The 67,588-nt window shown below is 45.0% G+C and overlaps 7 protein-coding genes across 8 annotated transcripts; 3 read left to right on the top strand and 4 right to left on the bottom strand.

Moving 5' to 3' along the window:
* Positions 1–8,898: 8,898 nt before the first annotated feature.
* On the top strand, positions 8,899–15,092 carry LOC123230884 (sperm mitochondrial-associated cysteine-rich protein). The gene is made up of 5 exons (XM_044657067.1): positions 8,899–8,982; positions 9,898–9,933; positions 10,108–10,254; positions 10,602–10,760; positions 14,956–15,092. Exons 2-5 carry the CDS (start codon positions 9,928–9,930, stop codon positions 15,067–15,069), a joined length of 426 nt encoding a protein of 141 aa, XP_044513002.1. The 5' UTR covers positions 8,899–8,982; positions 9,898–9,927; the 3' UTR covers positions 15,070–15,092.
* A 1,124-nt stretch (positions 15,093–16,216) lies between these two features.
* Positions 16,217–22,147, top strand: ALDOA (aldolase, fructose-bisphosphate A). 2 transcript variants are annotated; one of them, XM_044657094.1, is made up of 9 exons: positions 16,217–16,313; positions 18,996–19,136; positions 19,236–19,447; positions 19,668–19,722; positions 19,890–20,050; positions 20,939–21,022; positions 21,138–21,312; positions 21,466–21,665; positions 21,861–22,147. In XM_044657094.1, exons 2-9 carry the CDS (start codon positions 19,025–19,027, stop codon positions 21,954–21,956), a joined length of 1,095 nt encoding a protein of 364 aa, XP_044513029.1. In that variant the 5' UTR covers positions 16,217–16,313; positions 18,996–19,024; the 3' UTR covers positions 21,957–22,147. The 2 variants fall into 2 exon arrangements, with proteins under 2 accessions (XP_044513029.1, XP_044513037.1); XM_044657102.1 differs by lacking the exon at positions 16,217–16,313 and adding an exon at positions 17,503–17,615.
* A 3,217-nt stretch (positions 22,148–25,364) lies between these two features.
* PPP4C (protein phosphatase 4 catalytic subunit) lies at positions 25,365–32,457 on the top strand. Its single transcript, XM_044657084.1, has 9 exons — positions 25,365–25,452; positions 25,730–25,932; positions 28,474–28,525; positions 29,669–29,719; positions 30,083–30,184; positions 30,463–30,636; positions 30,739–30,865; positions 31,961–32,150; positions 32,291–32,457. Exons 2-9 carry the CDS (start codon positions 25,835–25,837, stop codon positions 32,418–32,420), a joined length of 924 nt encoding a protein of 307 aa, XP_044513019.1. The 5' UTR covers positions 25,365–25,452; positions 25,730–25,834; the 3' UTR covers positions 32,421–32,457.
* Positions 32,458–33,133: 676 nt separating this feature from the next.
* TBX6 (T-box transcription factor 6) lies at positions 33,134–37,904 on the bottom strand. Its single transcript, XM_044657073.1, has 8 exons — positions 37,693–37,904; positions 37,056–37,296; positions 35,716–35,983; positions 35,366–35,512; positions 35,187–35,257; positions 35,005–35,075; positions 34,657–34,819; positions 33,134–34,052 (listed from the first exon to the last, which is right to left on the bottom strand). Exons 1-8 carry the CDS (start codon positions 37,808–37,810, stop codon positions 33,830–33,832), a joined length of 1,302 nt encoding a protein of 433 aa, XP_044513008.1. The 5' UTR covers positions 37,811–37,904; the 3' UTR covers positions 33,134–33,829.
* A 1,320-nt stretch (positions 37,905–39,224) lies between these two features.
* Positions 39,225–41,845, bottom strand: YPEL3 (yippee like 3). Its single transcript, XM_044657061.1, has 5 exons — positions 41,787–41,845; positions 40,887–41,069; positions 40,733–40,776; positions 40,330–40,438; positions 39,225–39,804 (listed from the first exon to the last, which is right to left on the bottom strand). The coding sequence occupies exons 2-5, from the start codon at positions 41,001–41,003 to the stop codon at positions 39,715–39,717; spliced, it is 360 nt and encodes a 119-aa protein (XP_044512996.1). The 5' UTR covers positions 41,004–41,069; positions 41,787–41,845; the 3' UTR covers positions 39,225–39,714.
* Positions 41,846–42,877: 1,032 nt separating this feature from the next.
* On the bottom strand, positions 42,878–48,250 carry GDPD3 (glycerophosphodiester phosphodiesterase domain containing 3). Its single transcript, XM_044657048.1, has 10 exons — positions 47,352–48,250; positions 46,739–46,781; positions 46,528–46,663; positions 46,294–46,339; positions 45,836–45,954; positions 45,597–45,686; positions 44,508–44,641; positions 44,231–44,290; positions 44,097–44,148; positions 42,878–43,437 (listed from the first exon to the last, which is right to left on the bottom strand). The coding sequence occupies exons 1-10, from the start codon at positions 47,488–47,490 to the stop codon at positions 43,297–43,299; spliced, it is 960 nt and encodes a 319-aa protein (XP_044512983.1). The 5' UTR covers positions 47,491–48,250; the 3' UTR covers positions 42,878–43,296.
* A 63-nt stretch (positions 48,251–48,313) lies between these two features.
* MAPK3 (mitogen-activated protein kinase 3) lies at positions 48,314–56,423 on the bottom strand. The gene is made up of 9 exons (XM_044657038.1): positions 56,251–56,423; positions 54,652–54,834; positions 53,381–53,570; positions 52,287–52,403; positions 51,713–51,827; positions 51,088–51,219; positions 50,376–50,485; positions 50,092–50,243; positions 48,314–49,088 (listed from the first exon to the last, which is right to left on the bottom strand). The coding sequence occupies exons 1-8, from the start codon at positions 56,421–56,423 to the stop codon at positions 50,121–50,123; spliced, it is 1,143 nt and encodes a 380-aa protein (XP_044512973.1). The 3' UTR covers positions 48,314–49,088; positions 50,092–50,120.
* Between the last annotated feature and the right edge of the window lie 11,165 nt (positions 56,424–67,588).

Genomic DNA, 67,588 nt, shown 5'->3' with positions numbered 1-67,588 from the left:
TTATGCCAATGGTGTAAAATACAAATAGAAAAACAAGGACCACTAAACTATACATAAAGATCCCTGCATGCCACATGTTGAATTAGGAACATGATTTAATATTATCTATGTTTTCTCATATTTTTAGTTATTTAGTTAAATATTTATCAATTACATTAAAAAAATAATCCTTACCTTCTGTCTTAGAATCAATGCCAAGACAGAAGAGCAGTAAGAGCTGGGATTTGGGGTTAAGTAACTTGTCCAAGATCACACAGCTAGGAAGTATCTGAGGTCACATTTGAATCCAGGATCTCTTGTCTTCAGTCCTGGCTATCTATCCACTTAAGCCACATAGCTCCCCTCTGATTACTTTTTTATTTTAAACCCTTAACTTCTGTGTATTGACTTATAGGTGGAAGATTGGTAAGGGTAGGCAATGGGGGTCAAGTGACTTGCCCAGGGTCACACAGCTGGGAAGTGTCTGAGGCCGGGTTTGAACCTAGGACCTCCTGTCTCTAGGCCTGGCTCTCAATCCACTGAGCTACCCAGCTGCCCCCTCTGATTACTTTTTAATCTGTTTAGTCTTCACTCAGGATGTTGTAGGCTCCTGGAGCCTGGCATATTTGATACCTCTGCTTTATAGAACTCAATAACCTTGGGGCAGCTAGTTAGCACAGTAGATGAAACAATGAGACTGGAGGCCTTGGGTTCAAATATGACCTCAGATACTTCCTAATTGTGAGACCCTGGGCAAGTCACTTAACTTGAATTACCTAGCTCTTCCTACTCTTCTGCCTTAGAATCAATACTAAGATAGAGGGTAAGAGTTTAAAATAAAATAGAAAGAAAACTTCAGTATCCTTTAATTCCCTTATACTATAACTCATTGAAGGATCCTCTTACCCATATATTAATTTTCTAAAGGCATTTTTTCTTCATAGTGACCCAGAAGAAGGAACTATCTTATTTATCTCAATCCTCTCCTCTACATCAGTTTATTTGTTTTTTTTTTCCAAGAAAATCATTTTTATTTGAGTGCTATAGTAAAAACTTTGAGAATGAATATGAAAAACATTTTTAAGTTTGGAAGTGAACTGTAGCAACAGAAATTGTTCTAATTAACATCTACTGTTTTTTTAATTATTTGTCTAATAAAAGAGTATGAAGGGGCATAAGCCCTTTTTTTTAAGATTAAAATATTTTATTTTTTTAGAAAAATTTTCCATGGTTACATGATTCATGTTTTTACTTGCCCCTTCACCCCTCTTCACACCCCCCCCCATATCCAACGAACATTTCCACTGGTTTTAACATGTGTCATCAATCAAGACTTATTTATATATTATTGATATGTAAGCGACCATTGGTGTGGTCCTTTCAAGTCTATATCCCCAATCATATCCGAATCAACCCATGTTTTCAAGCAGTTGTTTTTCTTCTGTATTTCTACTCCTGTAGTTCTTCCTCTGAAGGTGGGTAGCATTCTTTTCCATAAATCCCTCAGAATTGTCTTGGGTCATTGCATTACTGTTAGTACAGAAGTCCATTACATTTGATTTTACCACAATGTATCAGTCTCTGTGTACAATATTCTCCTGGTTCTGCTCCTTTCACTCTGCATCGATTCCTGGAGGTCTTTCCAGTTCACATGGAATTCCTCCAGTTTATTATTCCTTTGAGCACAATAGTATTCCATCACCAGCATATACCACAATTTGTTCAGCCATTCCCCAATTGAAGGGCATACCCTCATTTTCCAGTTTTTTGCCACCACAAAAAGTGTGGCTATAAATATTTTTGTATAAGTCTTTTTATCTATGATCTCTTTGGGGTACAAACCCAGCAATGCTATGGCTGGATCAAAGGGCAGGCAGTCTTTTAGAGCTCTTTGGGCATAGTTCCAAATTGCCATCCAGAATGGTTGGATCAGTTCACAACTCCACCAGCAATGCATTAATATCCCAATTTTGCCACAATCCCTCCAACATTCATTACTCTCCCCTTCTTTCATTTTAGCCAATCTGCTAGGAGTGAGGTGGTACCTTAGAGTTGTTTTGATTTGCATTTCTCTAATTATTAGAGATTTAGAACACTTTCTCATGTGCTTATTGATAATTTTGATTTCTTTATCTGAAAATTGCCTATTCATTTCCCTTGCCCATTTATCAATTGGGGAATGGCTTGATTTTTTATACAATTGCTTTAACTCCTTGTATATTTGAGTAATTAGACCCCTGTCAGAGATTTTTGTTATAAATATTTTTCCCAGTTTGTTGTTTCCCTTCTGATTTTGGTTGTATTGTTTTTGTTTGTACAAAACCTTTTTAATTTAATGTAATAAAAATTATTTATTTTACATTTTGTAATTTTTTCTAACTCTTGCTTGGTTTTAAAATTTTCCTTTTCCCATAGATCTGACAAATAAACTATTCTGTGTTCACTTACTTTACTTATAGTTTCTTTCTTTATATTCAAATCATTCACCCATTCCGAATTTATCTTGGTGTAAGGTGTGAGATGTTGATCTAAACCTAATCTCTCCCATATTGTTTTCCAGTTTTCCCAGCAGTTTTTGTCAAATAGTGGATTTTTGTCCCAAAAGTTGGGCTCTTTGGGTTTATCATATACTGTCTTGCTGATGTCACTTACCCCAAGTCTATTCCACTGATCTTCCCTTCTGTCTCTTAGCCAGTACCATACCATTTTGATGACTGCTGCTTCATAGTATAGTTTAATATCTGGTACTGCTAGGCCACCTTCCTCTACATTTTTTTTCATTATTTCCCTTGATATTCTTGATCTTTTGTTATTTCAAATGAACTTTGTTATAGTTTTTCTAATTCAGTAAAAAAGTTTTTTTGGTAGTTTGATAGGTATGGCACTAAATAGGTAAAGTAATTTGGGTAGAATGGTCATTTTTATTATGTTAGCTCGTCCTACCCATGAACAATTAATGGCTTTCCAATTGTTGAGATCCAGTTTTATTTGTTTGGAAAGTGTTTTGTAGTTGTTTTCGTATAATTGCTGTGTTTGTTTTGGTAGATAGATTCCCAAGTATTTTATATTATCTAGGGTGATTTTAAATGGTGTTTCTCTCTCTACCTCTGCTAGTGTTTCTAGTACTATGCAACTGCTAGTGTTTCTAGTACTATGTTGAATAATAGAGGTGATAATGGGCATCCTTGTTTCACTCCTGATCTTATTGGGAAGGCTTCTAATTTATCCCCATTGCATATAATGCTTGTTGATGGTTTTAGGTATATACTGTTTATTATTTTTAGGAAAGGTCCTTCTATTCCTATACTTTTCAATGTTTTCAATAGGAATGGATGCTGTATTTTGTCAAAGGCTTTTTCAGCATCTATTGAGATAATCATGTGATTTTTGTTTGTTAGACTGTTGATATGGTCAATTATGTGAATGGTTTTCCTTATGTTGAACCATCCTTGCATTTGTGGTATAAATCCCACCTGATCATAATGAATAACCCTCTTGATCACTTGCTGGAGTCTTTTTGCTAGTATTTTGTTTAAGATTTTTGCATCTATGTTCATTAAGGATATTGGTCTGTAGTTTTCTTTCTCTGTTTTTGATCTACCTGGCTTTGGGATCAGTACCATATTTGTATCACAAAAGGAGTTTGGTAGAATTCCTTCTTTGCTTATTATGTCAAATAGTTTGTATAGTATTTGAATTAGTTGTTCTTTGAAGGTTTGATAGAATTCTCCATCAGTTTATTTGTGAAGAGATTGGACAAGAGAATTTCTAAAATCCTTTCTAACTCTAAGTGTAGGATTCTTTTCTGAAAAATCCCAAGAGAGAAAGTATCATACTAGAAAGGGAAAAGATAATTAAACTAGAGCTAGAGGGACCTTCTGTAAGAATTAAAATTTAGTTATTAGCTATATATTAAAATTATGTGGCCGCCAGGAATCAACAATTCAGGTTGATTCCGTAATTAAATCAGACCCAAGTCAGCATCGGGTTGAGGAGTTTATTTACAATCAGGAAGGTAAGTAGGGATAAAGAGAAGAGGGAGGTTAGAAGTCTAAATAAATGAAGCTGTAAGCCACAAGGCCCAACAACCAGATAGGCAGAGTTTAGAATTGGCCCAGCTAGGCCAAGGAAGCCAGCCTAACTTACCCACGTGACAATACAAAGTGTAAGCTGTCTGTGGTCTCAGGAGATGCTTCTTCCTCCAGTTCCAGATGGCAACTGCCCCACAGGAAGTTCCCTAACTTACTTAAAGGGATAGTGTCTTTCATCACTTCCTGTGGTCCACCTCTAATTCAAATGGACAAATGGCAGTTTCTACATTGATTTGGACTGCCCAAAGGGCAGTCCCTTATTCTTGATTTGTTACTTATTGTCACGTGTGGGTAACTCGTCTCCCCTCCCCACTAAGGGAGGTGGGAGTGACATCATTAGCACGCCTGGGTTGAGTAGATTCTTGACTATTAATGGGATCTGACTAATTCTATTTACACAATCCCCCCTGATGATCATTGGGTGCCTAGTCACCCCAAGTGATCAGGTTATACAAGCATCTTCTACCACAAAGGTCCTTCTAACTACAATAGTTAGAGATAAGAGGGAAATGGAAAAGAGAGAAAGCAAACCAATGTTTTGCTAAGCGCGTTGACAAGAAACCAATTGGGGGCAGTCCCCAATCGGCATATCATGTACAATTAAAGTATCTGTTCAAAACCCATCAGTCCATTCATTAGTACCCAAAGTTCGTTCTGGATCACTTGATGCAACAAACCCCATCAGTTCAATCAATTGCAACCCAAAGTTCATTCTGGATCTCTTGATTAGACGTAGGTTCTTCAGGCATCTCTCTGCAAACAGTTCATTCTCTGGATTAAGGAATCAGCAAGTTTCTTTCCCTGAGAATTTTCTCAAACAAAACCAAAAATTAAATCTTGGATATAATAAAAATACGATTAATCTTGGATTTTATAAAAATACAATCCCCCCTGACGTGGGTATTTAGGAAGAAATACCCAGATCAGCTCAATATATACAGTTGAGTCATGGGGTTGTATGAGTCAATTCAAAAGAAAAAAGAAAGAAAAAATATAAAAATCAACAGAAGAAAATTGAAGCTTTTGAAAAAGAAAGGCATTAAAATCAAAATCAAATATCAAAAGTTATGTACATAAAACTTTTAGAAGAAAACAAAATAAAATTATAACACTTCCCTCTTGAAATTACTTGGTATAGGGGCAGCTAGGTGGTTCAGTGGCTAGAAAGTCAGGCTTAGAGCCAGCAGATACTGGATTTAAATGTGACCTTAGACACTTTCTAGTCATGTGATTCTGGGCAAGTCATTTAATCCCCATTGCCTAGCCCTTATAGCTCTTCTGTATCAATTCTAAGACAGAAAGTAAAGGTTATAAAAAAAATTACTCTGCATAACTTTTTATGTATTCATCTGAATATACATTATGCCCTTCAAAAGAATATCATATTTGTAAACAACATTTATTTGATACTTTATAGATATTATCTCCTTTGATCCTTATAAGAATCTTGTGACATAGATGCTATTATTATTCTCTTTTTTACAGATGAGGAAACTGAAACTGAGTCTCAAAGTCTAACTGGTAACTCCTATCCATGGCTATACAGCAATAAATATCTCATTCAAACCCAGTTCATCCTCAATCCAACTTCACTCTCTCTACTTTGCCCAGTATTTTTCTCTTTTTTTCTAAAGTTTAATCTTTTATTTTTTCTAATTACCTGTAAAGACAGTTTTTAACCTTTTTTATTCCAAATTATTTGAGTTCCAAATTCCCTCCCTTCTCTCCCTCCTCATTAAAGTCAAGCAATTTGATAAGGCTTATTCATGTACAGTCATGCAAAACCCAATTCCATAGTAGTCATATTGTAAAAGAAAACACAGATTAAAAAAAGAAAGAAAGAAAAAGAAAGTCAAAAACAGTAAGTTTCAATTTGCATTCAGATTCCACTAGTTCTTTTTCTGGTGTTGGAGATCACTTTTCTTTAAAGGTCCTTCAGAAATATGTTTTGAGTAATAATATGTATACAACCCAGATTGAATTGCTTGTCAACTCTGGGAGTGGGCAGGGAAGAAGGGAGGGAGACAACATGAATCATATAATTTTGGAAAACCTGTGTGGAAATTTGTTGTTAAAATAAAATAAAGATAAAACTTAAAAAAAAAATAAATGTCTTTCACAATTGTGATTTTCTGCAAGGGTAGAGAGTTGTCTTTATGTCCCCAGTGCCTAGCACAATACCTACCTAGTACACAGTAAATACTAAAAGCTGTTTGTTAAGTTGAATCAAATGAATAAACCAGAGACATTATCAAGGTCACACAAGTAGTAATTTCAGGGGGAAGATGTTAAACAAGGTGCTCTAACTCTTATTGTAGCAAAGCCCTAGGGCTACTTATGTCCTCATCTCACAATTCTACTTAGTCCCATAGAAGTACTCCTCTCCTTGTAAGGCAAACTATGTTTCCTCCCTAAGCTAACTACCTGACAATTTGACCTCCTTTTTAATTATTGAGGAGGTATTGTTAAGTCTTTACTCTACTGAAATGAAGGGCTAGGTGCTGATATCTGATAGGGAAAACCCCTGAGAGAGGAGTGGGAGTTGAGGAGGTAAGGGGGCACAATCAGACACAGACTCCTGGACTCCCATCTTACCTCTTTCCTTAGACTTAACTTGAGATAAATCTGTTCCTACTTCTATGTGTCATTCAAACAAAAGTTCTTCCTGTCTCCAGTCTCCCTACCACCACACCCTCTACCAACTAGTAATTTTATCTCCCTTCTAAGGTAGATAAATTTTACCTACCTTCTATGTGACTGAGAGTACTCTGAGGTGGTGACTCAAACACTCAAATTATTATGTGCTCAGATAAAATTTTCCCACCCATCCAATGCTATTATGGAGAGAAAAGAGCCCTTCTTTGGGCTTTGAGAATCTGGAATAAGGAGACATCAGCATTTTACTGTTCTCTTTCTACCCCATCCCCCTTCTTCTCTCTTTCCCCTTGCAATAAGAAGACCTGGAAAGTGGCCCTGGATAGGTACTGGGCACCACAGGCTGTCCCCTCCTGCATAATAGATAAGCCCGGTGGCAAGAACAGAACATGATCAGGAAAGAGAGTCTATCTGTCTGGAAGCTGTCTGACACGTCCCAGTGCTACTGCCAAAACTGATGTCTCCCTTGGCAGGAGCAGCTGAAAAGGAGGGAGCTGCTGTTGCCTCAAAGCAAATAGAGTGATGAAGTAGCTAGCAATGCCCTGGAGATCCGAATCCCTTCAAGGGTATTAGGGGAGAGAGAAGGGGGTTCAATCTGCTACTGTTCTTGAATCAGAAGTTCTGTCATCAAAGAAAGAGATACTCTAGGATTGGAAACACTCAGATGTCTTGTTCCCTCTAGCTGAGTGAGAAGTCATAGAGAGAACTAGAAAGATAAAAAGGCATTTGAAACACTTTAGTGTAGAAAATGAGAAAACACACCTGGATGGGAGAGAAATCACTTATTATCAAAGATATAGAGACTGTGAATGTCCCCAAATATAAGTAGAAATTTTGGCATCACACTCAAGTTTAAAAAAACAACAAAGAAACCAAAATGTAAAGACAAATTCATTTTTATCATTCATTTATTCAAATTTTCTATAAAGAAGTGTCAAAATCCTCTAGATTGGGTTCAAGAACTTAGGGTATTTTGAGGCTAAAGCTGAGGTTGCTGCCAGGGTCTGATTGGAGGAGAAAAGCTGAACCAAGCTAAAGAGTTCACCTAGGAGAAGAAGCAGAATGATAGATTCAAAGTTATTATTCTGCGAAATAGGTGCTATTCTGGTTGGGTGATTGGTAGAATACAACTTGAAGTCTAAAAGACTTGGGTTCAAATCTTCATTAAAGCTTTTCCAGCCTCAGGTTCCTCATCTGTAAAATAAGGATATTAATAGTACCAGCCCCACAAGGTTGTTATGAAGACCAGATGAGATAATGTATATTCAGTGTTTTGCAAATCTTAGTGTGTGCTATGTAAGTGTTGATTGCCACTTCTACTATTACTAAGCTCAGTTGTTTCTGCTATGGAAAGAGTGTAGGTCCCACCAGGACCCTTTAAATTTCAATGATCTTCTGAAGCTAAGCTTCCTTCACTCTGCCTCATTAGGGCTCTATGGATGTCTAAAGATGATCCATCTGAAGGAGTCAAGGGAAGAGTCACTGTTGTGCCTGCAAATTTGAAGCTGAAAACAGTGGATATTTGAGATTTGGAAGGAAAGAAAGATGGCAGCACTGTCCTTCAGAGAAAGGAAAGCAATGAGTATAAAACTGAAATTTCTGAGGATCACACACCATAGGATCCATAATTGAATGGACAGTAGAGATCACTTATCTTGAGGCCCAGTAAAGGGGAAGTGGCTTGCAAAGAATAGTAGCAAAAAATGATAAATAACTGAGCAGGGAGCTGAACCTAGGCTTCCAGAACCCCATCCCCAACGACCCTGAGGAGGACCAAAGGTTCTTCTCTATTTGGCCTCAGTTTTTCCATCTATACAATGAACAACTGAACTAGATTAAACCCTAAATTCTTGTCGAATGGTTACATTCTGCTATGTTTCCCTACCCAACACGAAAATGCAAGCTCAAAGAGAAGAAAGGTTGTTTGATCAGAGGAAGACAGACCATTCTGAAAAAGAACGCCTTCTGGTCTCAGATGCGTTTGCCATCAGCAGAGGGGAGAAAAGAAGGGGAAAAAAAAATCCATGAGAGGCATAAAAGGTATGCTCCCGGGTAAAAAGGGATAAGCGGAGGAATTCTGGGCTTCATCGGCCGCCGTACCCCCGGAGCGTTGGTTGCTATGGTAACTTCGGAAAGCGGCGGGAGGAGGCTACTTTGTCTTGGGGCTGGCGCGCGCTTGGGACTCTAGCTGCTCGGCCGGGGCTTGGGCGGGGGCGCCGCGAGGCCTAATACATATTCACCCGCCTTCTCTGCATAGGTAATGAGGGAGGAGTGTGGGGCGCTGGCTGGGGCACTGAGGTGGGGAAGCCTCCTGAGGCTACGGCAGCCGCGGCCGTTGGGAAGTGCTGCCTGAGGCTGGGTGGGTGGGTGTGTTGGGGCCCGCGGCTGGGAGGTGGCTGCGGGCGTCGTCTGCCCGAGGGGAAATCCAGGGAGGTCCGAGCTGCCCCACAGCCTGGGCAGAACCCACGGGCACGAGGTGTCGTCTTGGGGACTTAGTGCGAACTGATTCCTTCGCCTCCCTGGGCCTGTTTCCTCGTCCCAGTGTAGTGGAGCCCCGGAAGGGCCTGGGGTGGGGTGGGGGGGGGCGGGGGAACGGTCTGGGTCTGAGTCATAATTATCGGATCGGGTATGTTATATGTTCGGAGAGCCATCGGCGGCGGGGCCGGGTAACGGTGCCGCAGAGTCTGAGGAGTAGAGCTAGATTTCCAGCTATCTGTCTTTGTAAGTTTTCTATCCAGGTCTCTCACTTTTGCTCCATATTTCTTTAGTGGATTAGTCAAAACATCACTCTCATTCTCCTCCACCTCCCCTCCCGGCAACTGTAGAAAGAAATAAAGGTTTGGATCTGCTTATCTCTTAGGTTTCTCCTATTAGCTACAAATTCTATCATCTTCTGAGGGGGTTAGGAATTAAGCCTAGTAACAGATGTTTTTGGAGCCGGAGGGGTCTAGGTTTGAATACCAGAATAGACTGTTCTATACCACTTAGGTGGACACTGGCAAGTCTTTTGACTTCTCTAGGTCTCAGTTTGGTCTTCTTGTAAAATGCAAAATGAATGGATTGGACTTCAAGATCCCTTTCAGCATGATATCTAATATTTTATGTATATTTTTTAAAATCCATCCAACAAGCTAGCCTATTATTCTAAGACTCTCCCCACCCTCCCTTGCAGATTCTGGACCATCACAAAACAGCCTGCCCCATGGATGTAAGTCACTGATCCCTCTCTTGTTCCTTAACCCTACCCATTTTGTTCTCCCCAATTTTAGCCCTTTGCTCGGCAAATCTGGCTTTCCCTTGTCCTCTCCCAATTCTATCCACATTCCTCTCCTTTGGGTGCCCTGAAGCACCCACCCTCTCCCCCTTTCCTCCCTATGTATAGCTCTCAGAGGCTTCCTATAGCTCACTGAACCCAGCCCAGGCTCCTGTGGTGAGTGCCTCCTTGCCTATTCCTGCTATCGTCTTCATCACTGTGGTTGTCTACTTGCTGCTGCTTGGCCTGGTGCTGCTGGCCAGACGTTATTTGGTGGTGAGGAGGCACCCAGGGAAGGGAGGGGAAATGGGAATGGGCTGTACTAGTTCAGGGAAGAAGAAAAGGAAGGCTCAGGTACCCTAGTTCCCCAACTCTGGTTTTCCCCCAAAATGCCCCATTCTTTTTCTACTCTGGTTCTTATCCCTCTAGAACCTAATTGTTCTCTTGAAATCTTGCTTCCCTCTCAAAACTCTAGCTTCTTGTTTCTCAATTCCTACCCCTTTCAAGAAGCCAAGAGTTCTTCCCAGGTCCCAACCCTCTTTGGTATGTGAGTTGCCCGTTTAGCACAAGAGGGAAAGGGTTGATGAGGATATCTAGGAATCTGAACTCTCTCTGACTCTTAGGAGCAGGATTGCTGTCTGTCCGACTGCAGAGGGTCCTGCAGGAAGGAAGATGCCCCTGGTCCCTTTGAGTGTTGCCATGGCTATGCTGAAGCCTGTGACTTCCCTCTGCCCAGTCCAGCCCGATGCCTGGATGCCTGCTGTCCCCAGCCCATGGAAGCTGTGAGTGATTCCCTTTGACTCAGAAGTACTTTGCTTATCTTATTTCATCCCTACCTGGCCCAATCTAGTCCTTCTTATCTTGACTTCCAGCCCAACCCACCTACACTTGCTAAGCCCTACTTCTGTCATAAAGATATGTTTTTATTATCTTTACTAGTATCTCTAAGGGAGAGACCCACAGGTTGTCACAAATTATGTTCTACAGCATATCTCTTTATAGTAATACAGTTTACTGAAAAGTTAGAGAATATAAAATCCCACTTGTTTGTTTACTAAGAAAATTTTTATTTAAAAGAGCAAACTGCTATTTTCAGGGGTTTCCAGAAACTATGTTTCCCATGCATATGTCAAAATCATTTAAGACTTTGAAAGAAGTAACAACAGAGATAACTTTGTTAGACCTTCTGATTACTAGTATAAAGTGATACATAAAACAGAGATTTGTATACACACCACAGGTGTTTGCTGCTTTCAAGGATGTCTAGTTCATACAGAAATGGGATTGATAACATAATTCATTTGTTCATATGTGCAGATAACATTGTGTTGATTATATCAAGTCTTTGAAAACTGCAGTCTCCTAAATTTGATAATATAGATACATATAAATGTATAAATCACTTAGAAGAGTTCAGCCTAACCTTCCTCACAGGAGAAAACAATAACTATTGTCCAGACTGTAACATTCCATGGACAACCCAGAGAGGTGTTCCATTAGTATCTACATTTCTTGGACAGACTTTAAATGGACCGGAAAAAGTGAGATGGACTTAGAATTGAACAAGAGGAGGAGGGCAGCCTTTGAGAAATTGGGCATTTCTTTTAATGACATCAGTTTATTCCCTGAAACAAAGGTCCATTAAAAAAACAAACACCAATATTCTTCTGTGATGTATGACTTCACCTCAGGTAATTGATCTCCAAAGAATTAACATTGTATTATCCAAAGGGCAATAGGGAGGTAATTGGTCCGCTGTAATATAATTACTAATTAAGAAAAGTGGCATAAAGGATGTCATCTATGAAGTGAAAGGAAGGTTAGCTGATTTTTTTGTAAAGAAATTGAGGCTAGCCTACTTGCTTTGTTGGTATCTATGTAATGTTAAGAGACATGGAGAAAGACCTCAGCCTGATGGATAGAGGATAGACAGGAAGATTTAAGAACAGATTTACTCAAGATGAAAGAGCATAGGTGGGTGGCAATCTTTCTCAAAAGAGGGCACGCCTACATTGAGAATATTACAGATCTATTGAAGATATATCAAAGTATTCCTAAGGAAAGATAAACCCCCAAGAGGAACATAGAAGAACTCACATTTCTATTTGTTCTTTGAAAGCTGTTTCATAGGTAGATGGCTTTTTCTTTTTCATCTAGAAGACTTGTACAGTATTTATTTAGGATTTATATGGACTCCCTTCTGCCAAAACTATTTTAGGCAACTTACAAAGTTGATTTATATAGTATAGCACCTGTCTTCTACTCATGGCTTGTACTCATTCTAAATTTTATATACTATGGAAGCAAAGAGAGAGAGGGAAATGGAATAACATGATAGTACTCTCATGTGAATATTAACCAGCCAGATTCAGTCTCTAGTTTGCCTCTCCAGAAATAACAGAAAACAAGTTGTAATCAAACTCAACACTTTTTAAGTTTTCTACCCTGATCCTTCTTCATTCTACCGGTATCTCTCTGGAATATTTCTGATCATTGTGGTACTAACTTGATATATATACACACACATGTATATATATGTGTATATGTACGCACATATCCTCTATACTCTGTGTGTGTTACATGTGTACACACACACACACACACACACACTGGAGTCACATGATCTCTCCAGGAATATAATACCTAACCCTGAAACTTCTGATGTGTAAAGGCCATTTTCCTATTTCGGGACTGGGCAGGTCCTTGATCAGGCCCTTTAACTGTGACTGTTACTTAGCTCTCTTTCTGGCCTGCCTTAAACATTTGACCTTTCAAAACCATATCCATCCAGGAAAATTCAGGAGTGGTATAGTGGTGGTGGGTGCCTTACTTCAGGTGGCCTAGATCCAACACAGTCCTAGAGGGAAAGGCAGACAAGGAAGTAGGTGGAATATTTCCCACTTTCTGCTGTTTTCACAGACAAACTGTTCCTACTTCTTAGGAGATGGTCTCTCTAATATGTGTTTCCCTTAGCTAGGAGTTGAGTTCTTTGGCTACTTTCCCAACCTTCTTTGTGCTTTTGAGAGAAGATAAATTAGTTGCCTTTATATAAAGGCAAAAATCACCAGCTAGTTGCTTTTATTTCTATAGGATAACCTGTTTTATTTTCAAATATTTTATTTTTTCAAATCATGTGTAAAAAATTTTGTTTTTTAAAATGTTCAATTCCAGATTCTCTCTCTCCGCTCTTACCCATACTGAGAAGGCAAGTAATTTGATATAGATTATACATGAGAATCTATTTTTAAAACTATAGGCATGGAAGAACACATTGCTATTTTGGTCTTTATATATATATCAACTCTCCTCTCCCCACCATCCTTTAAAAGCTCCATAGCAAAAAGGAAATAGCATTAGACTTCAAATCAAAATATATGAGTCCAGTTTTCTTAACCCTCCTTACAATTGTATCCAATCCAACAAATGTTAACTGCCTGAGTGATAGATGCTTTATACAGCACCATGCCAGGGGCTGAGAATACAAAGACAAAAAAGAGTCCATGACCTTAAGAAATTTATACTCTGCTTAGGGGAAATGATGAGGAAACAGAAAAGTAATACCTGATGGGTTTGAGAAAGAGAAAAAAACACTACCACCTAGGAGAACCAGGAATGATTTCCCATAGAAGATGTCTTGTTCATGACATGAGCCTTGAGGAAAGCTAAGAGAAGGAAGAAGCAGAAGTGAGGAAGACAAGTATTCTAGCTAAGATAGGGAGCCTGGACCCAGGCACAAACTTGGCAGATGGGACACAGAGTTGAAGGAACAGTAAGGAAGCTGGCCAGTTAGAGAATAGAGAGTAACGGGTAGTAGTCTAGAAAGGTAGGGGGCAGGGGCAGGTCGTAAAGGTCTTGAAGGTGCTACCTGAGGAGTTTCCATTTTACTCTAAAAGGATATAGGGAATCACTGAAGGTCCTTGAGTAGGGCAGTGATGTGGTCTGACTTATGCTTTAAAAAATTATTTGGCAGCTCTTTGAAGCATAGATTGGAGAGGAGATATCCTGGGAATCCAAATAGCAGGTTATTGCTGTAGTCCTGGTGACAAATGAAGAAGCCCTAAAGTGAGACTGTGGCCATATGGGGAATGGAAGGGGACAGCTATGAGAGGGGGAGGTAGGATTAATAAGAATTGGCAACTGACTGGATACAGGGGCTGAAGGAGAGGGAAGAGTCAAGGATGACACCCAAGTTGCACACCTAGATTATTGGAAAGGTGATTGTTTCCTCAACAGAAATGGTGAAGCTTCGGTGGGGGGAGGTTGGTTTAGTGGGGAAATAATGAATGCTGTTTTAGAGGTACTGAGGTTGGGAGACATAAAGTACAAAGAATTAGAGATATGTCCAACAAGCAAATGGTGATGCTGGACTGAAGCTTAGGGTAAAATTAGGTCTGGGAGACTTCCCCATGATTGTTATGTTGCCCTGGAGAAAAGACATTTTACTTGAGTTTGGAAGGTAGAAGCCCAAACTGGAACCAATTGAGAGGTAAGTAGGAAGAAGAGGTAGAGGGGCCTGCTTATAGATTGCTTTTTTCTAGAAGCAAGGGCAAGGCATTTTTCCTCTCTGAACCCCAGTTTCCTAATGTGTATGATGCAGATTATAATGCTTATACTGTCAATTTTACAGGGTTGTTGTAAAGAAGGCTTTAAAAAAAAAAACCCTTTTACCTTCTGTCTTAGAATGAATACTGTGTATTATTCCTAACAAGGCATAAGAGTGGTAAGAGCTAGGCAATGGGGGTTAGGCAACTTGCCCAGGGTCACATAGCTAGGAAGTATCTGAGGTCAGATTTGAATCCAGGACCTTCTGTCTCTGGCCCTGGCTCTTAATCCACTGAGCCACCTAGCTGCCCCCCTGAGGGAGCTATTTTCATACTTTGCTTCCTAGGAACTTCTTCCCTCTGAACTTTCATCACCCTTTATCCTCTTTCCTTTCACCATGGACACCCTATTTCATCTTTCTCTCTTCTCCTTCAGGGTTGGGCTCCCCAGTGCCCCAGATGCTGTCCATTGTGTGACTGTGCCTGTGCCTGCCAGCTTCCTGAGTGCCAAAGCCTCAATTGCCTTTGTTTTGAAATCAAGCTCAGATGAGAGTCATTTGCTCAAGATATTGGAACACTGCCTTCTGGAGGACCTGCCTACTCCAAGAACCCAGAAGCATTTCCTAGAAACTGGACCACCATCCCAGGGGAACTCAAAATGGCTTGCCACCTGCCCCCAAGGACTGGCTCATCCTTTTGTCTTCATTGGACCTAAGCATAGAAGAACCAGGCTCTCCTAGGGAAATGCAGAGAGTAGTTACCCCTAGAAGCATTCAGCACCTTGGAGGAAACCCAGGACAGGATAGTTCTCATGTGGGGTAACTTCTTGCTTTCTGCCTCACCTCTACCCCCACTTGTAGACAGGAGGGAAGGATATGGCTCAAGTTAGGGTTGATAGCATTCATTTCTCCTCAGAAGAGGTTGAATTCAAGGCAGAGTTTGGTCCTGGGTCAGTTGTTGGGATTTCAGGGTGACTTTTGTTGTTCAGTCATGTCTGACCATACTGTTCATGGGATTTTATTGGCAAAAATACTGGAGTGGCTTGCTATACCTTTCTCCAGTGGATCAAGGCAAACAGGTTAAATGGCTTGTCTGGGGTCTACACATACTCGGGTCTTCCTGACTTTAGGCCCAGCACTCTATCTTCTGACCCATCTAGCTGCCTCAGGGTAACTTAATAGATGGGGGCTTATCCCCCTCCACTTGTCCACTCCCCATTCTTTCAAGAGATAGGTGTACCCAGCCTTGAAATAGGTACCTATATCTGACACTATTAAGGACCAGAGATATTTTCTCTTAGGAGAAGCCTAAGGTTGGGAGAAGGGAGAGAGAGTTAACACCTATTAGTTTCTAGTCTCCTATCCTTGAGATTTCAGCTCTGTATCTCCTTTGGCAGGCAGAACAGCAAGACTGATTTCCATAGAAAAGGATGGCACCTCAGAACTGCTGGTGAGTGGGAATTGGTTACATATGCCTCTCTTCTCAGCCTGCTTTAGCTCTGTCAACTGGCTCCTTCTCTTTTCCTAGCAGAAGCTTTTCCCTTGGTCACTCCCCCTCCTCTAATTTCTTTCCTCCCCTGTGGCAAGCCCCATCCTGGCTTGAATGTCAGGGGCTTCAGGTTTCCCCTAAAAATAGTTCTCTGCCAGAATAGCAAGGGTGGGGAAAGGGCAGGGGTCACAAGAGAAGGTCGGGAAAATTCCAAGAGGAGGGGGGCTAGTACTATATAATCCCAACCAGGCTCTGCCTGACCACTCACTGCCTAGGCCTGAGTCTAACCCTCCAGACTCCTTTCAGGCGAGTATCATGTGGGGGATAGCTGAGCAGATAAAAAAGGGCTGGGGGATGGGCAGGATTCTTGGGCTGGAGAAAATAACGAAAGGGTGTAAAAAATGAGACCTGGTGAGCAGAAAGTGGTTAATAAGAAGAGTAAGGGAAATGTGTAAAGTGAGAAAGATATAAAATATCAGTTAGGGAAATCTAGATTCTGAAGCAAAGGGGACATATTATTTGGAAACTGGATTGGCAGGCAGATGGTGCAGTATTTGGGAAAGGAATGTGGGTGTTATCCAAAGGACAAAATGACCTTCCTCTTCCCCTTCCCGCCGGCCTTGGACCTGCCTTGCGGTTTACCTAATGCTTTGGGGCTTGGGGCCACCGAACCTCAGGCTAGAGCCGAAGGTTTCCGCATTCTAGCCAGTAGAGGCCTGTTGCTGCTGGCCGCGGCAAGACTGGGCGCGGTCACCTGGCTAGCTGGAGGATTGTAAAGATTGTAAAGAACCTGGGGGGCAGGTGGCGGGGAGGGGGCTTGAGCTGAGCTTTAAGAAAGACCGGAGCTTGGGGGGAGATCCAGATTGTTTGAAAGGGTTATTATTGTAGGTAGCAATATGCAGAGGAGAGGAAACTGGATGGGCATAGTGGTGGGGACAAGTCAGGGCACTTCTCCAGGCAGTTTCTGTCCTACAGAATGGATCCGGGAGGGGAAAATCCCAAGGAAATAATGCTTGGTTAAATCACCCCTATCCATAGTTTCCTCCTCTCCCCTACAGCCTACTTGCTTCTCGTTTTCCTGGAGTCTCCCCATCACCTTTCCATATTAATCCATTTTTTTCCTGTCTGTTGCTTATACACTCTTCCCCCATCTTCTAACCCCTCGTCCTACACCAAAATAGGGGCTGAGTCACGCGGTCTTAAACTGGGGTGGGAGCAGCTGCTTTGGGGGAGGGGGGGTCCGACCGGAGGGATGTGGTTCCAGTCACGTCCGAAGGTGGGGCCGGAGCCGGAGCCGACGATTCTCCCCCTCCCTTTTTTTTGAGCCCCTGCTGCCTATGGTCAAAGGCTCTCCCCCGACTTTAGCATCCTCGCTCGCTGATTGGGTGAAAATAGCTTTCTCCACCCCCTCCACTCCACCCCAGCTCCCCCCCCGGAGGTGGCGCGGTCTCTTTAAATGGTCAGACTCCGCCTTCGCTCCGCCCCCTCCTGAGCTCAATAGGCAACGTTCGCATTCGGAAAGCGCAGAAGTTCGGCTCCCGACCATAAGTGGTCTTCTTCCTGCCGGTAAACTCACCATCAAGACCGGCAGTTCACCTCTGAGGCCAGGTGAGCGTGGCTACTGGGGCTGGGAGAGCTCGGGCTCGGAGGCAAGGAGGAGCGCCCGACAGGACCCCGCGCGCGTGCCCCAGCCCGTGCTGCCCCTCGGACGAAGTGCGGTGCTGGGAATGGGCAGGTCGCTGGTCCCCTCACCCCGCTTCCCGTCTAAACCCCAGCCTGCAGTCCTGCTTTCTGCGCAATGCGACAGCCGAGGAGGAAGGCTGAGTCATGCGGGGGAAGGCGCGCCCGAGAGCAGCTCTCCGCAAGGGTGGGGGATAGTGGGGGAGGGGGGGTTCTAGAGCCCAGCCCGAGCTGCTGGTGGGAGGAGGGCGCCCACCCCCCTCCATGGCAGGGGTGGGATGCGAAGGGACACAACTATGGGCATGGATATGTTTCCCTGGTATGCCCGGGCAATAACTCTCTTCGGAAAATGTAGGAGGTGGGTGGAGGGAAACCTGTCTGAAGGGGAATTCCCTTCGAGGTTTGCTATCGGCTCCCATAAATGCCTTCCTTTTGATCCTATAGTTTTTCTTATCGGAGTGACCTTGAACCACCCAGCCTGCAGCTGTGGTTGGAATAAGGGAAGGGAGCATTCTAGAGGGAAACAGCCTGGGATCCTCCTCCCGGAACGTGTCTATCTTCCTGCTTTCCCACTTCTTAGCTCCTGTAGGAGTCAGCTGACTGGGAATGATGGAAGGCAGAAATGTCTTCCAAAAAAAGCTCCTAAAATGGAGGGCTGAATTCTTGCCCTTCATAGGGATCATAGGCCTAATGCTTCTTATCACCATCTGCGCATTATGTGGAAGTTTCCCCCAAGCAGTTAGGGGAGAGCAGCCTGACCTTGAAATGTCCTTGAGGGACATACTGAGGAAATGGGATATAAAGGAAGAAAACAGACCAGGAGTTTAGGAAAACTGTTCTAGATCTGGAAATTTGAATTTGTCTGCTTGATGGTGACTAACCTTTGCTATCAAATACCTTTTTCTGTTTTATCTAGGGTAGGGTTGTTTTTTTTAACCTGAGTCTGCTTCTTTACAAATGAGAAGATTGGAGAAGATATTTAATTGGTCCGGTTTAGGTATATAAGCAAGGTGACCTTCTAGCTGACAAAGAATGTGCTAGAGGGGCCCAGGCTATTTTTCCTGGCCTTTTCATTGTTTTCTGGACTAATCAGTTCTTGTTTTCTGCTCTAGCAACCACACCCTGGTCTTAGGTCTCCACCCTAGATTTAGGAAAGGTAGAGAGAAGTTTAGAAATGGGGAAGTCCAAATAGAAATACATGGACTAGGGGGAAAGAGAAGTTGGGTAGCAAGAATGATCTGACCTTGAATTACACAAACTTATGCCATGACTACAGAAAGATCTAGCTTATACTTTATCTTCACGCAGGAAACTACCAGTACAGCTAAAGAAAAAACATGCCTTGCCAATTCCCAGCATTGACACCAGAGCAAAAGAAAGAGCTCTCTGATATAGCTCGAAGAATTGTTGCTCCAGGCAAGGGGATCCTGGCCGCAGATGAGTCCACAGGTACAAAGGAGTGATTGAAAGGGGCAGAATTGGAGTGGGGGAGGGTGTAGCAGCCTAGACCTCAAGATGACACCCCTCTTCAACCCCCCCCCCCTTCAGGCAGCATTGCAAAGCGGCTGCAGTCCATTGGAACTGAGAACACAGAAGAAAATCGCCGCCTTTATAGGCAGTTACTTCTGACAGCAGATGATCGAGTGAACAACTGCATTGGAGGTGTCATCCTTTTCCATGAGACGCTCTACCAGAAAGCTGATGATGGTCGTCCCTTTCCCAAAGTCATAAAGGCCAAGGGTGGTGTTGTGGGCATCAAGGTAAGGAGATTTAGGGGATGAGTTAACATTCAAATAAAATTCTTAAAAGTGCCAGCTGCTGAAGTCAGAATAAGTGAAGTAAAATCTCAGACAGGAAGAAAAACAGGAGGGGAAAAAAATAGATGGGTCCAAATGCAGTGAAGGTAGGGTAAAGAAGATATGAAAGAAGCAGCACTATAAACTTTATATTCCCTCTTCTCATCCTTCTCCTATATAATAGGTGGACAAAGGTGTAGTGCCCCTGGCAGGGACCAATGGGGAGACTACCACCCAAGGTAAGAAATGAAAAAGACTGAAAAAGGCTGGCCATCTCATGAGGATTTCTATGCTTTGACTCCCCATCTAAACCCTAGTGCTCTTGGTTATTGCCTAACAACTGCAAATGGGCGGGTAAGAGGGAAAGTGGGGTGCAGCATTTTGGACTTACTGTCTTCCCTACCAGGTCTGGATGGGCTAGCTGAGCGCTGTGCCCAGTATAAGAAGGATGGGGCTGACTTTGCCAAGTGGCGTTGTGTACTGAAGATTGGGGAAAATACACCTTCTCCACTTGCCATCATGGAGAATGCCAATGTGCTGGCCCGATACGCCAGCATTTGCCAGCAGGTAGGTACACTCTTTGCTTTCCTTTGGCATAACCTATTGTATCCCCTTCCATTTTTTTTTATTAAAAATTTTTTTTTAATTTGGAATATTTTTCCATGGTTACATGATTCATGATTCCCTCCCACCCTCCCAAAGCTGACAAGCAATTCCACAGGGTTATACATGTATCGTTGTTAAAAACCAATTTCCATGTTATTCATATCTGCAGTAGAGCAATCCTTTAACATAAAAACCCCAATTATATCCCTAGCACATGTGCTACATGATCGATCACATACTTCTCTAATGTGTTTTCATTTCTACAGTTCTTTCTCATAAATTCCTCTGGATTGTCCTGAGTCATTGCATTGCTCTAGTAGAAAAAGTCTATTACATTTGATTTTGTGCCACAATGTATCATATCAGTCTCTCTGTACAGTGTTCTCCTTGTTCTGCTCTCCTTCCACTTCTAAAGAATGTTAGCAAGATGTTGAAAACAGTCTTTCAACTTTCCTTACTTCCTCTGTCAGCAGCTGGTACTCAGTTCTCCAGTTTGAGTCCTCAGAAGGCAGATACCCTGAAATATAGAGAAACAGAGAACTCTGAGGCAGCAGTGAGAGGGAATGGTAGAACTTAGCAGATTTGGAGACTTTTAGCTTTTACCCTAGCCATATGAGCCTGGTCAAGTTATTATGCTTCCTAAGCTGGTCCTCCCTGTAAAATAATATTTTTAATGTCATGAGTGACAGGTTGGAAGCAGATAACTAACTCTTCCTGAAGCCTAAATGTTTTGAAATTTAGGGAATTCAAGGTTTACCCCCTTGTCATCATAAAGTCTACACCCCTAATTGTTCAGGTGGTGAGTAGCAGGTTGGGGTTGTCCTTACAGCTTTGTTCTTTGCTTTATAGAATGGCATTGTCCCCATTGTGGAGCCAGAGATCCTCCCTGATGGAGAACATGATCTGAAGTGTTGCCAGTATGTCACCGAGAAGGTCAGAGAACTGAGGAATTACTGGAGGGTGGCTGGGAGGGAAGTAAATCAGGAACTTAAAAGTGCTAGTGATTTTCTAATTCACTAATTTTTTTGTTACCTTTCCATTTCTCTAGGTTCTGGCTGCTGTCTACAAAGCTTTGAGTGACCACCATATCTATCTGGAGGGGACCTTGCTGAAGCCTAACATGGTCACTCCTGGCCATGCTTGTACCCAGAAATATTCACATGAGGAGATTGCAATGGCAACTGTAACTGCTCTTCGCCGGACTGTGCCTCCTGCAGTCACTGGTGAGAGAAAACCTTTTTCTCCTTCAGCATTACCTATGACCTTTTTCACCTTTGGTTGTTACTTAATGTTCTTTTCATATCTAGTTTCAATAAATATTTGTTACCAAAACTTCCTTTATATGCCATTTGATCTCTCTTTTCTCCCTTCCATAGGTATCACCTTCCTGTCTGGGGGTCAGAGTGAGGAGGATGCCTCCATCAATCTTAATGCCATCAACACCTGCCCCTTGCACAAGCCATGGTCCCTGACCTTTTCTTATGGCCGAGCCCTGCAGGCATCTGCCCTCAAGACCTGGGGTGGAAAGAAGGAAAATGTCCAGGCTGCCCAGGAGGAATATGTTAAGCGGGCCTTGGTAAGACAGGCTAAGGGAAGAGGAACCAAGTTGAGGGACCTTGTCAGGCAGGATTCTGGGGTCAGGCCTGGGGAACAGAACAAGTAGTCTTCAGTCCCTTCTGCTGGTGGAAGGTTTGTTTTTGCTGGGTCTTTGCTGTCATTGTGGGTAGGATTCAAGACTTTCTCATTTTTTTTTTTTCTTTCCTTTCACTAGGCTAATAGCCAGGCTGCTCAAGGCAAGTATACTCCATCTGGAAAGTCAGGAGCTGCAGCCAGCGAGTCCCTCTTTGTCTCTAACCATGCCTACTAAGTCAAGGCCTTCCATCTGGGTATGCCCTAACACTCCAGGCCATCCCTCACAGTCCAGGAAGAGGCTGAGATCCCAGAGCTTTGTGCTGACCTCTCCCATCACTCCTAACTTGTGTGGTGTTGTTGCTCTGTGGTGAATCTAGTGACCCCTCCTCGGCCCACTTTTTCCAATAAACAACTATTTAACAAGGAGTCTAATGCCTGTGATGGGGCTGGGGTAGTTTAATGGTTTCCTTTTGATGGGTTGCTTGAGTTTTTATAGATGTGTGTTGCCTTATCTGAGCAAGGGGAACCAATCTCTGCCCTGAACAACAAGAAAGTCATTCATTTTGGTTCACCTCCCTGAAGGCGGGGTGGGAAAGAGGGTTGTAAATAGAAAATGGCTGTTTTTAATAGTTCAAATACAAACTCTAAATTAGCTGAGAAGAGGAAAAGTCAGACTATATATAATCTCCCCAAGCTTGTATATACATGTAAGTACTCATTTTGTCAGCCTTCCCCCTCAAAACAAGGGGGAATATTGGATATATGGCTCACACATGAGAGAACTGCTGTTTTGGGGGCTCTCAAGGATTTATTGTCTACCTGAGAGCTGTTCCTAAACATTCTGATTTGTTCTCAGCACTGCCTTGGGCATAAATATAATGGATCTCCCCAGAAGTCACTTGTTGGTGATATATATCCTAAAGTTTTTTCAGCTTCTCTCCACCCCCACCCCCACCCCCATCAAAAGGTATTCCCAATCACTGCCCTTAGATATCCCCATAATGTTTGAGTTTTCCCCCAATAACCATGATTTATACTGGTAGATGAGATTACCAGGGAATTTTGGAACCATGTCAAAGTGAACAAGGTTCATACTTGGAACATCTCAAATTAGATGGCAGATGTCTGCCCCTTTCATTCCTCCAGATTGCCATAGTAGAATTCTTGTTAATTTTCTCTTAACAGTTACTTGCTCCCAAACATCTTTGAGCCAGTTTCCACCCTTTTCCTCCTACATTAGTGGTCATGTGAATAGGAGAGAGCTGCTATCAGCTTCTCTGCCAATGGATGGAAAAAGCGGCAATTTGATGTGGTAGAAAAAAAGTACAAAAAGATTTGTAAGAAGTGGCTTTGCCACTTGCTATCTATCTGATCTTGAGTAATAAGGCTTTTGCAGAATAGACTTCTCTGGAAGAGACTATGGAGAACACTTGGACTAATCCCTTCATTTTACAGAGGTGACACTGGAGTTTGTCACTTTGGCTTTTAGCACTATGATAGGATATTCATTTCTTAAAATGCTGTATAGAGGATTTCCTGATTTATAAAATAATAGCTCATTTCCCCCACATTTTAAAGTTGATCCTGTTCCAGTCCTTATAAAACCTACCTCCTATGATTTTTTTTTTTTTGGTAACAAATCCATTGTCATTCTGCCTAGAATCCGAGAAAAAAGCTCCATGATAAATTTTTTTTAAGTTTATTTTTGCCAAATTTAAGTCTGCATATTTGTAGGTAAACATTTGTTTTTATTAGGCTTGACAGAATTTTCAGAATCACATTCACCAACATCTATAATATGTCAACACATTTGGAATACTGTTTTGAGCCTCACAACCTGGTAGACTAATAAAAGACCAACTGAGTAAGCAAGTGGTGAGACTAGAAATTGAAATCAATTGAACTATATTTAATTCAAAGAGAAGAGGTTCCAAGGGCAGAAATAGGGGTAGTGGAAGTTTTGATAACTATAGCTTTAACTTTTTTTTTTAACTAAAACTATTAAAAAGTAGGGAATTGGGAAGTCAGGAAGATTTCTTGCATCCAAATCTGGCCTCATAGTAGCTATGTTGACTTTGGGCAAGTCACTTAACTCTTCCTTAAGAGACTGTCTCCTGAAGTGTAGTGGTTTCCGTTAGCATTTGAAAATCTGATGAAGGCTGACATTTGTCATGAATTTTTTACAAGGAATTCCCGATCCGGCAGGATTTGGACCACATGATAAAATCACAGTAGTTTAATTCTGCTTTGGGGCCCAGGGAGGGAAAGTTTGGCCAAGTTCCAGGAAGGAGTAGTAAGTAGAGTTCAGGCCTCTAGTCTCAAAGTAGGGTTTTTCCATTCAAGTCCTTATGCCAGCACTATAGTAAAGATGAACAAAAGGTTTACAGTTAAGTGGGGAAGTTATATAAGTAACTGGGCTGTGTAACAAGAATTTAGACTGGGGGTGGGGTGGGGTTCAAGGAGATAGGAATTGGGACTACCAGATGTTTTTGCTGACCCATGAGTTTTATGACCAGGAAAATCATTTAAAGCTTTCTGAACCTTGGTTTTCAAACCTGTACAATGGAAATCGCATTGTACAGCCTGCCTCAGTTTCTCATTGTAAGGACAAAAACATGGTAAAATATTAATTGCTGTTACATTAGTTCATTAGCAAATGACATAAAAAAGGTGTAGATAGTGCCTGGCCTAGAATCAGACTTAACTATTTGAGTTCAAATCTGGCCTTGGACACTTGCTGGATGTGTGACCCTGAGTGAGTCACTTAACTCTGCCTCAATTACTAATCCGTTAAAAAAGAAAACGAGCTGGAGAAGGAAATTGCAAACCAGTTACCCTTGCCAAGAAAACTCCAAATAGGGTAATGGAGTCGTATACGACTGAAAAACTACTGAACAATAAGGAAAAATGCTATTGGTTTCAGGGAAGACCAATGGGATCATCCTGAAAAGATTAGAACGATTTTGATAGAAGCATTGCAGTATTTCTTGAATGAGAGAAAGAAAAAATGTCAAAGCTGAAAGGATAAAGAATGGCTAGGGCAGATCTGTGAAAACCTGGGGGCAAGAAAGCAAAGAAGTCGGAGCTCTAGACCACCCGAAGGTCTAAGAAGATGGGCCAAGAGACCTATCATGCTATTTTCCCGCCCACATCCCTAAATCAACTAGACTGGACGGGATTCCAGAGAAGCAAAGCAGCCACGCTTAGAGCTCTGGCTTTCAGTCCAAGGTCTACCACTAATTAGCTGTGACTTTGGACAAATCACTTCCGCTTTCTGAGGCACCCCCTTTTCTCACCCGTCTAACACGCATCGTACAACTGCACTGTTACCTAAAACAATAATAATAAAATCTGCTTTTCCCCAGGGAGAGATCCTTGGTAGCACCTTCGGGGAGGGGCGAAAAGCTCAGGACTCTGGGCGTGCCCTAAACTAGTACTTGCATTCCAAGCCCCTCCTCACACTGGCACTTTAGAGATTACTTCCGCCCTCAAAGACAACATCCGGCTCCTTTGCCCGATTTTTTTTTTCCCGCCCTCTTTTTTCTGAAGATTGGAGGGGTGGGGCGTCGAACCTCTGACGCTACTTCCGCTGCGCGACGGAAGTGGTCTCCTTTGGCTTCCGCGGCGGGGCCGGAAGTAGCGGCAGCGGCGGCGGCCGGGAGCGGACGGAGGCTCAAAGGTGGATCCCAGAGCCCGCGGCTCGAGAGTGGGGTCGAGGAGCCGCCGCGTCGGTAATAATCTCAGGAGCCTTCCCTCCCCCGTGGGCTACCGTCCCCGCTCTTCCAGCTATCCCTTGGGCCCAGCCGTGCTGGGGTTCCCCCCACCCCCACCCCCGGCCTCCAGGAGATTCCTGGCGGCAGGCCGGGCCCAGGGCCCACGGGCGGTGGGAAGTAGGGAGGTGAAATCTGGGGAGCCTTGGGATTGGGGAGCCCGTGGCTAGTGCGAGGTGGCGCGAGCCACATTGTGTGTCTGACCCGCTGACTGTCTTCTCCCCACCCTTGTTTCCAGGAGACACCCGTGCGGGCGGGCGGAGTAGGGAGGGGCTCGGACCCCTTGGGTGCGTCTCCCCCCCCCGCCCCCCGCACCGGGGGGGCCGCGTGAGGCGGGGGGACCATGGCAGAGATCAGTGACCTGGACCGGCAGATCGAGCAGCTGCGCCGCTGCGAGCTCATCAAGGAGAGCGAGGTCAAAGCTCTGTGCGCCAAGGCCAGGTGAGCCCCCAGGACTCTCGAGAGGTAGACAACAGTTCCCGTGCTAGGTCCGAGGGTGTCCATTGTGGGAATAAAGCTTAATGCTTACGGAGGGGGTAGCCAGGTTGCCCCTGGCAACTGTATGATAGTAAAAATCATTAGGGAGATCCTGTTGAGGGCACAGTCCTGGGAGGAATAAATAAAAAAGCCCCACCCCTTAGAAAGTGAGCCCCTCATCTCCTGAGATAAGCAATACAAACAAAACAGCACTGTCCACACTACACAGTAAAGTGTGGTTAATGCTAGGTTTTGTATTGGGATGGAAGTTACTTGAGGAGGTCAAAGAGAAGATCAGAGAGGGTCATCATCACATCAGTCAGGGCTTCTTGGAACATGTGAGACTTGGGCTGGGCCATAACATCAGGCTGAAACTGATAAAGATAGAATTTGAGAGGTAAGAGGGCAATGTGAGCAATAGCACAGCACCATGGTAAGAATAAACTTCAGATGGACAAGGAACAACAGTGAGAGGGCCTCTTAATTATGGGCGACCTTGAAAGCCAGATAGTAGGCTTGATATCATAGGACATAGTTGAAGGTTCTTGAGCAGAAGAGTAACAGTAAAAGTTTTGTTGAACAATTAGGGCAAGATGGGTCTATAGTAGAAGGAACATTGAGGTGTCTGAGGGAGGTAGAGTTTAGTGGGGGGGAAAAAAAGCTGGGTATGAGTTAGAGTTATTGTGGCCTATCTTATTGACCAGGACTAAAGGAGAAATCCATTTAAGGCCCCTGTGTCATGTCCTGTCCCATTCCCCCCCTCCCCCCACCCAAAGTAGGACAAGTTTAGTTAGGTCAGGTCCATTGTCTTGTAGAATTTAATTCTGTTTTGCTTGGGTATCTGTGATACCTAGCAGCCAAATTGGAAAGTACTGTCCTGGTATTCCAATGGATGGAATGCTTATAAAAAGGCCTGTGCTGATATCATTGGCCCTAGTGATCCTCAAGAATTTACAGGGCACAAGCCCTACTACTTTTACTCATTTGAAACCCATTTGACATTTAGTCTTACCTTTTGTATAGCACCAAATGAGACAGTGTTTGGCCCCATTGTTTCCATGAGAATAATGGTTTGGTGCTTGACCTTGAGAGAAGTTATCCTTATACTTCTGCCCTGACTCCTTCCCTACTTCTACAAGACCCAGACTAACTTTCCTTCTCAGGTTTTTCTTGCTCTTTTCTTATGTTTTTTATTAGTGGTCCCTAGAAACCAAGAGCAACTTTTTTCTTTTATTTATCAAAGGATTCTATGAGAAATGCTTTTCCTATACCCACTCTCACAAAGAGGAAAAAAAAACCAAGGCATTTCCTGCCACAAATGAACATAGAACTTGAGGGACAGTTGTGTAGTTGCATATTTATATACAGAATAAAAGGTTGAATGTGCTACTCAGAAGTACTGTGGGATTTCAGAGGACAGACAAGCTTGGGCTGGAGTTATATGGGAAGATGTCATGGAGAAAAGATGGCATTGGAAGTAGCCTTTGAAAGCAAGATGGAGTAGATTGGTAGGAAACAAAAAATGTTTGGGGGAATTGAGCAGGTCCCAAGTTTGACCAGTGTATTATGTAGAGTAGTGTACTGGGAAATGATCAGGGAGCAGGCATAGTACAGAAAGCACAGTGACTAGGCTTTGATGTCAGAAGTCGAACACTTAAGTTTCATCTCTAGCACAGACTTTGTGACTTCTGGCAAGTCTCTTTATCCCTCATTGACTAGACTCTGTTTTCCTCATGTGTGTAAAGAGGAGTTGAACTTAGATGATCTCTGTGATTCAAGACTAACATTCTGTGGAGCCTGAGTGTGGGGGTCCTTGAATGCCAAGCTGAGGAGTTTGGATACACCTTTTAGGCAGTGGTGACCCACAGGTGTACTACAGGTGCCCTTTCCATCTCTTCTTATATCCCCATCTTCCTTCAAGACTCAGATGCTATCTCCTACAAAAGGACTTTCCTGATTCTCTCCCCTTCTCCAGTTACATTACTCTCTCTTTTGATTACTTTGCATTATTTTGTATGCTTTGTATTTATGTATATGTACATGTATATGTATATGTATATGTGTTGTCTCCCCAGTAGAATGTAAGCTCTTTGAGGGCAAGTACTGTTTTGTTTTCATTTATGTATCCCCACCACCTAGCACAGTATCTTGAACATAGTGGGTATTTAATAAGTATTGAATTGAATTGAATTGAATTGAGCCATTATAGGTTTTTGAACAAGGAACTAGTGACATCTTCAGAACTGTGCTTTATGGGAATATTGCTGTCATGATACAACATAGATTATAGGGGACAGAGAGCATGAGAGTCTTCTGATCCACTCCACTCATGAGTCCTATCGGGGTGCCAGTCCCTTTCTGCTTCTCTCATCGATCCCTGAAGTCTTTCCAGGCCAGCTCTGTAGGCTTCCAGTAAAGCAAGGTCAGACCTGGCTGTGAATAGAGGTTGGGGTTGCTGCTCTGGGGCCTGTTCTTGATATGACAACCATCTCCTTGTGTCTTCAGAGAGATCTTGGTGGAGGAGAGCAATGTACAGAGGGTGGATTCCCCCGTCACGGTGAGTGAAGCCTTATCCCTCTTACCCCTGAGCCCAAGCCCAAGCTGGTTATATACATATATTTCTGTCCCATTATACTTGACCTTGCACATACACACTCCAATATATAGTTTGGGCTTTTTTCATACATATGTATATGTATGTTATAGGAAAGTGCTAGCCTCTGAGTCAGGGGGTATGGATTTGAATTCTGACTCTACTAATTATTCTGTGAGCGAGACACTATAGATGTCTTTCAGTTCCTTCACCCCTAAAATAAGGGAGTTGGACCAGTTCAAGGGTTCTTAAAACTTTTTTTTTTTTTGACATAGATCCCTTTAGTAGACTGGTGAATCCGTGCTTTTAAAATCCATGGATTTACAAAGAAAATTATTTTACACTGAAATACAGTTATCAAGATAAATCTTTTAAAATTTATGGACACCTACTTCTGCCACCACTCCCACGTTAAAAACTGTACTAGATGGTCTTCTTTGCTAGGTCCCTTCAGGTTGTAAAGACTATTCTGCACACTTCATTTGAACTGGTTTTACATATGGGTATACGCATATTTGGAGTCCAACTTTGGTCCTCACTACATTGAATTGGGTTTCCCTCACAGAGTCTTGGTGTGCCCTTGTTTCACTCCCATTGCCATTATTAAGGCAACATCACACAAGTGAATGGGAACTATATATGGGAACCTGTGGGCAGGGTGGAAGGACCTCAATGTGGAAGCTGGGCCAGGTCATTTGTCCCTGTTATGCAGCCAAAGCAGAACTCAGGAAAATTTGTATTCCTGAGTGCATATATCAACAAATCAGAGAGGGAAGAAGTCAATGAATTGGGCATGCAACTTAAAAAAACTAGAAAGAGAAAAATTAAAAATCCCCAGATAAAAAGTAAATTGGAAATCATCTATCCCTGTTACCCTACAATCGTTAAAGAACTCTCCTTTGCTGTAAAAGGAAGAGCCTCTGCGCCTGTCATAGCCTCTTGGTTTCTCGTTGATTTTAAGAAAGAAGTGCTGGATTGAATTCTGGCTCTCTCACTGTAACTTTGGGGTAATTCTCTTGGTCTCAGATTCTTTTTAATATGAGGGGCTTAGACTAAATGTTCTTTCAGGTTCTTTTTAGCTCTAACATTCTGTGATTCCTACCCCAGGTGTGTGGGGACATCCACGGACAATTCTATGATCTCAAGGAGCTGTTCAGAGTGAGTGTGTGCATATGTTGGGAAGAAGCTGGGAGGGACCATTCTGACTCTTGGATTTAATAGCCCCTCAAAAAAAGTTCATAAGGAACTCATCTGGAAAATTCCTTTCATCTGCTTTTAATTTGGAGCTTTTTTCAGCTTTCTTGCTGAAGATGTGGGTTAACAGGGAAACTGTGATATAAGTATATGATATAAGTGATATGATACTGTTCCTATTCAGAGGGGTTATTAGGAATATTTCAAAATGTAATGGGATTTTAATTTGGACAGGGTAGATGGAAAAGACTTGTACATGTGATTTTCAAGAGGATTTGGGGTAGTGAGCTAGGCAATACAAATGAAGCCTCATCTTCCTTTCCACAGGTGGGTGGCGATGTCCCTGAGACCAACTACCTCTTCATGGGGGACTTTGTGGACAGAGGCTTCTACAGCGTTGAAACATTCCTGCTGCTGCTTGCCCTCAAGGTGAGACTGTTCTTGGGACCTTGGTCCTGCTCTCAGCTCCCTAAATAGATTCTTTGGACCCCAACCTCTAGAAACTTTCCTCCCTACTGTTATAGCACTGCCAAACAATGAGGCAGCCCAGGCTGGGAGATACTTGAGACTATCCTAGATGTCCCCCTCCTTGGAGACTTCTCCAAGCTCCCTCTATGCCCATTCTGTAGCCAGTTTTCCCTAGATGAGCATGTACTCATGGCTGCCAGTTGTGACTACCATCCCTCCTGCATCCTTACCCTCACCAGGTCCGGTATCCTGACCGCATCACTCTGATTCGAGGGAACCATGAGAGCAGGCAGATCACACAGGTTTATGGTTTCTATGATGAGTGTTTGCGAAAGTATGGCTCAGTGACTGTGTGGCGCTACTGCACTGAGATCTTTGACTACCTCAGCCTGTCCGCCATCATCGATGGCAAGGTAGGAAGGGGCTGTGGGGTGGAAGGGGATGGTGAATGGTCACGGAGTGTATCTGGGAATAAAGGAATTGGTGAACCTCATTCCTTCTCCCTTCTTCCCCAGATCTTCTGCGTGCATGGGGGCCTGTCTCCCTCTATCCAGACCTTGGACCAGATCCGGACAATTGACCGGAAGCAGGAGGTGCCTCATGATGGGCCCATGTGTGACTTGCTCTGGTCTGACCCTGAAGGTGAGGTGTTGGGGGTGGAGGTGAGGTGGGGTTGGAAGAGCAACACACCTTCATATGAAGTTTTGTTGGGAGCTTCATCCTTACTTGGAGAAGAGTTTGGTAGGAAGGACTAGTGGGTCCAGGGAAAAGGTAATTCAAGCCAATAGAAAATAGACCAAAAGAAGGCTTTTCATTTTTTGGTTCCTGGAACATTAGTGGTCAGTTTGGGGAGCCCAGTTTTGCAGCATAGGAGGAACAGCACTGGGAAAGTTTCATTTGTTAGGATATTGTACATTTGCCAGCCTTGATCACATCGGACACCATGGACCTGGAGCTTTCCCATCTGGATAACAGATATAGGAATTTTCATGTTGGTTGCAGCATCATAAGAGACACCTTTCCATCAGAGCAAGCAAGTCCATAAGGGGGGATGTTTAGAATTAAATGCTAACATTGAAAGCCTCTGTGGAGGTCATCTAGGCTTCTTAAAGGTCATGAAGGTTCTAATAACTCACTTTGCAAATAAAGGAAATAGGCCCCAAAAGATGGTGACTCCTCTAGGGACACTTGAAGAATAAGTAAAGTAGAGGATTCGACACCCACCCAGCAGTCACAACCTCCAAGTGCCCATCCGCACGAGCCTTCCAACTAGTCCAGGGATCCTTCCTCATAAGTTTTCATTCTGCTGCTTTCCCAGTGACAGGATTCTTATTAATTCCCAAAGGAGTTCCTTCTCTTTGAACTAAGATGCGCCTCCCAGGAACTTTCTACCTTGTCATCTAATCCCTGTGCCTTTAGCAGAAACAGTCCATCTGGCATTTAGTCTTTTAAGATTTGCAAAGCACATGACATTCTTTTTGTTGCTGCTGTAACAACCCTGCGAGGCAGGCCCTGACAGCATCAAGGATGAGCAATCTGAGGCTTAGATGAAATGGCCACACAAGTAAATATGAACAATGGGATTTGAACCTACTTGTAACTGATCCAAAAAGGTAGAACTTCATCCCCAGTGTTACATTGTAGCCAAGGGCCATCCTCGGCCTTTTCCACTTTACCATTTCAGTTGGGGGGGAGGAGAAGGGGGTGGCCACATGTGTCCTATTTGCATCCCTACAGACACGACGGGCTGGGGGGTGAGTCCCCGAGGAGCTGGCTACCTGTTTGGCAGTGATGTGGTGGCCCAATTCAATGCCGCCAATGACATTGACATGATATGCCGGGCTCACCAGCTGGTGATGGAAGGCTACAAGTGGCACTTCAACGAAACTGTGCTCACCGTGTGGTCAGCGCCCAACTACTGCTATCGGTGAGCTTCAGTGCTCTATGGTGGAGAAGCCTAGGGGAGGTCTATCCCTTCAGGAGTTGGTGGGAATTGGGAGGGGAGCCCTGGAGAAAATTTCCTGTGTTCTAGTACCTCCGATGACTGACATTTCCCTTTCGACCCAGCTGCGGAAATGTGGCAGCCATCTTGGAGCTGGATGAGCACCTCCAGAAAGACTTCATCATCTTTGAAGCTGCACCCCAGGAAACCCGGGGCATCCCTTCCAAGAAGCCAGTGGCTGACTACTTCCTGTGACCCTACCCAAGCCCCTCCCACACCCCCGTCCTTCACTCCTCTCCCCGGGCCTCAACATCCTTTGGACCACTGTGATTCTGTCCCCTGCTGTTCCTATTGCCACCATCTATCTGCAGGACAGGGTCTCCCAAGGCAGGGGCATTTTCCCCCTCTCTCCTCCCTAGGATCTCGGAGGGCACTGAGAGAGCAGAGAAGCCTCTCCCATCCTGTGTTCTGTCCTAGGCAGAGGTCAGGGGGCAAGGAGGACGACCTTTGATCCAATTTCCTCCTCCCCCAGATTCTTTGTTTCTAAGTTTCTGGTGATTTTTTTTCTGGTTTTCTCTTTTTTGTTTGTTTGTTTTTAGATAAAAACTTTGGGGAAAAATGAAAAAAAATTCTAATAAAAGAAAGAAAATGACCTTTGTTCTTACCTCCCTCTGGCTCAGCAGGAGCAATTGCCCTATACTACAGAAGCGTAGCCCCAGTTCCTATTTCGTTGCACAGAATACTTACTTTCCTGTAAACCACACCATGAAAGAGGCTGCTAGTCATTATCAGTGCACACGAAGTGGGTCCAGAGGGGCTCTCCAGTAGCAACATGCAGATTTGAATGCAAATCTTTCTGTTGGGGCTAGATTGGGTGGGCCCTTCAGCCTCCCAGCTGTTTTATCTCCATTCTTGTGGAGCCCCCTCAGGGGGTACCCCCAATATCTCAAGTACCTCTTAGAGCCTAGAAACAAACCTGGCTGATAGGATTCTGGGAGGCAACCAAGATAGGAAACCCTGCATTAGAATCCCTTTTGGAAATGGAAGCACATTTCATGAAAATAAGGCCTTTGAAATGGCCTTAGAGGAGCAGGAACCCAGCTGCCTTCCCATCTGCAAAGATTTGTATACCACCACACGCTGACTTGAAAATTTTATTTGGGGGGGGGGGGCTGGAGCCCAAAGGTGTTTTGAGAGAATAATTACTGTCCATTTGGCAGTGGGGGTGAAGATAGTCTGCTCTGCGTCCCAGCGTGGAAGTAAGGGGATATAGATGTAAACTGGTGCAAACAGTGGTGTCAAGTGGGGAAAAGGCTCAGGATACATTCTCCTAGTTGGGTTGCTGCCCTTGATTTTTTGGTGGTGGCCCCTGACCCCGTCCTTTTGGTGAGGCCCAGGCTCCTGCTGGCCCAGCCCCCACCCTCCATTCACACCCAGGTGAGAGCCCAGGAAGGGGAAGCCGGAGCAGCTGGTCTACCCCCAAGCCTACCTCCACAGGCTTTGAAGCAGGAGGGGGGTGTGAGCTAAAGCTGAAGTGTGAACTGAGTTGGGGGTAGGCTTGGCTGAGATGAAGGAAGCCAAAGCAGCCATTTGGTGTGGGAGGGAGTTGGCCCCAAAGAGTCTCCTGGGCTCCAGAGGGAAGGCTGGTAGATGTTCCCTCAGACTTAATAGAGGGGCTTGCTGCTAACATCCAGGTAGCCCCCAGGGGCTGGGTAGGGAAGGGGAAAGGGTCCCCCTTGGAGGAAGTGAGGGGCAAAGGCTGATGCTGGAGGAGCTGAGGGGTATCCAGGACCAGATCCCCCATTCCCTGGAGACAGTTCTAGGAAGGGTGCCTGGTAGGATGAAGAACGAGACAATGGCTCTGCAGCCTCCGGGAAGGAAGAGGCCCTGAGAGGCAAAAAGAAAGCCAGGTCAGGAAGAGAATGATCAGCCTGTATTCACCTTTGGTTTTTATGTGGTTTACAAAATTGCTTCCTCACAACAACCCTGTGAGGTAGGGAATTACTTCCATTTTAACAGATGGGAAAACTGAGGCTCAGAATTTCCATAATTACATAGCAAGTGACAAAAACTCAAATTTGAACCCAGGGCCTTGCACCCAAGTTCAGAACTCTGTCCAACACACCACCCTGCCTCTAAAGTAGTGAACTATATTACCGCTGTTCTATAAATTAGGGGGGAGGTGTCTGATGGAAATGATTAGGAACTGGGTTCAATTTTCAACTCTTGCCACTTACTACTGAAACTCTGAGCACATCATAACTTCCCTGGGCCTTGATTTCCTCATCTGTGAAATAAGGAACTTTAAATGACTACTAGAGACCCTCTATCTCAGCTCTATAGCAATGATCCTCAGAAAGTGACTTGGTGGAGATCAGAGCTAATGAATGAGTAGTAGGACTAGAATTCCAACCCAGGTTTTTTGTTTCTTAATTCCCAATTCTCTGCCAGCTGTTTCTCCTTACCCCTCACATCGGGTACCCTTACTCACCTGGTGGGGAGGCTACTGGGAGCCCCATGAAAAGCAGCTGGGTGCAGAAGGTAGGCTTCAGCACTGGGCCCTCCACAAGGAGGTGTGGGTATCTCAGTGGAAGAAGATGCTTGTTCTGGAAGGTCTCCAGCCAATGTAGAGTCACAGGGACCTCCAGGGCCATCTTTGAGGAACATAAGAGGTTAGGAAGAGATCAGGGATAGAGGATGGAAGGAATGGTTCCTAGGAGAGAGAGGTTTAAGGGGGAGGTGAAAGTTGGAGACAGAAGAAGGAGGCCCCTAATCTCAATGCACCCCCACAAAGAGTACAAGCTTCCCCCCCCCCCACTGCCATTTCAAAAGCACTTACCTCCACCATAGGTCTCCATGATGACAGGCTCTGGTCCCCTCAGCTTCCTCTTAACCCTGGCATCCCTTTCCCTGGGGACCACAAAACGTGGATGTGTTCCTCATACCCCCTAGATAGTTCCCTAGGTCAGCCAGCCACCTGCTCTCCCCACCAGACCCAGTCCAAGCCCCTAACATTCCCACCTCTTACAGTTCCTCCCGTTCTCCCGGAACCCTTTAGCAAAGGGATTAGCTGCAATCTTCAGTTGTGTGATCTGGAGGGGCATGATTGGAAGGGAAAACCTGGGGTTAACTCAATTGCCCACCCAAGTGAGAGTGGGAGGCAGGAGTGTGTGTGTTAGGGCAGGGGTGGGGAACCTTACCCGAGGATTCTGGTAGGCTGTGACAGAGATGAATGATGTCTCAGGAAATCGGAAGGAAGCAACGCCACCCCAATGTCGGCTACAGAGCTGGGCAGCCCGAACCAGATGTAGCCGGGGCTGGTACTTGTGCATTGAGTGAAGGATCAGCTGAAGGCACATAGGAATGAGAGGAAGATGGGCAGAACAAAGGGGTTCCCTACTCCCTTGCCTTGAAACCCCTAATTTCCTGGGCTTCAACCAACCCCATGGCCCCATAGCCCAGCAGATCAACTCCAGAATAACCTTGTTTTCCCTCCCTCGGCCTCTCCCTGGGAATTGCTCCTGGTTGCTGCCACCCACTGGAGCCTCACGTGTCCATGTGGATCCAAGGTATTGTTGGTCAGCTTGACTCGGTGGAAGGAGACAGGCTGCCTCATCCAGTGGGCACCAGTGGCAGGGGAGTCTGGGTGGATATATACTCTGTCGGGAAGTCGAGGCTCAGCTTTGCCACTTGGCTCCCAACGGCGGCCTTGCCAACGGTATCGGGCCCCATCCACTGGTACCACATCGAGGAGGAACAAGTATCGAGCTTCAGGATCCAGACCAGTCACTGACACTCGGCAAGCAGGGAACATTCGTCTGGAGGCAGCACAGGAGGGGAAGGCCTGGAGCATCTGAGCAAGGGCAGGGCAGCCAGGGGGTAGGAATGTTGCTAGGCTGGCCCTCTTTAATTCTGACCACAAGGGGGAGTCAGAACCCCAACGGTCCATGGGGGGGAGAGGTGGGAGCTGAGGAGATTGGCACCAAGCAGAGAACACAGGGCAGAGGGAGAGGAAGCCTTAAGGAATCTAGTCCAGCTTTTCATTTCACAAAGAAAAGAAGGGCCAGCTTGCTCCTGGCCTCCAGTTACTTCATTTTTAAGATGAAGGTATTGGACTAGATGCTAGATCTAAAAGAGAGAGACAGAGACAGAGACAGAGAATGTGTGTGTGTATGTGTGTGATGGGGCCCCTATGGCAAACTGGGGAAGCTGAATCATCAAATAAAACACATAAGATTACAAGGGAAACCAATAATATTGAAACAAACATTTCATCCAAGTTCATAGAATCTGAAATTTATCCACCAATCACTTGGGGGAGGGGGATGTCTGGAGATCCCAGGTTAAGGACTCTCACTCTCTAAGATCCTTTCCATTTCTAAATCCTTGGATCCTGTGTTCAAAGTCTCACAGTGAATTAGGACCCAGGTTTGCTAAAGCCCCACTTCAGGGCTCTTTCTGCTACCTCATCATATTGCCTCAAACTCAGTTTTCTCTGGGACACAAGGCAGTGGGAAAAGATGCTCCCCTGATGTCTTGCCAGTTATCCTCTTGGTTCCTTAGGAGAACCAGTCCACAGAGCCAAGTACGTATTGAGCACTGTACAGTTGCTGATTGACCGACTCAAGCTTTACCTGCCCCAAAATGTAGCATCTAAATATTTTACCATGGAGAAGAGGAATCATCAGTCTGGAGTCTTGACCCTGAGCACAGGTTAACCCTAACCTAAACAATCCTTTCAAAATGATCTCTTTTCTAATACAAGGACAATTGAGGGCAGCAAGTGGGGATGGCTTCACAGGACCAGCCCCAAACCAGCCTCTCTCTAGGAGAGCTCAGGCCCTGTTTGGGGATGGATCATCTCTCTGGTCTTTTTGATCTTTGCCTCACCTCCCAGCCTTGGTGATGATCATTTCTGTTCCCACAGAGTTGAACTCTTTCCACAAATCATGGTTCTCCAGGCTCAGGCTGACCCCTGGGAGCAGGCGGGAAGCCTCGGAAGCTGAGGCAGGAGCAGTTGACTCTCCTCCCAAAGGAGGGGGCAATGGAGGCAAGGGTGGTGGAGCAGCCAGAGGCCGGGGAGTAGCCTCCAGACCCGAAAGAAAACAATCTAATTTGGGGGTGTCCAGGTCTGGGGTATAGTGGAAAAAGAGAGAACAATCAGTAAAAGTCTGAACTCATTCTACTCCTTCCTTTCCTTTCCCCTACTTCTATAACTCCCCTAGAATTTCAGAACATTCAGGTTTGGACTCTAGGGATTATCTAATTCAACCACTTCATTTTACTTAGAGAGAAAATGATGCTGAGAAAGGAACTGACTTGCCCAAGGTCATACAGCAAGTTAGTAGCAGGGCCAAGACTAGAAAAGACAAGTCTTCTGGCTCTCAGCCCGGTGCTCTTTGTAGTTACAATATTGCTAATTATGCCCCCCCATCCCACTAGCCCCGCCAAAAAAAAAAAAAAAATCCCCCAGTCCTCCTATAGCCATCTCACCAGACACCCAGGATTCTAGGCTCTGTCCTCTCACCTGAGTAACGGTACCCCTCTGACAGACCGGCCGGGAAACCAATGTCCCCCCCAGGCTGGGGGGGCCGAAGCCTGTAGCTGGCCCCCAAGGGGGCATAGAGCTCGCGGGGATGGTACATAGGGCAGATTCCAAGCCCCTCCTGTCCTGTTCTGTCTGCTTAGCACTGAGCCACCCGCCCAGGTGATGCCCCCTTTATAGCTATAGCCCTGGGCTCAGCCCCCTCGGCCCCTGGTCACAGCTCCTCCTCCCCCGGGGGCCTTCAGGGCTGGGGGTGCAGGATGTAGGAAAGGGGGGAAAAGGTCGGGGTGGGGAGGAGGGGAGCGGCCCATGGGGCCCAGACGGGAATGCCTGGGTCTCCCCCCTCCCCAGTCCCATCTGTCCAACAAGTCAGTCCGCCTCCCCCCCGCCACCCCTCCTCTTCGTCCCCTCCAGCCAGCCCGACGGCTTGGCTTCATTAGCCTAGGCCCCCTACTCCCTAATTACATAATTAACTCCTCGGCCTGATTGATCCCCGGGGGCTTGCGCCGGGGCAGCAGTTTGGCGCTTCCTGCCAGCTGTTCGGGGTTCCCACGAGGGAACCTGGGAGAATCTGAGAGGCGGGGCCAGTGGGTATAGGGGCGGGGGCTCCGGAACTTGGGGCGGGGTCTTGGACAAGAAACCAATATCCCGGACCCCGAGACCCTGAACTATCTTCTTCCAATTCTCCCTTAGAGGGGTCCGGAGAAAGGATGGAGAAAAGCACTGAGCTCCCCGTGGAAGAGTGTGGCCGAAATCCGAACTCAGCAGTCTAGACTACCACTTCGGGAAGATGCCTGTGGTCCATCGGGAGCCCCCGCAGCCTCCCCAGGCCCCGGGACTTTAGTCAGATGCTCCACACTCCGCGGGACTACATTACCCAGGAAAAATAGTACAGGAGCTTTTTCCGCTCCGCCCTGTAAAGGAGGGCTGCGGCTGCCTCTTTGGAACTACAGTTCCCGGGAGGCGGAGCCAGCCGCAGCCTGCGTTCTAGCCCAGAATGCGCGCTACTTTTCTTGGGAGCGGTAGTCCCGACTCCATAGCCTCCAAAACACGCAACGCAGATGTTCACCAGACGGGAGGAGATGCTGTGCGTGCCATCACTCCTGCCCCAGTCTCTGCTGCTGCTTTTGGGAGATCAAAGCAGGTCCAGAACCTCGACATTTTCAAAAAGGACAGGCCGAGACTCAATGGGCAGATGAGGCTAGTAAAGCAGTAGCTCATTTCTATGGCACTTTATGAGGTGGGCAGTGCAAAGACCGTCCCCATTTTACAATAAGGAGACTGAGGTTCAGGGTCACCACACAGCTAGTCAGTGTCGGAACCGAGCCTGTCTATAGTTGGATGGAGGGTGCGTGCTTCTAGCCTGTTCAAACTTCTATATGAGAAAGGAAACCATTACTAGAAAAGTCCTTGCAAATCCAGAACTTGGGAAGAGTTGGAGGGTCTCGGGAGGGTGCTTGAGTACAGGAGTCTCCTTCCCAAAACCAGGAGATTCCAAGAAAGAGAGAGGTAGGTGGTATCTCTGGGAGTTTTATTTACAGATGCTACAGACCAGGAAGGAGTAAGGAAATTCTGGGGAAAGAGTGGCACAGGCTTGAGGTATATAGGCAAGAGGAAAAGGGATCGCCATGGAGAGGAAGCCAGGGAGTTATGTACAACAAAGGGCATATCTACAAATGAAACTGGGGCAAAGAGAGGGTTAAAAATGAGATCCAAACCAGCCAGATCATGGGAGGCAGCAGAACAGGGAAATTTCTTCCCCCACCCCCCCAAAAAAAGTCACAGTGCATGCAATAAAATAATAAAATGTATGTACAAGGGCTTGGAGCCATCACCCAACAAAGCCCTGAGGAGGGAGAACTTGCCATTCCCCCAGGGTCCCTGGAGAGGAAGCAAGTAGTAGTTTCTCCCACTAGTGCCCCTCCTCCAGCAGCCTGGCTGGGGTGGGAGCAGCAGAATCATCTTATCAGGGAGAATCATGAAGCTGGGGTTGGAGGTCAGCGGTCAGTCCCAGCCATTGTCCTTGATCATGTGGTTGAGCTCAATGATGTACTTCCCCTCCTTGTATTTCTGACTGCTCTCAAAGGCCTGTTCCTGGAAGGTAGAGAAGAGTCAGTTGGAGGTGGGGAGTAGGGGTATTCCTCTCCAACAGACTTGCTTCTGGGGAGAAGTATTATGTTGGAAAGTTTTTGACTTAAGTCTGTTTCTGGCTTCCCCATGGAAGAACTTGCTTAAGTGGAGTCTTCAGTTTTTCTCACTTGTCAAATGAGGGTTGTAATATCTAAGCTACCTGCCTCATGTGATGGTGAGAATCAAATGAGATAACAAATATGAAACAGCTTTGAAGAAGTTCAGGGCTCTATAAATACTTATTTTTTTAAAAGGGACCTGACGAGGGATATGAGAAGACTCATGTACTTAGATCTAGAAAGGACCTTAAAAGTGATCTAGTTTAACCATTTAACATTTTACAGGTAAGGAAACTGAGGCCCCCAGTGGGGAAGTGATGCCCAAGGTTTGTGTTGGAGGCAGAATTTAAGCCCAGATCTTCAAACTCCAAACCTAGCATTCTTCATAGCACTCGAGTCTGACTATGGGAGGACTACAGGTCACACTCACATATTTCCAGCCCAGGGTGGTCTTGCAGCTCTCACAGTGAATGTCAGCCACAGCATGGAGTCCAGTTAGTAGCACACGTTCTTCAGCTGGCCCGCAACCCACGTTCACCCTGTGGGGTGGGTCACCAGGCTGTCACAAATGAGACTAGTCCCTCAGGGGACTCTGGGCCTCAAACACCACCCCATCCCACCAAGCCTGAGGCCCAATTTTCCCTCCAGAGTAATCCAGGGTCACAAGTCCCAGATGGGTCACAATCCCACCTGACCCTTGGTTGGCCCTGAAACTCCAACACTACAAGAAAGTATGGGTTGAAAGAAGAGGTCACAGGCCACTGGAGGTTGGGAGATTGCCCCAAGAGTCTTCAACTACCAGCCCTAAAGAGCAAGGAAGCTCTGATACTCACACAGAGTTGAAGAGGTAGGCACGGCCCTGACTTCCCTGGAAGGACTGGAGAGAAGAAAGGGAATCACAGTCATTGTCATTTCTGGGGCCTTTTGGTTCACTCCCAGGGTACAATCCCTGGGACTGAGAGTTTCCCCAATCCTTAAGCAGGTTACCTTGGAGATGAGGTCATCGTGGTTGGCCAGGTGTGCCCGGCAGTGGGCACAGCTATACCTTCGGTGACAATCGTCCAAATAAGCTTGGAAGGTTTTGGGCTTGGAGATCCGAACCATGGTGGGGGCTGGGGGCAGTGGCCCCACCCGAGGAGGGGACCACGGTGAGCAAAGGGAGCCCAGAGCCTAGAAAATCATGAAGAAGCATCAGCATCATGGCCCTCTTTTCCTATCCCAAATTCTCTAGTTTTCCACAGACAGTTTCTCATTCCCTCCCAGTAGCAAAATCCGTCCCAGCATCTCCTCTCTAGCTGGTGTCCGACTTCTCCCCAGAGCTGGGGCTGTATCAGCTGTTATACTTAGTTGTTGTCTCTGTCTTCCCTAGGGCCAGGTTGCCTCCCAGGGGGAGGAATGTTGCTCAGGCTGGATTCAGTCAAAGCATCGATTTGACTCACTGCCTTAAGAGATTCTCAAGTTGCACCACCGGGGAAACTGAGGCTAGGAGGGGAAGGGTTGACTCAGCCACTCAGCGCCTCCACCTGGGCCCAGACAATCCAATGGGCTCTGGAAGGTGGGCCAAGATATAGCAGGGAGCCCCAAAAGGGAAGAATAAGCTGGAGGGGAGGCACTGGGGGTGGGGGGGAAGTAGTCTTGCTTTGTAAAAGCTGCGCAGCTGGGGAGGGGGAGGGGAAGGGGTGCACAAGGTCCGGAGCTGCAGGGGAGGGCGCCCCAGGAGGTCGGAAGTTCCTGGGGGGTTCTGGCCTCGGGGTGGCCCTGGTCAGTCCAGGGAGAGGGAGGGGAAGGACTGCAGAAGGGAGGGAGCCTGGGAGCTCCGACTGCGGGGCTGGGGGCGCAGAGATCGCTCAGGGGACTAATGGGCGCTCCGAGGGTGATGAGCCTCACCTAGGTGCGCGGGGGGCCCGGTCCGCCGGGGTCTGGGATCGGGTGGTGGGGCGCTCCGGAGCCGGGGCGCTGTCCCCACGCCCCGGGTTCGAAGCCGCGACTTGTTTACACCGAGACCAGCTGCTGCCGCTGTGAGTTCTCCCCCCCTCCCTTCCCTCACTCTCCCGGCGGCCGCCGCGGCCAATCAGGGCGCTCTATGCAAATGAGCGGGGAGCGTCACGCATCCGGGAGTATTCAAGCCTCCTGCCCTCTCCTCTCCCTTTGGTGGCTTCCGAGCTGGTGGTCTGTCGCCTCCGGAAATGCGGCGGAATCCAGGGCTGGGTGAGGGCGCCGGGGAGGTTGGGTTCCAAGGCCGCGGACCTCCCTGAAAACAAAGGAGCCCTGAGGCCGGGCGGGACTTCGCCACTCCACGCCGCATCTGCTGCGGTCCTGGGCGCCCGGTCTCCCCGGCTCGGTAATAGTTTCCCTACCCGCCCCCAAGGCCGGAGAGCCTGCCCTTTGATTGCTTTCTCCCGCGGACCGCGAGCCCCCGTCCCAGGCCTGGAGCTGCCCGTCCTGCCTCCAGGACCTTTGGGCCACCTAGGGCCTGAAGTATCTGTGGGGCAAAGGAGCAACATCTCCACCCGCCCATTCCACCCCGCCAGGTCGAGGCCCCCGGGACACTCCAGGGCTGGTCTCTGGTTGCAAGGAGGTAGTAATCCATCGTTTCAGGTTCCCTGGAGACGCCAATCTAAAACCCGGGAGCCTTGTCTGAGGCCTTGAGGTGGATGCGCTAATCCTAAAAGGCTTCGGAGTGGAATTTGGAGTTAGCCCTGTGGGACCACTTTTCTCCCTTTCCCCACCCCCATCCGTCTCCAGTCTGAGCCTCCCTTCTCCTGGAAGAAAGCATTAGTTACTCGACTGGGTAGAGTCACAAAGGCTGGGAGTGGCACCAGAAAGTAGACTAGTTTGAGGGCCAGGAATGTGGCCAGACCAGAAGCCCAGGACTCTCCTCCCTGGCTCAAGCATTCATCCCCAGCCCCCTCCTCAATAAAGACATTTGACTCAGTAAGAAAACATTTATTGAGGGATAGCGATGAAAAGCAGGGGAGAAAAGGAGTAAATTGGGTTGGTGAAGGGCAACATTTTAAGGGAGATCTTGAAAACTTGCATGAATTGATGCAGAGAAATATCAGCAGAATTAAATATACAGGATGGTCACAATCTGAAGGATTTAAAGAACTAATCAATGAAGTTGTGTTCAATTGTGGCTTAAGGGAACTCCTTTTAAAAATATACTTCTTGCTTCTCAACAGAGAAATGTTAAACATATAGATACAAGGAGGCATACATTTCTAGACATAGCCAGTAGGTTGATTACAAATCAACTTTGCTTGACCACTCTAGGAAGAGTGGGGACAGAGAATCACTGAGGAGTGGCAGTGATGTATTAAATGATCTTTTCAACAAAACATTTTAAAAGAAAAAAAATACAACTATATCCATGACCCAGTTAGCTCTCTGAGATATCTTAGTTGCCCCTGTCAGGTTGCTGAGGATGGTTGTCCAGATAGTGGCGGAGGGCTGTGGGGTAATCTGTCATGACCCCTGTGGCTCCTAGCCCATAGGCCACTTCAAAATCGGATTCCTCATTAAGGCACCAAAATACCACCTGAAGAGTAGATAAAATTGGAGAAGTGCTTTGTTCTTATTTCTCTCACATGAAACCCTTCTCTGTTTATCTAAACTCTTCCTCACTTCCATGAATATATTTTCCCATGGCCTCCTCTGAACTCCTACAGTATTTCCATCCGCCTATACCACTGGACAACAATAAAATACATCTTATTTTTTCACGTATGTGACTGAGCTGGGTGTAGGGACTAGCCAGTCATGGTGGGAGGCTTCAGGCCAAATGTTTACCAGATGTATGATTTTGGACAACTCATTTTGAGCTCTTTAAATCTTAAGTTCCTTATCTAGTAAAACTGGGATGATACTTTTTTTTTTTTAACTTTTTTTAAAAACCCTTACTTCTGTCTTAGAATTGATACTAAGTATCAATTCCAAGGCAGAAGAGCAGTAAAGGCCAGGCAATTGGGGTTAAATGACTTGTGCAGGGTCTCATAGCTAGGAAGAGGGGAATAAATACTTATCACTACCTATCTTGTGGGGTTTTTTTCTGAGGAAAAGGCTTGGAAAAGTGTAAAACATAATAGAAATGGAAGTGATTTTTTTTTTGCTTCCTCTTCCCCCCTTAGCAACCAATACAAGGCTGAAGAGACATAATGTATTCTAAAATTCTAAGTGACAGGTAATGATTGAACTCACTTGTATCCCTCTTTCTTCAAGGTGTCTGATTAGACTTTTCCGCATGATTAGGCTAAAGGAAGAAACAATATCATTAGACAAGGGAGGTCAAGGGTAGCCAGGGATGCCCAACTCTCCCTCCTTGCCCATCTCACCTCTTAGTAATGGCTGCCGCCAATCTATTCAAAGCAGAACAGGAAAATGGAAAATAGGTCCTAGTTCAATAGATGGAATAAGATCAACAATTAGGACTGGCTTTGAGATATTGCCTGCTGTCTTCTTCCATGGCCCTGTCACCCCATGACTGTAACTCTTATTAATGACAGAGATCAGAAAAGAGGAGGAAAGAGACCCCAGAGACTCCTTGGCCCTTTGTTTACTGTGCCCCTGTCCCTTTCCCAAGGCTAGGATCCAGCCTAACAGCTCCATTACCTGTTAATGATGGTGGGCAGGAAACAAAGCAGGAATCTCTCAGGTAGAGTGAAGAAGGGCAACAGTCCCACATAATACAGGAACAGCAACCAAACAACTCTGATTGTGGTGAAAGACATGGGCATTTCTGGATTCTAAGGGAGCCAGAAGGGTCAGTCTCAGGAAGGCTGGGGTAGAGTAGAGGGGGGGGGGCTAGGCTTATCTGAAGGAAAATGGCAAGCAAGGCTCTCCAGGGAAGAGGTGCAGAGTTTAAGGGTCCAGAATATAGGAGAAAAGATGCTCCAGGGATTACCAGTATCTACAGAATGAAAGTCTAAACCCCAATTATGTAATTTCTCTCCTGAGATTTAAGACCCTCCACAAAATGGCCCCAATATTATGTCCTATTTAATAGACTGGTCTTTGTTCCCCACTATATACCCTCCAATCCAGATAAGCCAGAGGTTTTAATATGCTCCCTTCAGAAGCCATGCTAACTTCCTTTGCTTAGCACAAAAGTGCTTCCTTTACTTGGAATGCCCTTCTCTGTCAAAATAGAATTAAAAATTAGAGTAGTATGAGACCTCCAAGATTGTCCAGTCCAACCTCCTCATTTGAATGGATGAGAAAACAGAAGCAGAAACGAGAAATTACTTTTACTATGATCATCTAGCTAGTAAATGACAAAGTCAGGATTCTAACTCCCAATTTTTGACTCTAAAGTCACCTTTTAAGGTCTAACTCAACAACCCCTCCTCCCCTTGATGAAATATTCCCCTGATTAACTTCCCACCCCAAAGACAGCAAAAGTGCTTTTCTTTGAGGCCTCTCAGGATCCACACATGCGTATAAGTTAGAATTAATCCCTACAAAAAAACTGAAGGCCAACGAAAGGAATAAAACCTAAGAAGTTGCTGTAGACAAGCCATGTGTTATATGATGTCTCTTGAAGGAAACAGAGGGATCCTTACTTTCAGGACTAGTGGAGAGAATGGATTTCCATGGGTGACTGAACAGACCCAAAGCAGGGGCTTGGGATAGTGGGAGAACCAGGGAACAATAGGAAGTGGGACAAGAAAAGGGGGTCCAGAACAGAATGGGGCAACTTACAGCTGCATGGCATTTCTTCATGACGGAGTTCTTTTCAGAAGCCCAAATGGTTATTTCACTTCTGTCAAAGCGCTTGACAAGGGTAACTATCTAGGAGTATGGAGGGAAAGTCAGAAAGGCTTTCTTGGCTCTTAAATCTTCCTTAGTCTCCAGTTCTCCCCCCCCCCCCCATCAAGAGGCCAACTTGGCTATGTCTTCAGTTTCTCTTCCTCTGCCTTCCCAACTGCCTGCAGCCTTACCTTATTAATGAGTTCCTCATCTCCTGATTTCAATTCCAGAGACACGGGTGTTCTAGGGAACCTCTGGAAAACCTCTTCTAGCCGAATCATCTTACGGTCTGATCCTCGTGCAAACTGGCCTGGAATCAAAGGGAAGTAGTAGGTATAAGGAGGAAGGGGGTACAAAGAAGACTGGAGGTCAGAGAAACTAGAGGTCAAGAGTGGAATCATATTTGAGAGGGGAATGTCAAAGAAAAGGGTAAAGGCTATGGTAAAAGAGATGGCTGAGGTCACCAAGAAGTCAAGCATATGTCTAGGAAAGGAGCAGGGAGGACTCCCTCTTTCCCATCACACAGTTTGAGGAGCCTAGGTTGGTTTATTTTTCCCTCCCTTTCCTATAGCAGTTCCCAGGGAAGGCCAGGGGTCATGGAAACTTTTCTAATAACTTCTCCCCAATCCAAGACTCCTCTTTATCTCACCTGGGGAGAAGTATACTTCCAGCTTCTCTCTGTAAAGAGGCAGGTCCTGGGGGAAGTGTGGGAGAGAAAGGATTAATGTTATAGGAGAACCAGACTGGCAGAGAGAATGAAGGGGCAAAGATCTGAGGGACTTTGGTGTATGGGGTGGGGGGTATAAGGCTCAGGTCCTTAAGGAGGTTCTGGGGTTAGATGGGAGAGTCTTAAATGTGGGGAAGTACTTAGGGGAACCCCCACCTCAAAATCTATATCCCCAACGTTCTTATTGAGGCCACATTGTCGAAAAAGGTTCTCATCATGGGAGACAACAACTTGGCCATCTCGAGACAGAAGGCAGTCCAACTCAAAGAGGTCTGATCGTTGGGCTGTGGCGCTGTGGGAATGACAGAGTACAGGTCACTTCCGAGGGAAATACTGGGATCAGAGATCAAAAGAGAGTCAGACTCACTTTTCCATGGCCTCTATGGTATGTTCAAGTCGTTCCCCAGAACCTGTGGGAAGAGATGGGACATGAGTCTGGGCTCCATCTCCAATTAGTCTCTCAATCCCATTTTATTCCTTTGTGCCTCTTTGCTCTCTGACCCTCTGACAAGTCCCTGGTCTTCTCTCCTTTCTCCATAACACTCCTCCATTCTCCTGATTTCTTTTTTTTTTTTTTTTAAACCTGCTTCCCCTTTCACCAATTCCATTCCACTCCCAAGTACTGGTTTCCTCTCCCTAGTCCCGGCCATCTCTTCAATCCTCTTCCTAGAACCAGTGTCCCTTCCCCAATCTCATCCCTTGGAATGTGTCTTCATACCCTAGGCCTCTATCTACCATACATTTAAGACCTGTTTCTTCTCCCCAATTTTATCCCATCCATCCTTTACTGTAGTGTCAACTTCAAATAGAGAAGGGTGTTACTAAACTGTATATAAGGATCTGTGCTGACCACAAACTGACTTAGATTAAAATGTAGTCTCTTATTTCATTTCCTCCACACATCCCAGAGCCTCCCTTTCCATTTTTGTCTCCCATTCCCAAACTCATCGATGTCTGTCTCTTTGAAGCAGTGTCCTCACCCCCTCTGTGAGCAGCAAGTTGACATCTGAAGGCAGGTTCCCGGGGAGCATGGAGCAGCCAGGGCCGGCGAAGGAAGAAGAAAGAAAGCACAGTATAGCCCCCCAGGGCAGGGAGGGCATAGTAGAGCAGGGAGCTCATGGAAGACGAAGTTCTTAAGAGGGCGAGGTGTAAGGGTCTCTGTCTTCTGCCAGCTAGCCTTCAGGTTGGCTAGCTCTCTGGCTCCTTTTCAGGCTGCAGAGGGTTCCCTCTGCCTCTGCACCACCACACCCCTAGGACCTGCTGAGCCTGCCACTGGCAGGAGGCCCAGCTGACAGGGCAGGAGCTGGGGCGGGACATCCAGGGACCTGGACAGCTCTGGGCCATGTCCCCACCCCCATCCTCAGGCTTATTGTACTACTCATGCTGTCCTCCATCCTCAAGAGACAAACCCAGGAGCAGGGACAGGAAAGCTGACTCTACCTCTCCTGCTGTCGCCCCCTGCTGATCTAAAGCTCACTGCTGCCTTCCAGCTGGGAGTGCTGAGAACTCATCTCCCACTCCCTCATCAGGGCTCAGGGTGAACCCACTGCCCTCTGGCCAGTCATAGGGCGTGGGAGCATGTGGGGTGCCCTGAATCACCTCAATTCCAGTTTGAAAGGAAATGGAAAGGGTGAAAAGAGGGTAGCCTCAAAGGGAAAAATAACCCCACTCTCCTTTAAGTACCCAGTCTCCCCCCTCTGGGCAGGAAAGGCCCAACCTGTTCTCCTATGCTGGAGGCAGAATAATCCGGCTGGCTGGGGTCAAAGATCTCTGCAGTTGGGTAGGGCTGAGGTGGTTTGTGGTTAAGCCCTTTCAAACACTTCCATCCCCCACCCCAGAAGTGACCTAGAGTTAGTCTGCTCCAAGGAAGGACCAGAATAGAAAAGTAAGGGGATGAAGCATTCAAGAGATTGGCAGCAAACAAAGACACAGAGGCAGAGGATCCTGATACACATCTATATATTTATATATTAGATACAGGTGCTGGGAGACAGTGGTCTGGCCTCCCCTACCATACCACAGGGTTAGCTGGCCGGCTGCCCTTCCCTCCCATACACACTCATACACACAAGCAGCAGGGGCACCCCTTCCAGGAAGGGTTAGGGGAAAATGGGGTTAAACATGGCAGCGTCAGGGGCACAGCCTGGGGTCTGAAGGATTCCAGTCCCACCCTCCAGACCTTTTTCTTTCTCCCTAATCTGAAAACTAGCCCTTGAGAATCAGGAATGTTCCACAGAGGTTAGAGAAAATCTGGGGGAGGTGTCAATCATGTGAAAGAGCCAGAATCCTTCCAACTCACTCCCCATCACCCCCATCAAACACAATCTTCAAGGTGCCTTATAGAAATTAGGGGCTGAGAAGTAGCACTAGCCCTTGCAAAAAGGAGCATGTGAAGGGACTAGGGAAAAGCAGCCTTGGGTTCCTTAGGCCAGGCTGAAGTGGGGGAGTTTGGGGGGGAAAGTGAAGGCTTCTGGGGCAGTGGTAAGCCAGCCAGGGGAGCAAAGGTTTGGTCCAGAACCCCTAGCTGCAAAAGGGGTCATGGTTTTCCCCTGAAGTAAAAGGGATGAAAGGCTGTCTCTGAGATAAAGCATGTTAGGACAGAGGGGCCCACACACACACACACCCATCAGTCCCCTGCCTGGAATGAGGGGCCAAGGTGTGAATGGCATCCAGTTTCAAACAGTCCAGCAGGAAAAGGGGCAGGTGGAATTCAGCTTCTGGGGAAAAAAGAGGCCAAGACCCAAATTCAGAGATTTATGAAGACAGAGAAAGAACATGGGATCAAAAGACCAAAGGAAAGAGACTGAGAACTGATTAGCAAAATCAGAATTACACTGTGGCTGAATAGTTGGTCTGAATAACAGGGGTCAGAGAAGATTGGCTTGGGCCTTAGGGCATGTTTAGGCATGTTGGCCTCCTCCCCAAATATTTATATCCCTCTTCTTGGGTTTGAAGGAGGCCAAGAAGTGTGGTTGTACCACATTATTCAGGCTTGAGGAAAAGCCCTTCTGGTACAGAAGTCAGGCCTCTTTAGATAATCTTTTTTCTGGAAGTTACTGTTCCAAACTCATAGGAGGCCAAGGAACATAGACTGGAGGTACCATCAGTCCCTATTGGGTCAGATTGCACAACAAGAGAGGGTTCATAGAGGGGTTCACAGGGGCAAATTTAGCCCTGGGAAACACTAGGCTTTTTCCATCTTGTAGGGCCAGTGAGGCAGAGAAGGGGTGAGGTAGAACAATCTAGTGGAAGAAACCATGGACCTGCCATCAAAGGACCTGGCTTTCTCAGTTCTGCTCCTTACTGGCTCATTAACCTATCTGTCCCTTAAATGTTCTCATATCTAAAATGGCAATTACAGTGTTTGTACTATCCACCTGTCAAGAGTTTCTGTGAGGAGGGTAATATGTAAACTCTGAAGTGTTATATAATGTGAACAAGCTTTATTATCACAGGAAAGTAGAGGAGAGCAGGGTCTTGCTGGAGGAAGCAAACCTAGGTCAAGAGCTAAATATATAAAAGTATGATGGAGTGGGTGTGTGTTGGCATGGGTTTGTGTACAGTTGGGGTGGGAAGAGAATGTGTTTGTATACACATAGGGTTGAGATAAGCAGATCTTTGTGTCCCTAGGTGTGTGTAAGCATTTTGGTGTGCATATATATTCACATACAGCATGTATGTGTGTACATGGGAGTATATGATTGGATGAGAAGCACTTACCAGGTCCTCACAAGGAGAGGATCCTTGCTTCAGGGGGCTCCTGGGGCCCCAGGTTGGAATCGGGCTGTCTCTTGGAAGATAAGTTCTTTTAGTCGTTCCTTTGGAAGGTCATCCAGCTCCATATCAAAGGTAAAGGGTTCTTCTGCCACTGGCTGCAAGAAGAAAAGGCAGGGGAAGATTAAGGTGAGAGATCTTGGAAACATCCATCTAGAAATTCTGATTTTTCCCCACCCTCCCACCCCAATTTGATCCCAACCCAATTTGATCCCAACCCTTGGTCCCACCTCATCAGTTGGATCATAGTACTGCTCCAAGTAGGGATGGGCCAGAGCATCCTCCACTGTGATTCGCTTGTTGGGGTTAAAGGTCAACATCCGGTCCAGCAGGTCCAGGGCTGGATGAGGTCAAGGGTCAGAGGCATGGCCCCCACAAATCCTTGCCTCATGGGGCAGGGTAGGTATGAGGGATAGGTATACTAGATTCTTTTCTTCCCCCCTCCAAATTCAAGGACCCCTTTAAATTTAGATAATGGAACTAGGGGGTCAAACTCTATTAGGCTGAGAGAGCTGCCACCAAAGCTGATCTCCTTTAGCTAGTGGGAACTAGGATAAAGAAATCCCCCTTTCTCCTCCCCCCCATGTAGACACTAAATGATAACTAGTCCAACTATCAATAATATGGAATTAGGTCTTAATCAATGATACATGTAAAACCCAGTGGAATTGTGTGTTGGATAAGGGAGGTTAGGAGATTTGGGGAAGAGGGAAAGAACATGAAACATGTAACTATAGGAAAATATTCAAAATTTAAATTTAAAAAAAAAAGGAAGAAAAGAAATTCCCCACCTCTAACCTGTTCCTTTATGTGGACTGAAATTCTAATCCCACACTGCCCTTAGCCTCATGCCTTCCTTTCCTCTAGATCATCTCAACAGCCAGATTTTCCTCTTCTCCTTATCTATATGTTGTCTATTCCATTTCTTTCTCTTCCCCTCACCTTTGGAATCTGCCTTGGGAAACAGCTTGACCCAGGGCACCTTAGGCTTGGATGGAAGGGACTGTAGGTAGTTCCGAGCTTTCATGTTGATGATACAGTTCAGATCATCCTGAGATGGAGAACCCAGGATACCTGGAGACAAAGGGAAAACTATAACCAGAGACACTAGAAGGAAATCAAGGAGACAAAGGATCCCAGGGAAACTAGCTCAGGAAGACCTCATTTTAATAAAGAGAACTTGAATGGTCTAGAAGATGAAAACCTTGCTCTAGCAAGCACTATACTCACTCTAGGAAAGAGAGATCATATAATAGTAAAAGCACTGATTTGCAGTCATAAGACCTGGGTTTAAATCATGACTTTGCCATTTACTAGCTGTGTGACCTTGAGTAAGTCATGTCACCTCCTTAGGATTCAGGTTCTTTACCTATTAAAAAAAAAAAAAAAAGGAAGTTGGATTAGATGGTCTCAGTCCTATGATATACATCCTTAGCCAACCCACTCCCCAAAAGTTGGCTTCCTGCCCACAGATGTTAGCTACTAGCTTGTAGAGCCTCAATCAATCTATCTTGCCAGCCATCCTCCATCCACCTCCCCATTCCACCTCTCTATTCCCCCCCTTCACCTAGAATGTGGTTCAGCTGGTCCAGATAGTGCTTCCCAGGAAAGATGGGCCGATTGGAGAGCATTTCTGCGAGGATACAGCCCACAGACCAGATATCGATGGATTTGGTATAGCCCTGACATGAAGGGAAATAATAGGTAGCTATGGGACTATCCCAACAGTCAGCCTCTCTGGTCACCTTTTCAACCCACACCACTCACTACTCCTTCCTTCCAAACCCTCTATCTCTGCAGAATACATTGAAGGTAAAAGGGCTCTCAAATGATAGGAGTTTTGGTACCCCTATCCTTGCCTCTCTTTGACAGAAGAAGTGGTATTTGCTGACACAATTGGCCAATTCCTCTTTCCTTTCCCCCATATAAATGCCCACAATTGTAAATTGGGATCAGGAGATATGAAAATAACCAATTTTGTCCCCTCCTCTTCACAGCAGTCTGGTATACCTTCACCTATGACCACTAAAACAGTCTCAGTGTCCTCTTTTTTTTTGTCTTCTCACCACTTTTCCTCTAATACCTTCATTTGGGAGTTAGAGAGACCTTTTGAAAGGACTGGGGATGACTTCTTTCCTTACCTTGGAATTAAGCATGATCTCTGGTGCTCTATACCAACGAGTAGCCACATACTCTGTCAGGAAGCCTGTGTGATCATGCTCAGGGTCAGCAATCCGGGCCAGACCAAAGTCACAGATCTTTGAAGAAAGAAAAAAACAAACTTCATTTATAATCTATGACATCCTATTATTTATCCATAAAGTAAAAACTTATTAGATTGGCAAACAATGCCCCCACTACACTGACCCCAACTCATCTTACTTCTCACTGCTCCTCAATAAAAACCTTCAAATCCAGGCAAACTCATCCTATTTAAAGCCCCCTTAACATGACCTTTGTGTTCTTCCTCCATGCTTTTGTATATTCTCCCAGTTTAGACTGCTTCCCCTGGGTAATGATCTAAATGTTAACTCTTAAGTGCCCAGAGGCCTCCTTTCATGACTAAACTGAACTTATCTCTATCAACAGTTTTAAGAATATTTACTGTCTGAAATGGCCAATGTTTCCAAACTAATGACCACAAAACATTTCTGCAATTGAAATATACTAACAAAACACATGGATGCTGGTCAGAGGCATGAACTACATCCTGAATAAAGATGATCAGGGAAATTTGGAATAAAACAAAAGAAATTAAATCTATTCATGCCTCCATTACAAGTAACATTACAAGTAAGTATTTGTTTTTATAGCTATAACCTCATATTTAATATTCTAGAAGGGAAGAATAAATATATACACACACACACAGGATCCCTATTCACCACTGTTTTATTTGGATGTATTTCTTGTATATCATCCCATCTTCTCAAACAGATTAAGTTTTTGAAGGTCAAAGACCATGTCTTATTCCTCTTTTTATCCTCTCCTATCAAAAGATCTAAAACAGAGTAGGTATTTAATATTTGTATTAGATAATGATGATAAAATGTACTGTCAGGTAAGGATCAGAGTAGGAGAAAGGGAAGACACTAGGGTCATAATGATAAGAAGCTCAGAGGTCATGCTGGTTGACTAAGTGGTTGGAAGTGTTGTCCATTGAGTGTCTATGGGGTAGAGTGGGGTAAGGTGGGAGAAGGAAGAGAAGTAGTAGTTTAGAAACTTGAGTTCTCACCTTGAGGTCACAAGTGGTGTTAATGAGCAGGTTGGAGGGTTTGAGGTCCCGATGGAGCACATTGGCTGAGTGAATATATTTGAGGCCCCGTAGGATTTGGTACAAGAAGTAGCAGACATGATCATTACTCAGCTGCTGGCTCTTTAACAGCTTATACAAGTCTGTTTCCATCAGGTCCTGAACAATGTAGCTGAGGAAGCCATGGAGGAGTTCCCCCCACCCCCAGGAAGTGGGGGAACCAATAGGAACTAGGGTTAAGGAGAACAGCAGGCTGATACTATAGTCAATAACCTAGTTAGGGCAATAGATGGATCCCTTCAACCAGTCTTTTTCTGCTGGAGCCTAGGAGACACTTTAACAATATAAATCCATACGCATGGGGAGTGGCCTGAAGAAGGGGCCTGACAGTTTCACTTGAAGTTGAGAGCAGGAAAATAGCTGAGGGAGGAAATGAAGGCAGGAAAATTGAAAATGCTAGCATAGGAAAAAGAGAATGCTAATACTCTCCCAAGAACTGGGTAAGGTCCAAGGACCTTCCAGTGCTGGGAAGTACCTGGGTGGGGCTTTGAAGGGGAAAGTTCAAGAGAGGATGTCTATAACCCCCCATCTGTTTTATTGGAGTAAAAGGGGGAAGCTGGTGGAAAGATAGACAATAAACAGGTTTACCTGGGCTTCACAAGCTCTGTTGTGAAGACTTACTGAGAGAGTCTGTCTACAAACATTAATTAAACTGTGATTTTGTGTAGAATCCTGGCCAATATTATATTAAGAGCTGGGAGGAACCTCACAGGTCATCTGGTTGGATATCTAATTTCATAGGAGGAACTGAAGCCCAGAGAAGGCAAATGACCTACCCAAGACGGAATTAAAATTTGGATCTACATGGCACAGTGGATAGAGTGCCAGGGCTAGAGTCAGGAAGACTCCTCTCCTTGTGTTCCAATCTGGTCTCAGACACTTACTAGTTGTGTGATCCTGGGCAAGTCACTGAACCCTGATTGTGTCAGTTCCTCCTCTGTAAAATGAGCTGGTGAAATATCTCTAAACCACTCCCATATCTTTGCCAAGAAAACTTCAAATGGAGTCATGAAGAGTTAGACACAACTAAAAATGACTGAATACCAACACTAACTCATAATCCTGTTCATTTTGCTGTATTTTCTCTCTTCTCCTACTATGGAACAGAGGAGAAAGGAATAAAGGAAAGAGAAGGGGAAAAGCCCTTGGAGTCTGATCTCAGGTCCAGGGAAGACTAAGAGGGTTAAGGATACACATCTCTCATGGCCTCCAGCGTGGGTGCCCGAAGGATGTCACGGATGCCAATGACATTTTCATGGTGGCATCGAAGCAGGATCTGAATCTCCCGAAGGGTGCGCTGGCAATATGTCTGGTGCTCAAATGGGCTGATCTTTTTGATGGCTACCCGGGTCTTCCGAACATGGTCAAAGGCAGAGCTGTTGGGGCAGAGAGCAAAGGATCCATTCTGGATAACAGAACTGTGGGAGAGCTGTGCCCCAGGGGGAAGGGGACAAAATGCTGACAGAAGGGGGGTAGGGAGGTGGAGGAGCAGTAGAGTCTGGAGATTAGGGGCCTATCTGCACAGCAAAGTGAGAGCCTAGGCCACTGAGCTCCACCCAGGCCTTGGGGTAGTGGGGTAGAAAGAGGGTGGGTGAGGGAAGAAGAAAAAGGAGGAAGAAGAGGAAGAGAAGGAGAGGAGATTGTGGTGGAGGGGGTCAAGGGAGAACTCTGACCAAGCTGTAAACAATGCTGGCTCCTTCCTGCCACTAGCGCCTGAAGCCTCCTGGGAGAAGGCTGGGGACCAGCCAACCTAAGCTCTGACTTCATTCCAGGAAGAAGAGACCACTGACTCTTTTCCTCTCCTCCCCTCCCCCTAAACTCCAGCTGTTAGGACCCCTTATTTCTCTTCCTATTGTGAGGCTGTCAGACATACCCAGGAGTCCAAAAAGGGGATGAGAAGAGTAAGGAAAAAATAGGAAATAAAGAAAAAATGGGTCAGGAAGTCCTCAGGACGGGCCTCTAAAGGAGGGGGAGAGGAATTGTGGGAAATGGCCCTGAAGAGGGTCTAGGTCTCCAGGGGGCCTGCCCCATTGAAGGGGAAGGGCTGGTCCAGAGGAACTCGTTAGGAAGATGCAGGCACAGCCCTGTACCTCCTCCCTGATACCCTGCCCAGCCCCACACCACTAGCCTCCCCTCACCCCAAGTCTAAGTAACTTACATCTCCCCACAGATTCTCCTTCTTCAAGCTCTCCCCAACTTCCCTAGCAACCAACCCTTTCCAAATCCTCTCTTTGATGGTCCAGGGCCCCCTCCCCTCCTTCAAAACATCCCCAGGGGCTCCACCCCCTCCCCCTTAGAACTTCCTCAGGGCCCCCTCCTCCGGCCTCAGCACATCCCTGAAAATCCCTCCCCTTCCTAGAAGCATCCTCAGGATCCCTCCCTCAGCACGTCCCTGGAGACCCCTCCTCTTCCTAGGAACCTCCTCAGGGCCCCCTTCCCCTTCTTCAGAACATCCTCGGAGCCCCCTTCTCGTTCTCAGAACACTTCCTCCCCACATTCTTAGATGCCCTCCCCTCACTTAGAGCATCTCTCAAGATCCTTGGAACGCCCCCCACCACACCCTATCCCCCTTCCCTCCCTGGAGGCCCCTCCCCTGCTGAAGAACATCCCTGGAGACCCCTCCCCTTCTTCAGATCGTGCCCCAGACTCCCCTCCCTTCCCTCAGAATGTCCCTGGAGCCCCCTCCCCTCCCTCGGAACTTCTCCAGGGCTCCCTCCCACCAATGCTTTAGAAACCCCCTCCTCTCTCTCAGGACTCCTCCGAAGCCCCTTCCCCCGGCCCCCGCCTCATACCTGACCATGCCGTACGCCCCCTCCCCAATGTACTGCAGCTCTGTGTAGCGTGGTCCCACGTCAAATGGCTGACCCTTCACCATCTCCACCTTGCCGGGGACCCCCGGGCCGGTCCCGTCAACTCCTCGGGGCTCCCCGCCCCCTCCCCCTTCAGCAGCCACCACCGCCGCCATCTCCACTCCCCTCCCTCCCCGCGGCTCCGCCCGGGGTCCCGCCTAGGCGCGCGACGGCCCCGCCCTCCTTCACGTCACTCCGCCGCTCACGGCACGCTCCCCACGCAGGGGCCGCCCCTCAACTCGAGTCAGGCCCTGGCTCTCGACTCCCGGCTCGAGGGTAGCTAGGCTAGGCTCCTGCGCTTGCGCGGCCTGCGCTCTACACCTCCGCCCCAACGCGCTGCTTACGCGCGGGCCACCGCCCCCACCTCAAGCCTAGGTCTCTGGGGAGCTTAGAAGGGAGGGGAAGCACCCGGGGGCGACGGGCGCTGTCCAGAGGTTAGTATTCCACATCACAAACTGGGAAGCTGGAGCCAAGGCTCCCAATAGGAGCTCGCTGCGTGCGGCTCTGGGCGAGTCGCCTCCCTTTGTGTTCTGCGGACTTCGGTTCCGTAGTCCCTTCCGACGAGAGGGACATTGGGCGAGGCCTGTTCGGGCAGCAAAACTGCATAGATTTCTGCGAAGCTCTCTCCCAGCCATACCTACGGGCAGATCGCGGGGTTCAGAGAGTTCAGGGCTTTGACCAAAGGCACATCTCAGGCCACCACTTCGAGAGTTAGCCTAGGAAAGAACCCTGGGAGGGGGTCAAGTTCAAAACCCAGCTTTGGATGATTTAGGCCCTAGGACAAGCAACCTAATGGGTCTGGGACTCAATTCTCCCCACTTTCCCTACCCCCTGCAAAATGGGCTTGCTGGACGACATGATCTCTTAAGGTCTTTCTCCAACTTTAAATCTGTGAACCTATGACATTTTGGTGACATGCTCTTGACTCCAGATTACCTAGTTTACCGGTAGCCAAGTGGAGGTCGACTGAGGGGTCATCTTTGGAAGGACATCGTTTTTCATAGATATAAAATGAATGTGTCTGGCAAAATTTTCCAGCCCAGTCATTAAACATTTATTAAACACCTACTATGTGCTGGACATTATGTTAAGTGCTGGAGATGGAATGAGGCAAAAAACAATCCCTATCCTCAAGGAGTTCATAGTCTAATGGGGAAGACACAAGCAAACAAATATGTACAAATGAGCTCTGTTCAGAACAATTAGGAAGTGATTAAGAGAGAGAAGGCATTAGAATTAAGATTGGGTTGGGTTCCTATAGAAGATGGAATTTAGTTGGGATTTGAAGGAAGCCAGAGAAGGCAGGAGGTAGAGATGAAAAGGGATGTTTCTGGCATGGGACACAGCTGGAGAAAAAGCCTGGAGTCAAAAGACTGGAAAGGTAGGGTCTAGGTTATGAAGTGGTTTGATCACCAGAGGGTTTCATGTCTGATCCAGGAAGCAATAGGGAGCCATTGGAGTTTATTGAATAAGGGGAGAGAGGTGATATCACCCAACCCTCAGCTGAACAATGTGCTTTTAGAACTATCGTCTTCTATGTATTTATCTCAGCTCAGTCTATTTGCTTTTTACCCCCTGAGCAGTTTGAGCTGAGAGAGATGCACAGAGGAGAATTTAAAATAGCAGAGGGTAAATAATTTTTTTAAAGATCTAGATGGCTACTCAACTATATGGGTGACCAGAAAACCTGGAGACTGACAGAAATCATGAATTAATGTCATTAGTCAGCAAAATGTTACAACCTGTTTTTTTCCCCCTAGATTTATGGAAAAGAATGCTATCCACATTCAGAGGAAGAAGTACAGGAGTAGAAACACAGAAGAAAAGCAACTGCTTGAACACATGGGTTGATGCGGATATGATTGGGGATGTAGACTCAAAATGACCACACCAATACAACTATCAATAATATGGAAATAGGTCTTGATTGATGACATGTTAAAACCAGTGGAAATTCCAGTCGACTATGGGGAGGGCGGGGTTGGGGGTGAAGGGGAAAGTAAGAACATGAATCATGTAACCATGGAAAATTTTTCTAAAAAATAAAATAAAAAAAAAATTTTCCCCTCGTACTATTTTTTCCCCTCATAGCTATTTCCTCTGATACATGGGATTATTGATTATTACTGCTCCCTTGTCATGGAATGTGTGTGGAAAACAACCCATAGGGGCAACTATGTGGTTTCATGGAGAAAGAACCAGATCTGGAGATGAAAGTTCAAATCTGGATTCAAATCTGGTCTCAGACACTTCCTAGCTATATGACAATGGGCAAGTCACTTAATCTCAATTGCCTAGCCCTTGCCAGTCTTCTCTCTTGGAATTGATACCTAATATTACAGGAAGGTAAAGATTAGAAAGAAAGTAACTTATCCTCTCTTTCTCTTCATGCATGTATCTTATTCCCAGCTTTCCAATATCTTTCCTTGAAGCCCTTTTTTAATGCACTGGAAGCCTTCTTCTAGTTTATTTATCCATTACTGTTCCCTATCATTGAATTCCTTGAAAGGGCAAAAAAACATAGTGTACAATAGGATAGGGTTATAAAAACATATCTGCAGGGCTTCTGTAAATTATTTTTTATTTATTCAAATGACCAAGAACAGAGTTTTTCTCTTGTGCTAAAGCAGAGACTGTGCAAAATAGTATTTCATGATTCCAAAAACCCTCACAATTTGCTTCTGGATCAGATATACTAATTCAGAGTGGCATGGCTCAGGTGCTAATATAATAGACACCAGAGAACATGCAACAGGCCTGGCAGGATTTTGGTAACCCTTACTAATTTGATAAGTGGTTTTTTTTCCCCCTTCTAAACTTCTTCATGCAATTACCTAGTGACTCAATAAAATACTAGATAGAGATCTGCTATGAGCCATGGGTGGGGGTTATATTACTAGCATAGGGAAGTTTAGTGTATGATAGCTTGTCATTTAAGACTGCAATTATTTTGCCACATGGAGTGTTTTTAAAAATCATTTCCTAGTGTTCATGATTGATATTTCCTGGCTGAAGCTTCCATGTAGGAAGAGGCCAGTTTAGCCTATTAAGTAAGCCATGAAATTGGAGATGGAACAGATCTTAGAGATTAAATTAATTTCAACAAACATTTATTAATGCATCTACTGTATGTACATGACACTGTTGTGGACACAAAAGCAAAAACAGAAGTCATTGCCCTAAGTAGATTTATATTTAACTGGTTATAACAAGTATACAAATATGTAATTACAACATAACATTCAAGGAAGCTGCTTGAATCAGGAAGTTTCCAGTAGATGATGACACCTAAACCAAACTTTGAAGGAAGCTAAGAATTTTTAAAAATAGAAGTGATAAAGAGGTCTGGAAATATACTTCCAACCCCGTGCAAGTACAGAGCTCAAGGAACAACTACTCAGTTTCCTCCTTTTCCTTCTTTCCAGCTCCTCCTCTTTGTCTCTGATCTCTGGGGCATTTGATGCTGTTGAAAATCCTCCTTCTTGCAAGGGGCAATCCAGGGAACAAAGGTATTAGTTCACCTTTCCCTATCCTAGTCATGAGTTTCGATGGCACTCAAAACCCAAACTGCTCTGGGGGGAAGGGAATTGAAACTAAATTTACTAGGAATGTGCTTTATTATGCATTTATGTTCTGAATAAATGGTCTTATTGTTTACACACACACACACACACACACACACACACAGAGGGAGAAAAAGAATCCTCCTGCTTGACACTCCCTCGCCTTCTGTGACACAGCACTCTCTAGGTTCTACTTTTAACTGTTCCTTCTCTGCTTCTATCCCAGGCTGATCTTTCTTCTTCCAGGCCTTTAATAAAATCATTCTCAGAGAGTTTATCTTTGGCTCTTTCCTTTGATTATCTTATCCACCTCCCAAGACTGAAATCTCTATACAGGATTCAAATCAGTATGTATCAATCTGATTTGATCTGATCTTGTAACCCTTCTGTTCAAAAATTTCCATGTGTTTCTTCTGGTTGCCAAATAAAAGTCTAAACTCCTTCTCTAGGTATTCAAGGGCTTCCATAATCTGGTATCTTCCCAGCTTTCCAGCCTTATATAATAACACTTTTCTCCTTGTACTCTATATTCCAGTCAAACTGGACTACTTGCCATCCCCTGTACACATCTTATGCTATTTTTCCTTTTTTTGAAACAGTTCCCTACCTTACCTATATCCAGAAGTAAAGTGCAACCTTGTGGGAAGCCAATAAGAGAATAGATAAAAATCTGAGACCCCTCTTTTGACCCCTTTTATGATCCATACCTTTTCTTATTGGAAAAACATTATAGACTTATTGAAAAGCTTTGAGTCCTTAGCAGACCAGCAGCTACTGAGTTAACAATTTCTCTCCTTGATAATCAAGAAGCCTGAACTCCAAAAAAATATTACTTAGACAATCAAGGCCAGAAACAGACAAAGCTAGACAAGACCTTATCTGACCAGGTGCAATCCTGTAAATCAAGAGTACAGGACTCAATTAGTAAAAATCTCTATGAAATATATTTCTGCTCTCAGAATTAACTTCTTATTAATTGGTGGTTGGAATTCGGCCTTGGTCCCTGTTCCATCTCTACTTTGAAGCCTCCAAGGATTTTCTTTTATGTGATTTGTAACCCCTTCACAGCTGTGATTCTTTCTCTGTGTTCTTTGTTTGAAACCAGCATATAATAAACTCTAAACTCCATAGCAGTTGGAGCAGCTATAGGCTAACCGCTAGTCTGGCTGTTTTCAGTTTTCTGTTTCTGGTCTTTTCAATCCAACACCACTAAAAGCCACTCAGGACCCCCAAAAATATAAAGCTGGCTCTCTATACAACCTGGCTGGAATATAGACTACGTGAAGGGAAAGAACATGAAATAAGACTGAAAACTAGGTTGGAACAATACTGAATATGTGTGTTTTGGTGGGGTCAGGGAATAGGGAGTGGATGCCAGTTTATACTCAACTGAGTAGGCAGAAGAGAAGGCCTGAATATTTTCTGAGTAGAGGTATGACAAAAAAAAGTGGTACGTTAGGAAGATTGCTTTGGCAGGATAGAATAAAAGGAAAAACAGATAGGAGGCTATTATAATAATCTAATTGAGAGGGGATGACAACGTGAACTAGAATGATTGTAGTAGGAGTTAAAAGGAGGGAATGGATGGTAGATATGTAGATAAGGTAGAATCTACAGGATGTGGCAACTGATGGCATATATGAGGGGAGAAAGAAGGAAGAGTTGAAAAGATAGGGGTTATGTACCTGAATAAGTGGAGAAATGTGATGCCAGCAACCGGAAGGGAAACTGGGGAATGGGCAAGTTTGGAGGCAGCAATAATAAGATTATTTCACATTTTACATTTTGAATTGATTTAGTTGGAAAGGCTGGTAGGATATACAGGTGAAGCTATAAAGAAGGCAGTTGGAGATAGAGATCAGAACTCTAGGGCAAGGTTGGAGATAGGATCAGATCTTTTTAGGTATTGTAGGCAAGGAGTTGGCTTAGGCAACATGACTTGGTTCAACAACAAAAACAGGTTAACTAGCATGAACCAATAGGGAACTTCTCTTAGGAAGATGACCTCTGGCCCAGGCCTTCAAGTAAATCATCACCTGCTATGTTAGGTTCCCCTCCCTCCTCTTTGTTCTTAGTTCCTAGTTCCATTTAGGCCACCTCCTACTAGGGAACATTGAACACATCTTTTCACAGGCGAACGAGAAGACCTTGAGAAGCTGTGCTACCTCTATATTTTTCTATTGTTGTCTAAAAGTTGTATCCTTGGTCTTCCAAGGGTTCTTATCCTATTTTGTGTCAAGGATGCTTTTAGCAGCCTGGTAAAGCTAATATGCACCTTCTGAGAATATTGTCTTTTTTTTTAAATTCATAATGTAAGGAAATGTAAAATTTCAGTTAGAGGATGATGAAAATAAAGATTTTTTCCCCCATAAAAGTTCATAAAAGCCCTGAAGTCTATTCCTGGATCTCTTGGAGGGCTATAGACATTAAGTTAAGAAGATATGCCTTAGGTGGGGCAGCTGAGTGGCTCAGTGGATTGAGAGCCAAGTCTAGAGATGGGAGGTCCTAAGTTCAAATCTAGCCTCAGACACATCCCAGCTGTGCGACCCTGAACAAGTCACTTAACTCCCATTGCCTAGCCCAGTGATGGCAAACCTATGACATTCATGTCAGTACTGACATGCATAGCCATTTTCGATGACAGGCAGCCACATGCGGCTGCATACAGAGAAGTATGGGGCCGCACAATGCCAAGGATGAAACATTTGCTATAGTGCAGTGTAGACACTCTGTGTGCTATAGATGACAACCTATATTAATTTACCTATTTTGGTTTATTAAATACAGTTATATATTACAATTATACATTTTTGTTATTTAAACTATAAATATTGTAAAATTATGCTTTTTTTCTCGAAGTGACATACCACCCAAGTTATGCTCAGTTTTTTGGTGAATTTTGACACACCAGCCTCAAAAGGTTGCCCATCACTGGCCTAGCCCTTAACACTCTTCTGACTTAGAACCAATACACGGTATTGTTTCTAAGATGGAAGGTAAGGTTTTATATTAAAAAAAAAAGAAGAAGAAGAAGAAGATATGCCTTAGACCAATGATTCCTAAAGTGGGTGCCACCACCCCCTGGTGGCTGCTGCAGTGATCCAGGGGAGGTGGTGGTGGCCACAGGTGCATTTGGGGGCAGTGAATAACTGTAAGGGGGCGGTGATAGTATGTGACAGGGGCACTAAGTAATATTTTTTCTGGAAAGGGGGCAGTAGGAAAAAAAATTTGGGAACCACTGCCTTAGACCTTCAACTTCTGAGGCCAAGTGGGTGATCCTCTTATTTCAACAAAGCTGGATGCTTTTCAGGATTTTTCTTTAGAAAAATCTGATGCCTGATCTTTTGAAATAATACAAACTTTAAGTGGGGGTCACTCATAAGGCTGGTTCTGCTCAGGAAATCTCCTTTCTTTATAAGAAGGTTAAATTTGGGATTATGTTGCCCAGATAATCCAAATCCTCCCACTTCTATTCAGCAAATTGGGGTTCAGGAGCATTGTCCATAAATTCTCCTCTCTGGCCAAGTGAGCAAGTGCATATCCATTCTTTACATGTCCCCTCCAAAGCCTACCCTCTTCTTCCAGGCTGGGTGGGCACATACTCACAAATCCCATGAGCCTCTGCTCCCAGGCATCCATGAATGATTCCAGAGGAGCACTGCAGGCAACAACCAGGCCACAAGAATTCATTCAATGCCAACTATGTAAAAGGCACTAAACCCTGGGGATACAAGTTGCCACAACAACTAGAAGTCTCTCTCTCTTCAAGGAGCTTACACTTTAAGGTGGCATTTGATGTGTATATAAATATGTTCCTATGTAATAACCTCTGGCAAGAGTTCTGGATAGCCCTAGAATTGGCATTCCTTCTCAGTTTGGGAAGAGAGAAAACTAAAATGAGATCAGTCTTTAGACAGGTTGGAGAGTTTGGGGACTCTTAAGGAGGAGGAAAGAAGGGAGAAGTGGTGGTTGTCCCATGACAGTAATGCAACAGACCATGGCAAAATGGCTCCTCTCTCCATCTGCAGTTACCTCCGTCAAGATCAAGAGAGATGACTTCTAAATGGATAAGTGGAAAGGCTTGTCACTCTGTTTTTATCTTGGGCACTCTATCAGGAACTCTGAAAGAAACAAACCACCCATCAAGGAGAAAGAGATGTGTGTGTGTGTGTGTGTGTGTGTGTGTGATCCCTAGTCCTCTCCTGCCTTACTTTTGCTTAATTTTTTGTATTCTGTTAAAGGATGCACATGGCAGATTTTATGTTATTTCTCATCAGTGCCTGTGGTTGCCTCTGCCTTTATGTTGCTTTGCATCCCTTTAGGTTCCACATGAAAGTGCAAAGTGTACCATACAGAAAAGAAGATCACTCACAGCACCGGGCTGGGAGCTTAACCTTGGCCCACTGTTAGAGAGCTGTACTGGGGGCATAAGCATGAGTCATTTAATGACTAGACTACCAAGCACAGAATTACTATGACTCTGAACCATACTTATAAATCTGCCCCATAGTCATGAGACTAAGAGTAAGCAGATGTTGTACATATAAGATACTTACAGGACAGAAGGATGGAAACCTTAGAAAGGAGGCACTTGGCAGCAAGGGGGCCTGGGGAGGACCTCCAACAGAAGGTGGTGTTTGAGTTCTGTCTGGAAGGAAACCAGAGATTCTGAAAGGCAGAAGAAAAGAGGGAGGGAGAACGCTCTGGGCAGGGAAGAAAACGTGTACAAAGGAACAGAGATTAAAGATGGAGGACAACTACCTGGTAAGAAAGCCAGTTTAGCTGTGAGGTCAAGTGTGTGAGAAGAAAAATGTGTAATAAGTCTAGAAAAGTAATCTGGACCATATATCAAAAAGCTTTAAATATGAAGCAGAGGAAATTGTATTTGATCCTAGAAGCAACACGGAAACATCAGTAGGAAAATGATGTGATCAGATCAGAACTAAGCATTAAGAATACCACTTTGGCAGCTGTGTAGAAGAGAATGGATCAGAAACTGGAGAAACTCCAGAAAAGGATGATGATTAGGTGGTTCTTTAAATAATTCAGGCAAGTGTTGATGAAGGCCTGAACTAGGGCGGTGATAGTATGGAGAGAAAGGGATGAATATGAGACATTATGGAGGAAGAAACAGGACTTGATAATGGATTAGACTTCGGAGAGGAAGAAAAATAGAGTAAAAGATGATGAACCTGGGTATCCTTGACAAGAATAGGGAAGTTAGGCTTCCCTTCCCCCCAAATCAGGTCCACTCTGCTGTGCACTGGTCTGTCTTCTATAAAGGGAACAGTTAAAAAGGGAAGTTCAAGAAAGGGAGGGCACCACCAGTCTCTTCACTCACTTTTATCTACCACAGAGAGGGGAGGCTCTGACAAGAGTATCCTCTTGAGGGAAGAAAGTTTTGGTTTGTGGAGTCACTATGATGGTAAGCGGATCTGTAGGGCAGCCCATTCACCCAGAAGCAATGGCAGTATTGATTTAATTACTTTGCCCAGAATAGGAGATGAAAATAGATGGAGAGGTTAAGTGTGGAGCAGGAGGGCAGATGACAAGATGATCTAGGTAGACATTTTGAGGAGATAAAATGCATGTCATAGAGCCAGCCAGAGAGAGTGATAAATTTTCCAAGCATGACTTTTACCTGTATCCCCAATGCCAAGAACAAAGCTTGACACAGAGTAGTAATTAATTATCATTTAACTAATAAATTATTATTTAGTTAATAAATAATTAATTATTATTTATTAATAAATGTTTGTTGATTAGTTCATTTAACTTGATGGAAAATACAAACTGTAAAAGGCTCACAGCCTATGCATATACTGATAAGATAATTAAAAAACAAAAACAAAAAACTTGTGTCTTTATGAATTCTAAGACAGAAAAGTGACAGAGGTTAGGGCCTAACCATTAGGCAAAAGGAGTTAAGTAGCTTGCCCAGGTTCACATAGTTAGGAAATACCTGAGATCATATTTGAACCCAGGTCCTCCTGAGTCTAGGCCTGCCACTCTATCTATCCTAAACCTAATGATTCTTTCCCACTTCTCCAGGGATTCCTCAAGAGTGGAGGCCCTCCCATTCCATCCCAATAAAAGTCAAAGCATTTAGGCTCAAGAAAATCAACCCTGATTCACTCTGTGGCTCCTGTGAATTGTACCTTCCCAGAAATCCGTTTCATCTCTGATCTTATAGAACTACTCTGGTTGGAGTCTCCAGAAAATAGAAAGCTTTAGGGTTGACAACACTGCCAAAATTTGATCCACTTGTCATTTATGGAACTGGTGAAAAGGAAGGTCTGGGGGGGGGGGGGCTCTCTCAGCATCATTGTTCTAGTCTTATTCTCCTTCATCTCTTTTATCTAATGACTTGGCATTGTCTAGGAATTCCTTTCCTGTCTAGAACCTTCCATCCTAGAATTCTTCTGTTTGTCTAGGAATTTCTTTCCTGCTCTTATACTGTCTGCAATTGTTGCCATTTCTGCTGGTCCTCTACATTTCCCCCTCCCCAGTTAAAAATCTGCTCTCCTAGAGCGTGTGAACCTAACTCTCATCAGAAGTGGCTCAATGAGGGAAGAATATACAGAATCAAATGGGTATAGAAAGCTATCTTACACTACAGAAAAGTAGGAGGGGAAGGGAATAAGAGAATGGGGGTGGAACTGATAGAAAAAAGGGCAAATTGGGGGAGGGGAGGGGAGAAACTAAACAGGGGTAAATAGAATGGAAAGTAATACATAGTAATCACAATAGTGCAAAACATTTTTTTACAGGTCTCTAATAAAGGCGTTATTTCTTAAATACATAGAAAAATTAGTTGAATATATAAGAATACTAGTCATTTCCCAATTGACACATGTTCAAAAGATATGAATAGGCAGTTCTCAAAGTAATTAAAACTCTATTCTCATGCAAAAAATGCTCTAAATTGCTATTAATTAAAAAATGCAAATAACTCTTAGGTACCACCTCACACCTATCATGCTGGCTATTATGACAGAAAAGGAAAATGACAAAACTTGAAGGGAATGTGGGAAATATGAGACACAGATACGGGAGTTGTGAACTGATTCAAGCATTCAGAAGAGCAATTTGGACTATGTCCATAAGGCTATAAAACATTACATATGCTTTAACCAAGAAATAGCATTTGTAAGTTTGTATCCCAAAGAGATTAAAAAAAAAGAGGGGGGGAAGGACCTATATGTACAAAAATATTTACAGCAGCTCTTTTGGGGGGTGGTAAAGATTTAGAAAGTGAAGCGATACAATTGGGAAATGACTAAGTTATAGTATATGATTGTAATGTAATATTATTGGGCTGTAAGAGACAAGCAGGAGGAGCTCAGAAAAACCTGGAAAGACTTAACATGAACTGAAGCAGAGTGAAATAAGTAGAAGTAGGAGAACATTGTACAGTGACAGGAATACTTCATATTGAACAACTGTGAATTATAGCTATTCTCAGGAATACAATGATCCAAAACTATCCCAAAGGACTTATGATAAAAAAAAATGCCATCTACTTCCAAACTTAAGCAAACTTTTTCGCTTTCTTAGCTTTTTTCTATTTGAGTTTATTTTCACAAAAGGATTAATAAGGAAAAAATGTTTTATATGATGGAATATGTAAAATATGTGAGATTGCTTACCATCTCAAGGGGGAGTGAGGAGAAGGATAGGAGAGAATTCTAGACTATTCTTTGAAAAAAGTTGGAAAC

Source organism: Gracilinanus agilis, chromosome 1, assembly GCF_016433145.1.
Source record: "Gracilinanus agilis isolate LMUSP501 chromosome 1, AgileGrace, whole genome shotgun sequence".
Classification (NCBI taxonomy): Eukaryota; Metazoa; Chordata; class Mammalia; order Didelphimorphia; family Didelphidae; genus Gracilinanus; species Gracilinanus agilis.
Note: the sequence above shows the minus strand (reverse complement) of the source record. Positions and strands in the feature narration are given on the sequence as shown.

Bases quoted from the DNA above. Each gene is read 5' to 3' on its own strand.
- LOC123230884 (XM_044657067.1), top strand. The intron at 10,255-10,601 runs GTGAGGAGGCAC...TCTGACTCTTAG, and splicing joins TGGCCAGACGTTATTTGGTG to GAGCAGGATTGCTGTCTGTC. The intron at 10,761-14,955 runs GTGAGTGATTCC...CTTCTCCTTCAG, and splicing joins GTCCCCAGCCCATGGAAGCT to GGTTGGGCTCCCCAGTGCCC.
- ALDOA (XM_044657094.1), top strand. From the start codon at position 19,025: ATGCCTTGCCAATTCCCAGCATTGACACCAGAGCAAAAGAAAGAGCTC. The intron at 19,137-19,235 runs GTACAAAGGAGT...CCCCCCCTTCAG, and splicing joins GGCCGCAGATGAGTCCACAG to GCAGCATTGCAAAGCGGCTG. The intron at 21,313-21,465 runs GTGAGAGAAAAC...TCCCTTCCATAG, and splicing joins TGTGCCTCCTGCAGTCACTG to GTATCACCTTCCTGTCTGGG.
- PPP4C (XM_044657084.1), top strand. From the start codon at position 25,835: ATGGCAGAGATCAGTGACCTGGACCGGCAGATCGAGCAGCTGCGCCGC. The intron at 28,526-29,668 runs GTGAGTGAAGCC...TTCCTACCCCAG, and splicing joins GGGTGGATTCCCCCGTCACG to GTGTGTGGGGACATCCACGG. The intron at 30,637-30,738 runs GTAGGAAGGGGC...CTTCTTCCCCAG, and splicing joins CCGCCATCATCGATGGCAAG to ATCTTCTGCGTGCATGGGGG.
- TBX6 (XM_044657073.1), bottom strand. From the start codon at position 37,810: ATGTACCATCCCCGCGAGCTCTATGCCCCCTTGGGGGCCAGCTACAGG. The intron at 35,076-35,186 runs GTGGGAATGTTA...TGTGGTCCCCAG, and splicing joins AACGGGAGGAACTGTAAGAG to GGAAAGGGATGCCAGGGTTA. The intron at 34,820-35,004 runs GTAAGTGCTTTT...TGTTCCTCAAAG, and splicing joins CATGGAGACCTATGGTGGAG to ATGGCCCTGGAGGTCCCTGT.
- YPEL3 (XM_044657061.1), bottom strand. From the start codon at position 41,003: ATGGTTCGGATCTCCAAGCCCAAAACCTTCCAAGCTTATTTGGACGAT. The intron at 40,439-40,732 runs GTGAGTATCAGA...CCCACCCCACAG, and splicing joins GCCTACCTCTTCAACTCTGT to GGTGAACGTGGGTTGCGGGC. The intron at 39,805-40,329 runs GTGAGTGTGACC...TCTACCTTCCAG, and splicing joins CCACCCTGGGCTGGAAATAT to GAACAGGCCTTTGAGAGCAG.
- GDPD3 (XM_044657048.1), bottom strand. From the start codon at position 47,490: ATGAGCTCCCTGCTCTACTATGCCCTCCCTGCCCTGGGGGGCTATACT. The intron at 44,291-44,507 runs GTAATGGAGCTG...CTATTGAACTAG, and splicing joins CTGCCCACCATCATTAACAG to GACCTATTTTCCATTTTCCT. The intron at 43,438-44,096 runs GTGAGTTCAATC...TCTACTCTTCAG, and splicing joins TTGAAGAAAGAGGGATACAA to GTGGTATTTTGGTGCCTTAA.
- MAPK3 (XM_044657038.1), bottom strand. From the start codon at position 56,423: ATGGCGGCGGTGGTGGCTGCTGAAGGGGGAGGGGGCGGGGAGCCCCGA. The intron at 53,571-54,651 runs GTATCCTTAACC...TGGCTTCCTCAG, and splicing joins CTGGAGGCCATGAGAGATGT to CTACATTGTTCAGGACCTGA. The intron at 51,828-52,286 runs GTAAGGAAAGAA...CCTTCATGTCAG, and splicing joins AGATCATGCTTAATTCCAAG to GGCTATACCAAATCCATCGA.